The sequence below is a fragment of the Acomys minous genome (genome assembly GCF_964271855.1).
Source record: "Acomys minous genome assembly, chromosome: 11".
Classification (NCBI taxonomy): domain Eukaryota; kingdom Metazoa; phylum Chordata; class Mammalia; order Rodentia; family Muridae; genus Acomys; species Acomys minous.
Genome location: NC_140492.1, coordinates 23,220,299 through 23,292,387, shown reverse-complemented (window position 1 = coordinate 23,292,387; position 72,089 = coordinate 23,220,299). Strand labels below are relative to the sequence as shown.

The window sequence follows — 72,089 nt, the reverse complement described above, 5'->3', positions numbered from 1 at the left end:
ACATCTTTAACTTTTATATCTGTCAAATTAGATTTAAGACTGTTTCTGAAACATGTTTATTCCCCAAAGCCCATATTTAGCTAACAGCCAACAAAGACTTTAACAGTTACTTTTCCCTCATATTATACCTATTAGGTTTTAAACTCAGTCCATGCCACAGTCATTATTTATTTAGTTATTTCCTAAGAACTTTGAGTATACAAAAACAAAACTTGAATTTTTAAAATAAATAAATGGTTATTTGGACTTACGGTTCTAAAAGGATAAGAATCTGTCACTACAATGGTAGATATGGTGCTAGAACAGCAAGCAGAGAGTACACATCTTAAAACACAAGCAAGGAGCACAGGTGGGGGTGGTGTAAGTCTCTCAGATGGTAATTCGACTGGGATTGGTATAAACTCTCAAAGTCCAATTCTAGTGACATATTTCTTCCAATAAGACAAAGATCACTCTACCACCACCACCCTCCAAGTGCTCCCTCCATCAACTGCGGACAAATAGTCAAGCCCCTGGTTCTAAGGAATCATTCTCATTGAAACCACCACAGGAATCTTCCCATCTTCCAGTGTCTTCTGCAATTACTTTTTTCAGTGTCTTAATGTTCTTGTTGTGCAATTCTCTCATTTTTTTTGGTTGAATTTGGTCCACAGTAATTTTCAGAATATTATAAAGGTATGATTTCTTTTTTGAATGTGTTTGTTTGCCATTTTTCCTTTTATTGAAACAAGGTTCTTTTCTTACACAATATATTCTGACAATAGTTTACCATCCCTCTACCTCCTCACCTCCCCTTCCTGTAGTGAGAATTTTGACTTCATTAAAAACCCAGTTATGTTATGTGACTATGTTTTTGTTTTAATCTCAGATGTGGGATATGGGGTGCTGCTTCAGATTGTCCACAGCCACTAACTATGATTGTCTCATGCTCTAAGAGGAGTATGATTTTTGCCAGCTGCAGATAGGTTAATTCTGGGGACACTGGAGAGGGTATAAATGGGAGAGCTGTGGGAGGGCCAGTGGGGGCTGCTGTTTCCCCTGCTGTTGCCCTCCTTTCCCCCAACCCCCTGCTACTGTTGCTGCTGCCCCTGATGCTGCCCCTTGATATTTCCCACTGGTGTGTTTGCTATTGCTGAATTGCTAGTTGGCTGGTTCGCTGGATTGCTGGAGTTATTCTGATGTCAAGAATTGGACCTGATATTACAAACTTGATGCCCCTAACCAGCAGGAAGTAGTCTAAAGAAGTCTGTGTCCCATTTCCCATCTAACCTTTTTCCTTGCCTTCCTAGTGTTGGGGTGTTGGAAGGGGATTGGATTTGAGAAGGGTGGTAGATATAAGAACCAAATAAAGTAGCCAAAAAAAAAAAAAAAAAAAAAAAAAAAGCACGCCTATACCTCCTCTTTGGATCCACTCCCTTTTTTTGGTCTCTCATTAGAAAAAGTAGGCTTCTATGAGATAACAACCAAACAGGAAAAAATAAAATATAAAAAGATAAAGCAATTCAACACAAGAAAAAGAACCCCAAGAGCAGGCATAAGAATCAGAGACCCACTGATTCACCCTTCAGGAGTCCCATAAAAATACTAAGCCATAAGCTGTACTATAGACACAGAGGACCTGGTAAAGACCCAGGTAGGCCCTGTGATTGCTACTTCAGTCTCTGTGAGTTAATATGCACCTTGCTTGGTTGATTCAGAGGGCTTAGTTCTTCTGTTATATCATTTCTGTCTGCTCATCCGCAGGGTTCTCTGAGCTTTGAGGGAAGTAATTTGATGGTGGTATCCCATTTAGAACTCTGTGTTCTGAGGACTCTCCAAGTAATGTCTGGCTGTGAGTCTCTGCATCTATTCCCATCTGCTGTGGAGGGAAGATTCTTTAATGATGAGTGAATAGGACATATATCTATGAGTACAGCAGAATATCATTAGGGATCATTTTATTAATACTTTAAAAAAATACCTGTAGTGTTCAGTTTTGGCCTGAGTTTTGGGGATATCTAGTCTCTGGTTCTTGTTACCCAAGGAGTGTTTACTGGTTTCCATCTCCTGGAGTGGTCCTTAAGTCAAATCAGACATTGGTTGGTTACTCCCACAAGTTCTGTGCCATCATTACCCCAGCATATGCTGCAGGCAGAACAGATTTTAGGCCTAAGTTTTGTGGCTTGGATGGGATTTGTGTTTCTCTTTTGGTAGCCGAATGAGTACCTTCCCTCATCAAAGACACTAGAACACAGGGATGTAGGCTTCATGTAAGCATCAGCTTAACTTTTCCATGTTCAGTGTGTTGTGTATTTTCCTAAGCAATGGGGCCTTGTTCTCATTTCATGAAGAGCAGCCTGTTGTCTTAGCAACAGCCTGAGTTGTTTGGGGATTCCCATGGGACCCCTTTGGCCAACAACTCAACTGAATGCAACCCAGTCCTACTACTGGGAGCCTTAAAACTTGGATTTTCAGATCTGCACATGTGTTTAAAAAGTAGTTGCCGTGCCATAACGTTATACATTATTGAGAATATATTATTCTATTATTTGTGAATAATAAAAGTGTTTGAATAGGCTTTTTTGAAGGCTACATTAACATATAAAGTTAGGTGGAAATTTAATGATGTTGTACGTATTGTTTTATAAAGGAAAATAAATTGGTTCCATTTTTGAGAGCTTTTTAAAAACATAACTTGTTCAAAAATATGTCCAGGGCCATCTGTTTCAAGCTTTCGTTGACTGAACTGAAACACAAGGCTGCAGAGCATGTTCTGGTGGGAACAGAGCAGATGTGTGGGTGAGGAAGGCATTTCCTTAACCTAGGCAATGGTTCTAACTTTTACTTCATCTTCTCCCCTATCCAGGGTTTGTGTATTATTTAATTTTGTCCTGCTTGTTTCACAAATATCTTGTCTAGTTGGGTCTTCAAGCAATATAACTGCATTTACTCATTTAATTTAGGAACAACTATCTGCACAAGCTCTTGATTTGGATGAGAAATCTCAAAAGGTTTAAAGCAAGTAGGTGTTATTTTCTTATGTAGAGTGATCAATCTTACTTGATAGTGACAAATAAAGTTTTTTTTTTTCAGATAATTTTCAGTCCTGGAGAAAAGTAAGCAGAACCCCCAAAATGGCCTCAATTAAAACATGGAGCTTGTGCTGGTTGCAGTAGCACATGCCTGCAATCCCAATACTCAGGGAGGCAGAGGCAGACAGATCTTTGTGTGTTTAGGGCCAGCTTGCCCTACAAAGTGAGTCCAGGACAGTCAAGGCCCTGTCTCAAAAAGCAAATAAACAACAACAAAAAACTAAAAAAAAAAAACAAACAAAAAACATGAGACTTGCAAATGTTACTAAATATTACACTACAGTAGTGACGTCATGGACATATAGCTGCTAAGATATATAGAAGGGTACATTATTTCACAAGTCCACTATTATTGGAAAAATATTCATGAAAAATATGAGGTTCAATTATGTCAAATACTTTCACTAAACTGTAACTCCTATGAAGAATTTCATTATAATTAAAGTGAAACTATGATTTAAAAATATGGTAAAGAGAGAGGAAAAATATGGCTTTAGATTTTTGACAACTGTAGAGCCTCAGCACCTATCAGTAACTGACGAATTCAGACTTGAAATTCTAAGTTGTATCACTTACAAATATTTGCAGGCCTAGGATGATATAAGAGGGTCAAACAGTTTTGATATAGGTAGGCCTCTTCTATATGTGAGGGCAAGTAATGGAACAAGACTGTTAAATTTAATAGGAAGTGCGCCCCAGGCTATTGGGAGGGTCTGTGAACAGCTGATCATAACAGCTAGGGAGAGGGCTGAATCCTTGTGCTCACGGAAAAAGAACAGCTTGTTGTCAAATACTGAGCAGCCATCATTGAATACTCATCTAAGCCTCTGAGGGCGTGCTTTCCACAAACTAAACCCCTTCATATCTTACCTTTGATCAAGAGGAACCTTTACAGGCTAATTTTTAGAAGAAATCTAGTTGCTCATGTTTATATTCATGTTTCAGGTGTTGCTACCATATTGGTCTCTTAACTTTAACAATAAACATTGTTCTGTATTAAATTCTTCTTTATCTTTTCATTTTGCAATTGTGATATTTACACTTTTAAATACTTGGAAAAAATCTTTATATTGTACCTTACTTGGCACATAGCTCTGCTTTGAATATTTAGTAACTTAAACAGCTATTTGCTTTACAAATTCTTGTCTTCATTTATATTTCAGTGTGAGAATTGCTTGACTGTTACCTTCTGCTTTAAGAACTCATGAAACTGTTATGTAAATAGAATCCAAACGAAGTGGGTTAGGTTTCGCATAATGAAAAATAATTAAGCTGACTTCCAATGTGATTAAAGAATTTGAAACATATAATATATATTGATTTGTCACATTTTTATTATCAGTATTTTCAAAACTCAGGAAATTTGCTGGTGAATGGAGTATCATACAAGTGAACTGCACAGTTCTTTGCTAACTTGACTCAATGTAGGGTCATCTGGGAGAAAAAAAAAAAAACTAGGTAAGATACCACTATCAGGGATTGGTTCTCTCCCATGGGGTGGGTCTTGAGTAGGGCCAGTCATTGGTTGGCTATTCCCTCAATCTTTGTTCCATTTTTCTTCCTGCCCACAACCTCCGATTTCCATTCTTTCACCTGGCCCTCTCTCCCACATCCCCCACCCTCTCTCCCTACTCCTAATCCCCACCCCTGTTCCCATCCCCAACCTCTTTCTTACCCAGTTCCCTACTTCCATCCACCTCCAATGCCTATTTTATTTCCTCCTTCTGAGATTCAGGCATCCTCCCTTTGGCTCTCATTGTTACTTAGTTTATTTGGGTTTGTGAATTGTAGCATGGTTAGCCTGTATTTTATGGCTAATATCCACTTATAAGTGGATACATACCATGTATGTCTTTCTGGGTCTGGGTTACCTCACTCAGAACGATCTTTTCTAGTTCATTCCATTTGCCTACAAATTTCATGATGTCATTGTCTTTAATAGCTAAGTAGTATTTCGTTGTGTAAATATGCCATATTTTCTTCATCTGCCCTTTGGGTGAAGGGCGTCTAGATTGTTTCTAGTTTCTGGCTATTAAAAATAAATCTACGAATATAGTTGAGCAAGTGTCCTTGTATGGTGGAGCGTCTTTTGGGTATATGACCAGAGGTGGTATGGATGGGTCTTGAGGTGGAACTATTTACAATTTTCTGAGAAAGTACCTCTCTTTGGGTGCCCTTTTCCTAACTGGTCTGCCTTGTGTGGTCTCAGTGGGAGATGATGTGCTTGGTCCTGCAGCAATTTAACCCACTAGAGCAGGTTGGCACTCATGGGGTACCTCCCCCTTCTTTGAGGAGAAGGAGAGAGTAGAATAGGGGGTAGAGATGTATGAGGGGAGGGAGCAGAAAAAGAGGAAGATGGGCTGTGATCAGGATGTAAAGAGAACAATAAATCAATTAATGGAGGAATAAAAAAAAGATACCACCATCTTATCAGCCTATAGCCAAGCCTTTGGGGAATTTCCTTGGTTAGCGGGTAAAGTAGGCAAACCCAGGCCACTGTGGGCATTGGGGCAGCGCCATCAGAGGATTGGTAGTTCTGGGTTGTATAAATAAACAGGCAGAGGCTGGGTAAGACAAGAGTGAGAAGCTGACAGACAGCATTCCTCCATGGCTTCTTCCTGACTCCAGGTTCCAACCTTGCTTGAGTTTCTCCCTTGAGCTCCTTTCAGGATCCACTATAAAATATAAACATGCCCCCTCTCTCCTCAGAAAGGGTTTAGAGAACACTTAGAATTTAGAATTTTCTATTGCATCTCCCCCGCAAACAAACAAACAAAAAATGTGTTCTCAACAAAGGGCCAGGAAACATTGTCAATCCTTGTCTAGCTCTGTCAAATGAAAAAAATATCTGGGTTAAGAAAATCTCTAAGTTTTGGAGAATCCAAATGTATACATTCCATAACTGACAAAGACTTTTAGGTTTTACTTTCATTCTTTCTTTCTATGAAAAGGAGAGAAATTTATTATGTGAAGTAAAACAAGAGTAGACTGTCAGTGGCAGAAAGTCACTGAAAAAGAATGTGTTATTAAATGACATTACGTGGGGTGCTTTCTTTATTTTATGTTCCACCATAAAAACACAACATGACATAGCTTTCCATCTTTACTATACTGTTGGAATAATGTCAAAACTATCACCACGTCTCTTGTTGGAAGATTGTAAGAGACAGCACATGCCTCCTACATTTACTAGTACCTAGCAACAAATACCTAGCTCTTTGAGTGAAATAATATTTTCTAAATTATGGTCTTAAGGAAATTAAGTTTTATAATTTAAGTTTTAGGCTTTATATGTGAAATAGTATCTCAGTATTATTTCATGATATTTTTATTCTGTTTTCTAATAATAATGCATGCAAGACTCTTAAGCATGCTATTTAAGGTAACTCCTAAATAAAGCTCTTCAGTACTAGTCCCAGGTAAATACATACACACACACACACACACACACACACACACACAGGACACACACACACACATATATATTTCGATTTAAGTATATATTTGATTACATGCATTTACATATATACATACACAAGTATCACCTAGAATTTTAGGTTTCTTTACAGTAATGTAAGAAATGATACTAGGCTTTAATTTTCTATTGTATTAGAAGACTGATTTCAGACTTGGTCATCCTTATTCTCTCCTGGTCTTGATTTCAGTTCCTTTCTCTTTTTCAGAGTATCAGATAGCATAAGCACGGTGTCCTATGTTATCATAACAAATATATAAAATCATTTCTAATATATGTCTCTTGAAGCTTATTTTCATATAACATTAATTTTAAGACATGGTACAACAGACACTTGTATCAAATTGACTACAGTAGTAAATCATAGCTTTTCAGTAACATATAAGCTTGGAAATACACAGTTAAATAGCTATATTCGGTTCAGAACACTTGTTCAAAGAAGGACCTTCTAGTGTTGCTTGATTATTCCTCCTTGGGACAAATGGGAAGTTCTGCCTTAAAGGATGGGATTCCTTTTAGACAATGTTTTAGCCAATGTGGCCCAAATAAGAGATTATTCAGGAAAATAGCTTTCATGATACCCGTCAAATCCTAGCACGCAGGCCTTCTATGCATCAATTGTTACTATTGCTGCATTGAAGAGTGTGAAAGCACCAGGCTGCTACTTTGCATGCCTGTTAACTGTTCTCTTATTTGCAAGTAGAGAGGAAAAAGAAAAGAGAGAATGAGAAGGGTTTCCCTGGGATCCTTTTAGAAATTTGTGGTCCCATTCAAGTCAGGGAATGTAGAATTATACATTAAACTGGTACATTAAACTGGCTCAGTCTGGTCCCAAATAATTGAAAGAATTTGGGCAGAAATCTTATAGTTGGCTTTTCAAGCATTCCCATGGTAGCAGAATGTGTGTGTGTGTGTGTGTGTGTGTGTGTGTGTGTGTGTGTGTGTGTGTGTGATTATATATGTGTGCATGTGTGTGTTTACCTCTGTGTGTGTGTATGTATGTGGATATGTGTGGATATATGTGTGCTTTTCTACTTATTATTTAAAGCAAGACTGGTTTAGTAGCATGACTCTTACAATTAGCCAATTTAACAAAATTTTTGAGCAGCTCAGAGCACTGTTTATAGACCATACTTATTTCTCTATTGAATGAATGAAAATCCACCCAAAGTCTTACTTTGCGTATCTATTTGTTTTGTATTCTCTTGCCTTAGTCTTCTCAGTGATGAGAATGAGATGAAAGATGTTTTCTCACATATAAAGCCCTTTGATGAAGAAGTTTTAAAGGTCTTTTTTGTCCAATCATGATGAGTGATTGTATTCATAGGCACCCATAATACTTGGCATGAAAAAAAAAAAAAAAGAATCCAGTGTGGGTTTTTTTGGTATTAATATAATTACATAATTTCTTCCTCCTATTTCCTCCCTCCAAAGAATATCATACAGTCCTTCTGGCTCCTTTTTAAATTCATGGACTCTTTCTAAATTAATTGTGGTTACATGCTTATATGTAAATGTATATAAAGATGCATATGTATATGATGTATATGTATTCCTAAATATAATATACTGCGTCTGTATAATGTTACTTGAATGTATATTCTTAAGGGTGACCATGTGGTATTGGATAACCAATTGGTGTGCTCTTGTCTAGAGAAGACTAGTCATCCCACTTTTAGAATTCCTTAGTTGCTTGTAGTTCTGTGTTTAGGACTGAGGCCTCATTGGCTTTTCTCAGTCCAGTTTGAGTTGGCTGTTGGTGTCATCTTTGTTCAGATCATGTTTAGAAAGCCATGTTGTTTAGGCTTTAGGGGTACAGCTTCTGAGATTATTAGGAGGAACAATCTTACAGCAAACTCCTGATCCTTTTACTTTTACCGTCTTTCTGCCCTCTCTTCTGCAGTGTTCCTTAAGTATTTTGTAGATGTATCTTTTGGGGCTGGACTCCACAAGTCTGCGTTTTGATAGGTTATGGTTTTCTGTTTTGATATGCGTCTGTTGCAAGGAGAAGTTTTGTTAATGAGAGGTGAGGACTATATTTATCTGTGGGTATAAGGACAAATATTCAGATTGCAGTTGGGGATTGTGCTGGTCCAGTAAAGGGTTTGAGTAAAGTGCCAGTGGGGGTCTTTCTTCTTTAAGATCCATGGCTTCACTAGAAGAAAGTAAGATTCAGTTTTTCTTGTGAACTTAACCAAGTTCAATAAAAATGTTAGGAATGCTTTTATATCTATCAACCACGTAAGCTAGGCATTCTCATTCTTGTTTCTAAGTTGGTACAATTAAAAGTGAAAATAATTAAGTGATAAAGCTCCAATGCATGGTAATGGAATGTTCGACCATGGAGGTGCAGTTTAATGTGCATGATACAAAGGGCTCAAGGTATTTTGCAAAGTGCAATAGTTAGAATTATTCAACAAAAACCCCTGTTGTCTGGGGAGGCTTTATAGTTAAATAAAGTGGAGTGTCAATGATTCAATGAATAATTAAGATGCTTGCTGACTATGGGCAATGCTCAATGAGTAAATATAAAACATGGTCTAAAAGAATGAAACTTGATTTTACGAAAATCTAGCAACATTTAAAAAGGAACCTGGGTTAGGGGCTAGGGGAGACTTTTCCTGAGATGATGATAATGGGCATGTGTGGGATAGAAAAGAGTTAAAAGAAAAAAGGAAAATCAAAAGGATTGTTTTCCAGGAAGAAGAATAGCTCTTGGAAGAGCTCTAAGTATTTAGGAGGTTTCTTTTCAAGCTCCTGAATATAGAATTCTCAGAGGAAGAGGGGGAAACAGCAGGGGTCCAGCGTGTAGCAGAGTAAATGTGATGCACTTGTAGCACATCCTCGTAGGCTGTGCCAACATAACTGCTTGCATAGAAAGGGAACCAGACCTTCCATTCATGAAGCATTTGTTAACCACTGAAAAGACAAGTCCCAGGTGACAAGAATAGACTTAGTACTGAGGGTGGAAACATTTGTCCAGTGTGATTGAAGACAGAAAGGAGGAAGTGATTGCTTCCTTGACTTCTTCATCTTCCATAGATTTTCATTGAAGAAGCTTATAATATATGGGAGAAAATTAGGTTTATATAAGTATCTCTAATTTATGTTCAAGTGGTACCAATTTTAAAAAGACCAGGGGAAAGTGGAGTGAGCATAGGAATAGTGAAAAAGTAGGAAAACGTTTTGCTGGAGAGAGAGAGAGAGAGAGAGAGAGAGAGAGAGAGAGAGAGAGAGAGAGAGAGAAGAGAGAAGAGAGAGAGAAGAGAGAGAGAGAGGGAGGGACGGAGAGAGAGAGAGAGAGAGAGAGAGAGAGAGAGAGAGAGAGAGAGAGAGAGAGAGAGAGAGAATGTATTTGTATATTGGGAAGGAGACATACCAATTCCACGACACACATGTAGAGGATAGAGAACAATCTGTAGAGTTAGGTGTTTTCCTTCTACGAGATATGTGTTTCTGGAATGAAACTCAGATTCTGAAGCTTGGTGTAAGTGCCTTTACCATCAAGTGCTGAACTATTCATCCCGTTTCTTTAGAAAACTGCCCACTTAGCTAGGTCTTAAGCATGAGAGGAAATGGAATCATCATGTATTACAGAAAACGGCTTTGCAGTTTGGCAATGCACTCTGGAAAGGTATGAAGACAGATTTGTACCATCCAGGTGGAGTGCCTTGAAGAATGCCAGTAGTATGGATTGTTAGGTTAAGACTGATGGAGGTGACTTGGAAATAAAAGAGACACTAGCTGCCTATAGGGGCAAAAGAAAGAGACTGGCCTCTCTAAGGAGCAGAACTGTTCTTGAATCAGAACAATTGAAGGACACTAGTCTCTCAGCTAGAATAGACACTGCGCGTTGTGGTGCAGGGAGCTTGGCCTCTTTACAGGCTAGGAGAGGGAGCTTTTGAGATAGAAATTCCCATCGGCATCCCAAGGTGGTTTGATCACAAACCCTTCAAGGTGTACTGTTGAATGGTGCTTCTCATCACCTGGAGGAGATACAGGGGCAGACACACAGCCAAGTGGCACAAACAACAGTCTTTCTAGGACAGCATTCCTAAAATAATGTGATTGAGAACTTCCTGGGAGAATGGGAGGCAGCTCAATCATAGCTAAAGAGCCATCAGGGCAGTTTATCCTCGCGTTCAACTACTGAGGGACATGACTCATTTCTTTTGTTAGTTGGCCTTGAAGCACTCTTAAGACTGAAAAGGGTAGGAAGAGTTGATGTGTTTCATAGTTCTTTCCGTTCATGCATCCACTGTATGCTACAATACAACCCAGCTTGGGAAGCAAGCAATATTGTTGTTGTTTCCTTCCCACATAACAAAACGTAAGTCCCACAGCCTTTTCAGAGTCAGAGAGTTCCAGGAAGGTACTCTTTCCAAGGTACTATCTTTATGTCACCCCAAGGGGCTATTCTTAGAGAACTGAAACACCCTCCATTGCTGCTAGTTTTCACTGTGCAGTTGGTTTTGCTGTGAAGGAGATAGCCTGCTGAGGGACAAGTTCCAGGTTGACATTCATACATTTCTCCTCGGAATGGGTCCAGGATGAAGTGCATCTATGCTCCCAACTTTGTCCTCTTGGGATGTTCTAGTGACCCAGAGATATGTCAGCTCCTGCTGTCTACTCTCTGTGTCTTCTAGGGAATCTGCCACTTCTGCTGGCTATTTTTCCTTTCTATCATAAACCATTACAGCAGTGTCTTCTGCTGCTCTCTCTCTGTTCTCACCCTAGCATCCTCCATCAGTGTGACAGAAGCCTTGTAAGGGCAAAAATCTGAAAACTAGGTAAGGTTTATCATGAATTCCATATGCTCACCACCACCACCACTGCCACCACCACTACCACCAGGTTCCACCTCCTGCTTTTCTTATTGCTCTCTTGCAGTTTTGATAACCTTCTTTTATTTTATTTTCTGATGTTTCATGTCTGTGATTGTGAAAGGTTAGCACTGTGGTTTGCCTTCTCACAGTGGCCAATATTGGGTTGCATGCATTGTTCTACTTTTGCTGCGTGTGCACGGGAAAATGTGGATGAATGGCATAAATGATGTTTTCTTTTTCCTGTCAGAGTTTTCGTGTTGAACAATGCAGCCTCTCTCCCTCCAGGGGTGGGCACAGATTTACAGCTTGTTTCCTTATGTCTTCTGCCATTGCTTGAATTATTTCAGACTCACATTTTTCCTCATAGATTGAGAAATATGCCTGATATTTGGCACCTCTTTCTTAATTCTTGCCTCCGAGACATTCCAAATGTGTTGGTTTTCTGTAACAACAAACATTCATCAAAATGTTTCCAAACAGCACCAGCCAGTTCTTGCTGTGCAGGTCTTTAACCTGAGAGTTTCCCAGCCTTCTTTGGTCACCTTTTATTCCTCTACAGCACACTTTTTTTTTCCAGGCTTACTGTATCTTTTCTGTGGTGTATTTCTCCTAGCTTATGACATGTTAAAGATTCCAGAAGATTTTAAGGACATTTCCAAATAAGGACCGTTGTTCTCCAGGAAATCCAGACAGGGGGAAAATCAAATGGATCCTTTTTGTGGAGAGCTTTTGCTCTCTGAGGATTACTTGCTATCTCCATCGGCAGTCACTTCCTTTGCTAAACACCGCCTCACTATTAGATCAAGAGCCTGCCTTTCATGCATGTGGAAAAGATGAATGCCTTTGTTAGCTTTTAGTATTGTGGGTTTCCCCCCTGATAATCCCATATTGAGTTTCATTTATCCATTCATGTAGCATTTAGGGAACAGGCACTGGGTCTGGCACCATCCAGGTCCTGGAAGATGTAGAGAAATGGTCCTTGGAGTCAGACACAGAGGAAACAGCCCCAGGATTCCTTTGGGAGAAACCTCCTGATTTTTTTTTTCGTGCCAGATAATGACTACAATTGAGGAAGGAAGCTCCCTTTTGCTTCAGAGGATGTTGTATAACTATCTGAGACCCCCTGAGGGGCCACACAAAGAGAGAGAGAGAGAGAGAAAGAGCTACAATTAGAGGGAGAGTGGGTAAAGTTGGATGCTTCAGAGAGCAAAGCCCAACGTTAAAAATATCTCCACAGGAATAAATAAACATCAGCTGGGTCTTCTACTGTCTGTGGAGACTGGAGGGGAAGAGGAGAGAAATAAATACTGATTGATATTCAGAAGGAGCAAGATATTCTCAATCCAAATAGAAACAACACCATTATTTCTCATTAGAGGGTACTGTATTGGGGCTGCATATGGTTTGGGGACCAGCTAGAAATAGGAGGATCCCCTTGCATTAAAGGTTCTTAGAACATGAGAAAAACCACCCAAACCATGGCAGTATACAAATTAGAAACTAAAGAAATGAAACATCCCCTTATAATTTCTATGATAATTTCTTGTTTGAGAATTTCATACAATGCACATAATGTATTTTGCTCAAATCTACCCCATCCACCACAATTCCTCTCTGCCTGGGACAAATGGCTAACTCAAGTGCCTATTAACATATCAAAGCTGATGCTAGCCAACAGGATTTCCCAGCATCCCTCAGTCCCTACCTGTTACAGGGTCCTCTTGCTGGCATAGCCTGGTCCCTCCTCGAAACTTGCCCAGCTCAGGGACTGGCCTAGGACTTCGCTTCTTCCAGCCTCTCTGGCCCTGTTTTGGCTCTACCAGTCTCCTGGAAAGTGTTTTGGCCCAGACCATCCTTCTTGATTGTTTGCTCATCTCTTGAATCCACCACCCCCCATCCTCACATGACCCAGCTGGATCTGGCCATGTTAATTCTGGACCCTTTCAGATCTCTCTGTCTCTGCCTCGTACATCTCCATGTATATATCTCCTTCAGTCTCTTAGAAGCAGTCATGTCCTTCTTTTTACTTCCTTTTTTCATTCACCCACCATGCTACTTTCCCCTTACATCTTCATTACTTCTCTTGATAGTTTCTTTATTAGAACAATTTAAAAACTGAAATATAATTTCATAACTTTCCTTATTTCTTTCTAACTCCTCCATTTTCTCTCCCTCTAACTCTCTTATGTCCCTTTCAAATTGATAGCCTATTTGTTGTTACATATTCTCTCTGTCTCACAGACACACAAACAGGCACATAAATACACAAATATGATATATTACCTATTGAGTCTGTTAAGTGTGACTTGTGTAGATGTAATCTCAGAGTTGATCACGTTATTTTATGGAACCAATCAGGGGGCTCATTCTTGCGAGAAGCTAATTTTTCCTCTGTAGTCACTACATGCTGATAGTTGTTGTGTAGGAGTTGAACCCCAAAGGATGTCATCACTTTACATCAGCCTGTGTACTGATATTGTTATTGTTCCTGTCCTTTTTATGCAGTTATATTGTAGGGTATCATGAGTATAGCTTTCCTGTCATCTCTAGGACAAACAAACCCACAAAACACATGCATTTCTTCTGGCTCCTACAGTCTTTTGTCCCCTCTTTTCAGTGATGTTTCCCAAACCTTTGTTGCAATAGTTCTGTGGTAGATGTATCCATGTAGGCTTGGGTTCCAAAAATTCATCGATCTCTCTACTGAACAGTTGTGGTTTTCCATAATGGTCTCCTTTTGTTATTAAACAGAAAGCTTCTTTGATGAGGAGTAAGAGCTGTACTTAATCTATAAATGTAAGGAAAAGTGTTAGAATGTAGCTGCAAATCATGCTGCATAGTTAAGTGATGCTAGTGTCTTCTCATCTAAGCTGCATGAATTCAATAGGCCTGGGTAGTTGGCTAGATTTCTAGTATCAAGCATAATTTCACTACTATTGAGCGTACCTTAAGTCCAATTAGACAGAAGTTGGTTACTGCCAAGTTATGGGATCCACTACCTCACCTCTAATGATATTTTGACATGCTACTCATTTTTGTGGTTTGTAGGATTCATAGCCAGGTAGGGCAATTCATTGCTTCCTTCCCTTGGAAGGTTAGATGGACTTTTCTGACACAATGATAGCTAGACCATAAAAAGCAGTCTTTCAGGTCAGTTCCAGCTCAAAGTTTTCTGAGTTCTCTCTGACGTGTGTGTCTTTAGCAGCAGGGGCAACTTCTGAGAGGTAAGCAAGGACAACAGCAATGGAATACATTGTTTTGGGAGTCACTTGGACTACCCTGCCCAACAACTGGAGTGGAACTTTCTCATACGTATGACTAGGATTTTGTTACATAGTCTATGGCTCATATGGGGAGCACTGTTACCCCAATTGTCATATATGTATACATGCATATGTGCATGTTGTGCATAATTTTAGGTAAATATAAAATAGAATGATTCCTTGATGTTTTATCCAACATTTTTGCTAACATTTCTTCCTCCACTCTTCCTCTCTTTACCCTCTAAAAGTAGAGTACCTCCTTCCGGTCCTCCCATTTTCCACTTATCATCTTTATCCTGTTATTCCTATCTCTAGCCACCTACCACACCTTAGACAATTTTTGCTTTTCTGCTTTCTGTGTTTACTCCAAGCTATCTACTCACACCTGGAGATTTGGTGTGAGAGCAACCAATGCAAGAAAACAAAAGTGGTATTTGTCTTTCTGGGTCTGGGTTATCTTACTCAATATAATCTTTACTAGTTCTGTATTTCCCTGAAAAAATCTCACAATTTCACTTTACAGCTGAATTATCCTCTTCACAGAGTCTGTTTAGTGCTGCCCCTCTGTGTATGCATGCAGGATAGATTACTGGAGCATAGGGGCTGCATCCCTGAAAGAAACTGACTCTCTGTCTTCTATCAGCCATCAATTGCAGGCAGCTCCGCAGCAGTGTGAGACTTTGTGAGAACCTTCCTAGTCCATGCTAGGATTTTGTTTCCCTTGAACTCTTAGAGTTTCTTGCATGCAGTCACAGCCTCTGTGTGTTCATGTGTATGATGGCTCTGTCATGTCTAGCAAATATTGTTGAGTTGCAGAAATCCTTTGGCTCTTACCCTCTTGCCACTTACTCTTCCATATGACCCCTGACTGTCGGGGAAAGGAGCATATTATATATGTCCCATTTAGAGCCAAGAATTCCATAGTGAGCAACAAACTACTTTCTTAGCATATTTATATTGCTTTATGGTATTTCTTGCAATTTTTCCAAATTATTATTAAAGGAGGAGGAGGAGGAGGTGCATTAAAATATATAGGCACATTTAGACATCTATGGTGGAAGTTTTATTTCATAAAAATAAAAACTTTCATAATTAAAGTAAATATAAATAAACATATAATTAACACAGAGCAAATTGTGTAGGAGATAAATGCCGCATGCTATTAGAAATTAGTGAACGTCAATAGTTTGAATGTTCATAATCAGTGATAACATATCTATGCAAGTAATAAGATAATCAATTATCAATGGCTAACCGAAATTAGAGCTTTTATGTTTGTTTTCTTGTGACTGTCATTTTAATTTAAAAATATTATTTTCATACCTGAAAAGGATGTACTCAGTTTGTAAGGATGAACTGTTAGGCTGGGAGAATATAGGTCAGTATTAGAACACTACATAGAGTTCTCAAGGTATCAAGCTCCATACTGTGATAACTCTTCATATTTGCAAAGGTTGACTTTTAGTTGTATTCTAGTAATGCTCATGCACATTGAAAGTTATTTTTTATTTTTTAGAAAAGTAAATTACCAACTGCTACAAAAGCAAAACAAGGAAGTGAGTATTATTAATTTATAAAAGGAGAAGATGGAAATGGGAACAAACCCAGTAAACAAGCTAATAGCTCTGGCCAACCACAGTGGTGCCACAACTACTGAAATTTAATAATATGTGGTTTTATCTCCATAAGCCACAACAATTTTAATGAATATATTTAAACCATCCAAATTTGAGGGACATCCAACTAAATACCATGAAATACACAAATTCAATATTCTGAAAATTCTATTCTAAGGCTTAAAAGGAACTCATTTTGAGAAAGTAAAAACATAGCTGCATTGAAAAATTAATCTCTCATAGCTGGGTGGTGATAGCACAGGCCTTTAATCCCAGCACCCAGGAGGCAGAGGCAGGCGGATCTCTAAGTTTAGGCCAGCCTGGTGTATAGAGTGAGTTCAAGGACAGCCAAGGCTACACAGAGAAACCCTATCTCAAAAATCAAAACAATACAAAACAACACAAAAAAACAAAAAAGGAAAATAATTATCTTAAAATGCATATGTATATAAATGCTGAAACAATAAATAAAAAATTGAGAGGTTAACATTATTTGTGCATATTTGAATATATTTTACCTAAGGAACAAAATCTAAAACTATATAAATCGTAAATCAATCTGAGTTGTAAATTTTCTGCATCAAATTATCATGAACTTTTTGGAACACTCAAAATAATTCATACTTATTCTTTTACATATTTGTAGGTCACAAATCCTACAGTAGAATTGCCGTGTAGAGAAACCAGATTTCTGCATGGCTGCCTTTCCTCTCAATCACTCAGGCATCAGGGATAACGCTAGTCCTTTCCTCTTCCAACCCAGAGTGGCCGCCTGTATTAATGGGCAGGTGGACTCAGCATGTTTGTCCTTGTGTGAGTTTCACTTACTCTTCTGTGCCTATGGCAATCCCTCTTTTCCTCCATACTTTGAAGAAAACTATGATGACCTTTAAGATCAATAATACAGAGCTGTTTTCTCATTTTAGGATCCTCCATTTACTACAATTTTTAAGAAACGATTTTTCCATATAAGATAACATTTATAACGTAAAGGCATTAGTATGCAGATAAGCATCATTTGGGAAAGGCTTTCTTTCTTTCTTTCTTTCTTTTTTCTTTCTTTCTTTTCTTTTTTTTTTCAACAGATATCAACAGGACAAAACTCGACTCCTGTGAACTAGGAAATCTTGCAGTAACAGTGCCTACCTATCAACATCATCTTTCCTGAATTATGCTGGTAGGATAGAAAACTGCGAAGGAGTCAAATATGACCTTGTGCTTCACAGAGCTTTCCACATAGTCTGGGCAAACAGCTTCTATTTCTCAAAGTCACTAGAGAGGCATCATAAGGGACTGAGTGGGGTCCCTTCCTCTGGTATAGGCAATCCTCTGGCTCCTGTGTCATGACATCTTAAGACGAAGGTACAAATTTTACATTTTATCCTTTCCTTCAGAGGAACAAGATTGGAAGGGTAGTCTGTCAAGGGACATTTTTGCTTCATTAAAAAGCATTTGGGGATATAATATCTCAAATATTTTAATAAAATATTACTTTTAGGATTATAAATACATTTCACGGCTATTATTAAATCATAATAGGGTCAATGCCCTTCCCCAACAGACTGCAGAAATCAGTGAACGGCACCATCACCATCTACTGCTATCTTGATGAATTGCAGGTAAGAGTGTTAGGACAAGTGTCAGTCCAGAAATACAAGACTTCAAGAGAACTTTGACACTGTAACCTGAAATTTGATTTAGAAATTATATATATTTGAAAGTTTAAACTTTTTCAATTGTTCAATTTTTCTGAGAAAAGTGTGATGCTAAAAAGGAATGAAGATCTAGGACACAGCTCTAAAAAAATTCCAATATTTAAAAGCTACTAGAAAAAGATCTTCTTAAAACTGTTTCAAAAGATCTATTTAGAAGTGAAGAGAATATGACAGCAGAATGCGGTGAAAAAATGAGAACCTTCCGAATGAGGGACAGAGAGAGAGAGAGAGAGAGAGAGAGAGAGAGGGGGGGGGGGAGGGTTGGCCCAGTGTCCTCTCACATTTTACTGCCTTGCTGCCCTGTTTTAAATATCCAAGCACATAGCTATACTTAAAATCTTTTTCACAGGCTGAATCATCTTCATTGTTAAACAACTTGTTTTCTCCTATGCTTTTAAAAGGCTCTTTCTAGTTCTTATCTTCAAATAAAGGGCAATGTACCAAATATTTGAAACCTCTACTCAAAAGATATTCTTAAAATAAAAACAAAACAACAACTACAAAAACCCAAACAAACATACCACAACTACACATGTGTAGACAACTCTCTTTTAAAAGAAAAATGGCACCTGTCTTGTCTTCTTCTTCTTCTTCTTCTTCTTCTTCTTCTTCTTCTTCTTCTTCTTCTTCTTCTTCTTCTTCTTCCTCCTCCTCCTCCTCCTCCTCCTCCTCCTCCTCCTCCTCCTACTCCTTCTTTGTGAATACATATAACCAATCATGGTTTCTTGGAATTCAGTGGCTCCAGAACCAATACCTTAATAAATTTACTAAACACAGTGGTGTAAGTGGATTAAAGAAAGTTAAAATAAGAGTACTGAGAACCACAGCAGAAAAACCCAGAGATAATTTCTCAACCTGGAAAGTTGAACAATTTTTTTCTCAGTATTTCTTCCTTGTCTTTCTCATATCAATATCATCTACACTCATATCTGGAATATAGTTTCTTACCATTCTTCACTAGAAGAAGAAAATGGGAGAATCAACACTGCTGTTTCCTGGTCATTCTGTTCTTAGTGTATCATTTTTCATATTAATGTATTCTGTCTTCTAATAGATACCACTAAAAGATTCATTGCATATTTTTTGCACAGTCATATTGTCTTATATGAAAAGTTAATCTGTTGTAAATATTAAATATCTGTCAGTCATTTTATATTAAATATTGCTTTTAAAAGGAAATGAACTACATGTAGACTAGTCAAAGTGTTCTGCTAATATCTGAGAATTTCAACATCTGCTTACATTCTGTTGTGCATCTATTTTTACTTGTTCTTTGGAAAGAGATGATGAGTGTTTCTAATGTACAATTATTTATAGAACATTTTGCCAAGTGTGAGAGTTAGCTAGTTCTATAGCTTTGTAATGGGTTAGTGCTTATTACCCCATCTAGGAAAGCACATGGCCCTTTCCCTTAAATAAGGAACCACAAGGAGACTAATAGGGCCAAGAAATCTGGGAGAAGGAGGGGTAAGCTGAAGGGATTGATGCACCAAGCAAGGATCATGCATGATGAGGACCTAGACCCTCTGCTCAGATGCAGTTGATAGGCAGTACAGTCTCCTTGTGGGTCCCACAATATGGGGAGTAGGGACTTCTTATGAAATGGACTCTGGCTCCCACATGTTGGTCACTTCCCCCTGGTGGGGCAGCCTTACTAGGCCACAGTGGAAGATGATAGGGGCAGTCCAGATGAGGCTGAGGTCCAATGGAGGTGGAGGAGGAGGACTCCCCTTTCTGAGGAAGGAGGGAAAAGGTAAGAGAGGGGGAGGTTGGGATTGAGAGGGGGCTACAATCAGGATGTAAAGCGACCAAATTAAAAATAAAATATAAGGAAAAATTTAAAAGAAATTAATTTCTGAAATGAAATACTGACTTTGAATAAAAAATCAAGGGTCAAAAAGATAGTTCAGTAGATAAAGTGCTTATCGATAACACTGAGGACCTGAGTGTGTTCCATGGACCCACATAGTAGGACAAGAAAACTGACTCCAACTGGCATCCACTGACTTGCACTTTTCTTCAACAGCACACATGTGCAAAGAAGCATTCATAATAAAATGTATATTTTTAAAATAGAAGGTTGATCAGTTTAATCATGCAGATGATCATCTTGACCAAAGTAATGTCTTTGTCTTGTATTTCTTCTCTTCTTCAGAATGTTCATAACCTATTTGTGTGCCAGGAGCGCACACTCCTTTCAATTCTCCATGAAGCAATTCTGTCATGCAAGTGGAACAGATGAAATACTACTTTCATACACAAATCAAAGTAGTTCTATATCTCCTTGCATTTCACACTGTCTTCCTTCTCCATGGAATCATGGCTTGCTATAAACTTTTTCTTTTAAAGGAAGTATATATTTTTTAATTTTTTATTAATTTATTCTTGTTACATCTCAGTGGTTATCCCATCCCTTGTATCCTCCCATTCTTCCCTCTCTCCCATTTTCCCCTTACTCCCCTCCCCTATAACTGTGCCTGAGGGGGATTTCCTCCCCCTGTATATGCTCATAGGGTATCAAGTCTCTTCTTGGTAACCTGCCGTCCTTCCTCTGAGTTCCGCCAGGTCTCCCCCTCCAGGGGACATGGTCTGCAATATATAAAAACCATATCCTTCATTTCAAGAACTCAGTCTCAAAGTGTGAAATATATATGCAAGCTTCAAGTCTATCACTATAAACAAAATCCTTTAGCTATATGAACTGGTTCTCATCTTGGCCTCCACTCTCATCTCTACTAAGATGAACAAAGATTTTTTTTCTTTTTTTTCCTTTATTAATTTATTCTTGTTACATCTCAATGGTTAGCCCATCCCTTGTATCCTCCCATTCTTCCCTCCCTCCCATTTTCCCCTTATTCCCCTCCCCTATGACTGTGAATGAGGGGGATTACCTCCCCCTGTATATGCTCATAGGGTATCAAGTCTCTTCTTGGTAACCTGCTGTCCTTCCTCTGAGTGCCACCAGGTCTCCCCCTCCAGGGGACATGACCAAAGGTGAGGTACCAGAGTATGTGAGAAAGTAATATCCCACTCTCCACTCTACTGTGGAGAATGTTCTGTCCATTGGCTAGATCTGGGTAGGGGTTTAAGGTTTACCACCTGTATTGTCGTTGGCTGGTCCTGCATCTGCCTATCATAATGTTCTACTTGTAGGTTTCTAGGACCCTCTGGATCCTTCTACTTTGCCATTCTCCCATGCTTCTCTCATCTAGAGTCCCAATAGAATGTCCTCCCCTCTGTCTCAGTTTCCTTTTTTTTTTTTTTTAAAGTATATCTTATCAGATAGCCAAAAGAGAGGCAGACAAGCCCAAGGTGAGGACAGATCTAGGAAGGGTACCCTAACCTTTGTGCTTGGGCACTTTGGTATGGAAAATTATTTGCTGTGTGTATATAGTAGGAATATGGCCTAATAGAGGGATGCTTTAGGCTTTTAAGCAACAGTCTTATAATCTACCTAATATTAATAAAGTTGGTATAATTTCATTACTTACTTGTGAAGATCAAAATAACTAAAGCTATGTGTGGTATAGCATGCTTGCCATCCCAGCATTGTAGAGACTGAGGCAAGAGGCTATATGAAGCCATATAAAGGACTCTCTCTCTCAAAAGAAAAAATCAAGCAAGAAAGCAAGTGAATAACTATGTCCATATATTATTAAATATCCTTTATGTGGGCAAAACTACCCTCAGTTGAAAAATCACATATGATCATGTACAGTCAGTCGGGGAAGATTACTGACTCCCTGACACACACACACTTCCTTCATTTGTCAGTGTTACTGGGATTTCAGGCCTGGTTCGCTGTGTCGCAAGAATTCGTACAGGCTAATCGTCTAACTTTTCAGCCTCCCAGATAAACAAGCTTATAAAATAGGTCAGGTCTTAATATATCTTCAAAATGTGCCCATTATTTATCCTGCCTAGAGCGTTTGACTTGCTCATAGAACTGACCGACACTGCATTGCTTCCCCCAGTGACTGCAGATAGATGGGTTACTGTGAAGAATGGAATTTTTTTTTTAACAGAGAAAATTTAGGTGCATTGTTCTCTACATTTTAGAAAATGTAACGTGTGTCACTGTAGCTAAGAGTGCTTGAAACCGTTTTCTTAGAACTGGTAGCCCTCTGCATTATTTGAATTTATTTTGATTAAATTTAGACAATCTCTACCACCAAAGATTATTTAAGATGGTTGCTAAAAACACTATGTAAAATAGTTGCCGAAGCACACATAGATTATAAGGATTTGTTTAGAAGAAATGATGTAGCTACTATGTCACAAAGTACAAATTCACCATATGCATCCCAGTCTCCAGACAGGCTGGATTAAAAAAGAAGTGGAACATTAAAAGGATCATTCCATTATCAAGTCTTTTAAAATAGTGATACTAAAACGCTAATGAGAGAAATGGATCCCAGCTTGTAAGAGTTTGTAATCTTTCCCACCTGATTGGTAGGTACATCTGAAACATTCTTTCCCTTGTAATCCCGTTCTTACTGAATGTGAAATAGGAGTTGGCTACTCTCTCACTTATTGAAACTATACAAATATTTTTCTCTGAGAAAATACTTTATAACACACTAACATGTATTTTTCCTATTTCTTTGTAATTAAATTTCATGCTTTTAAAAATAGGAATTGTGTATAGTAAATAGGCAAAATTTTATCAAAAGTTAAAAAGTTGGTGAGTTTCCATCTCAAATTCCACCCCACTTTTCTGTCCTAGAAGTGATCATCATCATCCAATAACTGAGTCTCTTTGTGGAATTATTTCATGCACATATTTATGTCTACCTCTCATTTCTATGGCTACATTACATTATATGTAATGAACATTTGCTTCCTGTGTTCACAGGTGAAGTGAGCTCAGTTCCTCGCCCTCGCTCTACTGTTCAGGGTGCCAGTGTTCTGCATCACCTCCAGGACTGCACATTCACTGTCATTGTCAACCAGAAGCTTTCCTGCATGCTTGTTCATTTGGCCGCAACTACTGGGGACCTCTTTTTAAATAGATATTATAAAACCATGATTCATATTGTGAGTTCAGTATTTGGGCATTACCCACATGTCTGACCCTGTTTTCCTAAAGCCACCGAGGAGAAGAGCTGGTCAGGGCACACAGGTCCTTCCATCATTGAGTTTCTAATGGCTCTGGTATATCCAGCCATTGGACATGTCTTTCCATCTCTGACAATGGATATAAACAAAATGTAAATTTATATTTCCTAAATATTCATTCAATTAACGTCCCTAAACCTATATCACATCTTTTTCATTTTCCCTCTTTCTCTTAGGCACAGGGACAAAGAAGAGACACAGCCACATAGCTTTCTACCTTCCTTTTGCCTTCAGTTAAATCTACTGACTCTGCTAGATTTTAACTTCCACTTGATGAAGCTTTGATTTTATCTTTCTGATAACCATGTATCTTAGTATGATTCTTGTACACACACAAACAGGATATCTTTGTTTCTGTGGGACTCTAACAGTGTTTTTTAACTTACTTATCTTCCAGCACTTCTCAAGTTACATCACTTTAGTGGGATGAAATCTGAGACTTAAGTTAACAATGATTGTATCTATGAACACTGCTTTCAACATATGGATCAGATTTTTGGAATGATTGATATTAAAGTAGCAGGAAATATTTTTTTCTCTTTTTTTATTTTTTATTTATTTATTTATATTTTTTTTACAGTTTTTTATTTAATTTATTCATATTACATCTCAGTTGTTAGCCCATCCCTTGTATCCTCCCATTCCTCCCTTCCTCCCGCTTCCCCCCCACTCCCCTCCCCTATGTCTGTGACTGAGGGGGACATCCTCCCTCTGTATACGCTCATAGGGTATCGAGTCTCTTCTTGGTGACCTATTATCCTTCCTCTGAATGCCACCAGGTGTCTCCATCCAAGGGACATGGTCACATATGGGGCAACAGAGTTTGTGTGAAAGTCAGATCTCCTTCTCCACTTGACGGTGGAGAATGTCCTGTCCATCGGATAGTCTGGGAAGGGGTTCGAAGTTTACTGCCTATATTTTCCTTGGCTGTTGCCATAGTTTGCAGAGGAGCTCAGGGCCCAGACCCACCTGTAGTTTTCCAGGACCCACTGGATCCTTCTATTTCCTCATTCTCCCAGGCTTCTCACATCTAAAGTCTCAATAGGATGTCCTCCCCTCTGACCCACTTTCCTGGTAGGTACAGTTTTTCATGGGGACGTACCCCTTGGACTAGTGTCTCGATATAAGTGAGTATATACTATTTAGCTCTTTTTGCTTCTGGGTTAACTCACTCATTATGATAATTTCTAGTTCAATCCATTTGTCCACAAATTTAGGGAATTCCTTGTTTTTAATAGCTGAGTAGTATTCCGTAGTGTAAATGTACCACAGTTTCTTTATCCATTCTTCTACTGAGGGACACATAGGCTGTTTCCATGTTCTGGCTATTATGAATAAGGCAGCTATGAACATGGTTGAGCATATGTCCCTGTGGTGTGGTAATGCATCTTCTGGGTATATTCCAAGGAGTGGAATAGCTAGGTCTTGAGGAAGCCCTATTCCCATTTTTCTGAGAAAGCGCCAGATAGATTTCCAAACTGGTTGTACTAGTTTGCATTCCCACCAGCAATGCAGGAATGTTCCTCTTTCTCCACATCCTCGCCAGCATGTGGTGTCAGTTGAGTTATTGATCTTAGCCATTCTGATGGGTGTAAGATGGAATCTCAGTGTCGCTTTGGTTTACATTTCTCTGATGACTAAGGAGGTCGAGCATTTCTTTAAGTGTTTCTCCGCCATTTGATATTCCTCTGTTGAGAATTCTCTGTTTAGTTCGGAGCCCCATTTCTCTATTGGGTTATTTGGTTTTGTGGTGTTTAATTTCTTGAGTTTTTTTTGTATATTTTGGATATTAGACCTTTGTCAGATGAAGGGTTGGTGAAGATCTTTTCCCAGTCTGTGGGCTGTCGCTTTGTTCTCTTGACAGTGTCACCTGCCTTACAGAAGCTTCTCAGCCTCATGAGGTCCCATTTATTAATTGTTGACCTTAAGGCCTGGGCCATTGGTGTTCTGTTCAGGAAGTTGTCTCCTGTGCCTATGTGTTCCAGACTCTTCCCCACTTTTTCCTCTAACTGAGTTAATGTCTCTGATTTTAGGTTGAGGTCTTTAATCCACTTGGACTTGAGTTTTGTGCCTGGTGACAAATAGGGGTCTAATTGCATTTTTCTACATGTAGACATCCAATTAGACGAGCACCATTTGTTGAAGATGCTGCCGTTTTTCCATTGAATGGATTTGGCTTCTTTGTCAAAAATCAAGTGACCAAATGTGTGTGGATTCATCTCAGGATCTTCAGTTAGATTCCATTGATCCACCAGCCTATTGCTGTGCCAGTGCCATGCTGTTTCAATTACTATTGCTCTATAGTACAACTTGAGATCAGGTATGGAGATTCCTCCAGAGGATCTTTTATTGTAGAGGATTGTTTTTGCTATTCTGGGCTTTTTGTTTCTCCATATGAAGTTGAGAATTGTTCTTTCAATATCTTCAAAATATTTTGTAGGTATTCTGATAGGGATTGCATTGAATCTGTAAATTGCTTTTGGTAAGATGTCCATTTTTTACTATGTTGATTCTCCCGATCCACTAACAAGGTAGATCCCACCATTTTCTGATGTCATTTTCAATCTCTTTCTTTAGAGATTTAAAGTTTTTTAAATAAGTCCTTCATTTACTTGGTTAGGGTTATTCCTAGATATTTTATATTGCTTGTGGCTATCATGAAGGGAGTAATTTTCCTAATTTCTTCCTCTGCCTGTTTGTCATTTGTATATAGGAAAGCTACTGACTTTTTTGAGTTTATTTTGTATCCTGCCAATTTGCTGAAGGTGTTTATCAGCTGTAGGAGTTCTCTGGTGGAATTTTGGGGGTCATTTACATATACTATCATATCATCTGCAAATAGGGATAATTTGACTTCTTTCTTTCCCATTTGGATCCCCTTGATCTCCTTTTGATGTCTTATTGCTCTGGCTAGAACTTCAAGAACTATATTGAAGAGATATGGGGAAAGTGGGCAGCCTTGTCTGGTCCCCAATTTTAGATGGATTTCCTTGAGTATCTCTCCATTTAATTTAATGTTGGATATTGGTTTGCTGTATATAGCCTTTATTATGTTTAGAAAAGTGCCTTGTATTCCCGATCTCTCCAGAACTTTAAACATAAATGGGTGTTGGATTTTGTCAAATGCTTTCTGCATCTAAAGAGATGATCATATGGTTTTTCTCTTTCACTTTGTTTATATGGTAGATTACATTGATGGATTTCCGTATGTTAAACTATCCCTGCATGCCTGGAATGAAGCCTACCTGGTCATGGTGAAGGATGTCTTTGATATGCTAAAAATATGGAACGCTCCACGAATTTGCGTGTTATCCTTGCGCAGGGGCCATGCTTATCTTCTCTCTATCGTTCAAATATTAGTATATGTGCTGCCGAAACAAGCACAGCAGGAAATATTTAAGTGATATTAGTTTAATTCTTTTTCCCTTGGGTGACATGAAGCAGAAATATGTATTTCTCCAATATGGATTCTTTGATCCTGAGACTGCCACCCTCAAAGTTTAGTCCTGTAGTCTCCAGCCTCAGAAATTGAAGAGTCATTATAATAATCATACCTTTTAGTTTTCTTTCGTAACTGACTTTGGAGTCATAGGAAAAAAGTGATCTCCCACAATCTATACACCATATTAAAAATTAGTCCTCCTCAGTCACAGTCATAGGGGAGGGGAGTAAGGGGAAAATGGGAGGGAGGGAGGAATGGGAGGATACAAGGGATGGGGTAACCATTGAGATGTAATATGAATAAATTAATAAAAAAATTAGTCCTCTCAGACAAGGTCACAGAATTTCACTATGAGCCTGAGAAACACATGGATCATGTAGTGATAATAGAAAGCTTCAGCCTTCAGAATACATGAAGAGGATGGCAGCGAAGCTCACACAGTTCCTGACTGCTCTTCCCTACACAATGTTTTAGAGGAAAAAAACCAAGGTAGTTGGGATGATGAGAAAACCCATCACAATGGAAGATTGCCTGCTTGGCCCTGCTAAAGGACTCTTCAATGAGAATATGCTGGAGAAAGCCACCTCCTCACATTCCCACACTGAATAGGGAAAATAACATCAGAGGGAAGCACACATTTTTTTTTCCTTGTTACTGGGAGCGGGGGTGAGGAGAAACCCTTTGTCTAATTTTTAATGTTGAAGATCCTCAAGAATTTTTACTTTATCTTCATCATACTGTATTTTTAGGTGTATGCAGTATACATCCAAAGACTTGACTTGGGTCAGTGAACCCAATGAAATGACTTTGTCCTAAATCTGTGGGGACTGGAGTTATAGTGGTTGTATGCAGCCATATGACATTCAGCATTTATATATGCTTTTAAAAGATTTAAGTATGTAATCCATATTACTTCAATTCTTTTGTCATGTATGATACTAAACCAGTATGTTTATTTCCTTTTATGTATTCTTTCTGTCTCTTAGCATTAAACTTCAGTCATGTGGTCTTAAGGTCTGTTTTTTAATTGTGATATAAAGATGTTACAATTAGACTGCAAGAAGCTAAGCCTGCCATTACTTGAATTTTTATTTACATTTATTTAGTTAGATGTAGGAATCTCTAATAGGTATAGCATATGTTCAGCTAAGACCACAAATGGAGAATCTCTGTTCTGTGACTTTTCCTGGGGAGAACTGAGTAAATATGTACTTAATAAGATTAGAATACTGATAGCAGACTGAAGAGATGATTCCACTAATGCCTCGCTTAGTGAACCAACAAGTGCATTGGGTTTACTTACAGCCGTGTAGGTAGGAGGTTCAGTGCATGAATATAGGTGACTCAAAGGCTGCTGCATCATTCAAAAGTTGAGCCCAGCTTTGGTGATGCCTCACTGCATTGCTGAAGCTACCTACCCAACTTGTAGGAGCTTCACCAAAGGTAGTCTCATCTTCCCCAACAATTGTTTACTGATTAAGTACACAGGGAGGTCATCTTCATGAATCTTTCAGCTTTCTGAGCTGCCCCAGCCTAATAAATGTTGTGCGCTACTTGAATTTCTCTTACTGAGGCTCAAGTCTCATGGGCTTCCTGAGTCTTTTGAGCCTCCCATTCCTCCCGCCCTCCTGCTTTCACCCTATCCCCCTCCCCTATGACTGTGACTGAGGGGGACCTTCTCCCCCTGTATATGCTCATAGGGTATCAAGTCTCTTCTTGGTAGCCTGCTATCCTTCCTCTCAGTGCCACCAGACCTCCCCATCCAGGAGATGTCGTCAAATATGGGGCACCAGAGTTTGTGTGAAAGTCAGTTCCCACTCTCCGCTCAACTGTGGAGAATGTCCTGTCCCTTGGCTCGATATGGGTAGGGGTTCAATGTTTACTGCACGTATTGTCCTTGGCTGGTGCAATAGTTTGAGTGGGACCCCTAGGCCCAGTTCCACCTGTCACAATGTTCTTCATGTAGATTTCTAGGACCCTCTGGATCCTTCTATTTCCCCGTTCTCCCATGCTTCACTTGCCTAAAGACCCCATAGGATCTCTTCCCCTATGTCCCATTTTCCTGGTAAGGGAAGACTTTCATAGGACATGCCCCTTGGGCTAGTGTCCAGATATAAGTGAGTATATACCATTTGACTCTTTCTGCTTCTGGGTTAACTCACTCATTATCATCATTTCTAGTTAAATCCATTTGTCCACAAATTTTGGGAATTCCTTGTTTTTAATAGCTGAGTAGTATTCCGTAGTGTAAATGTACCACAGTTTCTTTATCCATTCTTCTACTGAGGGACACTTAGGCTGTTTCCATGTTCTGGTGATTATGAATAAGGCTGCTATGAACATGGTAGAGCATATATGTCCCTGTTGTGTGCTGGAGCATCTTCTGGGTATATTCCAAGGAGTGGAATAGCTGTGTCTTCAGGAAGCCCTAATCCCAGTTTCTGAGATAGAGCCAGATAGATTTCCAAAGTGCTTATACTAGTTTGCATTCCCACCAGCAATGAAGGAGTGTTCCTCTTTCTCCACATCCTTGCCAGCATGTGATGTTACTTGAATTTTTGATTTTAGCCATTCTGATGGAATCTCAGAGTCACTTTTATTTGCATTTCTCTGATGACTAAAGACATTGAACATTATTTTAATGTCTCTCAGCTACTTGATATTCCTCTGTTGAGAAGACTCTGTTTAATTCTGAGCCCCTTTTCTCAATTGGGTTATTTGGTAACTAGTCCATGTAACTAGGATAACTAGTCCATGTAACTAGTCCACCAACCAGTCCAGCTGGTCAGTTATTGGGGGGCCGAGGGGGGTCGCAACCTGTAGTTAAAGACATGGGCGAGAGAGACGCAGAGCTCAAGCGAACAGTTGCTTGTCAAGAGCCGTTTATTGAAGGTAATGGCAGGCTTTTTAAAACCTGATTTAGGGAGGGCGGGGGTACGCAAGGAGAGTAGTGGAAAAGTACAAAATCTTCTGGGTTGAGCCCCGGGAACATTTGCAAGGGGAGGGGTCTTCCAGGTGAGACAAAGCAGGATGTCTCTGTGGTTATCTCAGGATCAGATCGCTGTCTTCTCAGGGTTAAGCTGGATGCCTTGCATACCTAATGAGTGGCCCAGCAGGATGTTTGCTGCAAATGCTGAATGGGTGGGGGTCGGCCTCAGGCCGTTTGGTCCCTGGCATCTCATCCCTTTTTGTTTATTTTGTTTTTGGCCTGAGGGAGACCTTACAGCCCAGCGAATGACCTTTAGGAGGTCACCAGTCATTGTTACAGGATGGCGGTATATTTGAGAATCACTATTGTCCAAGTGTTTCAGGACAACAGTTATTCTGGACCGGCCAAATTCCCAAGGAAAGGGGGCCTCGCGATGGCCTGAGCCTGCTAGAGGATCGATGCTCAATCTTACCATGCCTATGGTCTGTCCTCCCACCAAGGACCGACCGACGTCTGATAACCGAGACTTATTCGATCGCTCCGTCTCTGACTTACCAGGCACTATCGCGGGTCAGGTCAAGGTGGGCTCAGGCCAAAAGATATAGGGGAGGGCTTGCACAGGTTTACCAAAGGCACCGAGGGCACAACCAGGCTCACCATCCAGCATTCTGCATCCTCGGGAACTGCAAAGGCCGCCCATAGGAACTGCAAAGGCCGCCCATAGTTAACCAACTGAGGCGTAGGTGAAATCTCCTGGATGGAAATAGAAGTCTCATTTGGGTCCTCAGTCTCCAGGCGGCGGTAGTGAACCTGGATATTCTTGGTGGCAGCTTCAACCTGACTTTTAACAAACCCTGTAAGACGGTTTAAAGTCCATGGGCCAAAGGATAATAGAAGGAGAACACCAACGAGGGGCCCGAGCAGGGTGGGGAGAAGGGTAGTAAGCCAGGGGGAGGCAAGGTTAGGGTTAGGGAAATTCCCCCTTCCAGAAAATTTAAAAATGAGTCGGGGTCATGAATAGTAAAACGGGGAAGAAGAATAACAAGGACACACCAGTCTTTGGAGGAAAGGAAGGTAGGGGCATAGACGATCGAGGTTAAACCAGAGGAACAAGCAAAATGGGTGTTATTTGGCACGGGAATGTAGGGGAGGGAGAGGTCGGGAATGACAGTCTGGACGCGAACGCCGCTGAGGGGAAGAGGAGGGAGCATATGGGGACCCAGGAGGCAAGTACCTATGCCGGAAACGGACTGGAGGGTAATGCGATTGTCGGGAGCTAAGCCGGTGAGGGTGGGGTAACATTAGTAAAGAGCAAGGTGGAAAGAAGAGCAATACCCTCGTAAAAGGGCGGGGAGGGGGAGAAACACATCCAACATTCAGGAAATGACAAGGAGGAGTCATTTTTAAAGGCCCATATGGAGGCATTTGCCAACTGGAGAATGACATCAGCCGAACTGGGGGGGCCCACGGGGAGGGTAGGTCGGAAGGGAGGGGGTGAAATGGACCGAAGGAGGACGTCCGAGGGGGTAGGCGGGGAGGGAGGCATGGGGGTGGCGGGTTTAGGCGGGGGGCCAGGAGCAGGAACGGGAATAGGATGATGGAAAATATGATTAGGCCCAACCACTGCAGTGCCCTTATTGGGTACCTTTTTCAGGAGGTGCAACCTGAACGTAAGTCCAAAATCGTACTCTGATTTATAAACACGGAGGCCCCATTCAAATCCACGACCCGTCCAAATGGCTCGTTTACCGGGCTCAGTGAAGCGAATGGTCAAGGGGTTGCACCAGCCATTGGTGACTGAACGAGCTGCATTGCAAAGGTCTTTAACGGCCTCACCATAGGGCTGAGGATGAACCCAGGAATCGACAGTGATGTAGTCCCAAGAAGAGGATGGCTTCCAGTACGTGTCGCCAGTAGTCTCACACCCCCAAGAGGCACAGTAAAAATCTTGGGCCCCACCACAGCGGTGGTTATCAGGACGGGGCCGATGAGAGGGTCCCGGGCAAACATAGAGTCCTCCGGCCCAAGCAATCCCATCCTGGTGTAAGGTTTTGTGGAGCATGATGCGCTCCAGGTCATTACGGCAGCCGGGACTGGGACCACCAACCGAGTGAGAGAAAGGGGACGTCTCCTCGGGAGCCTTAGGCCAAAAAATGTCTTCCACGCCCCAAGAAGAGGGGCCTCCCAGGGCCAGGGCACAGAGATCAACCTGTAAATCGGGCCACTGGGGGTTAATGCCCTGAGAGGAGGAGGAATTAACAATATCTCCCGCTTGGTTAATAATGACCCAGGTAAAATTATAGATTGTATAAGGCTGAGGTTGGCGCAGGAATGCGGCGAGAATCACTTCCGGAAGGCAGAGGCAAAGGAGCGACGCGGTGAGTAGCAACATGATGAATCGGCGGTATCTTTTTTATCCTAAAAAAGAGCACAATTACATCTTTTCCTCAGGGGAGTTCCCTGGGAGAGGGGGGTTAAAAGGTTTGATTAGGCGCTCAGGTAACCAGCGCGCATTTTGTTCTTTCTGATCATAAATGCAGGCATGACCTTTGCCTCAAATAAGGACTGGGTCGGGTCCATGCCATTGGTGGGTCAGTGGATCCTTCCACAGAGCCTTGGCATAGGTGGAGGAGGTGGAAGAGTGCCAAAGGCGATCGGCCGCCGAATGGCCAAGATCATCCTTTTGTAGAAAATTTAGGACGAACAATGCATGATTGAGAAGCAGGCGAGGCCCTGCTGTAGAGGGATATAGGATTCCTTTGGAAAACTGTAATTTATTAAGCATTGCTTTAAGTGTCTGGTGGGCCCTCTCGACAATTCCTTGTCCTTGGGGATTGTAAGGTATCCCTGTAACATGTTTAATCTGCAGTTGGGCACAAAAGGACTTGAAGGCAGAGCTTGTATACCCAGGGCCGTTATCAGTCTTTAAGGTAAAGGGTTTGGGGGCAACAGTAAGGCAATACAAAACATGATCAATAACATCTCTAGTAGACTCTCTAGCATACAATAAGGCAATACAAAACATGATCAATAACATCTCTAGTAGACTCTCCAGCGTACAATAAGGCAATACAAAACATGATCAATAACATCTCTAGTAGACTCTCCAGTGTGCGGAGAGGCGCAAATAAATCCACTAAAAGTATCTATAGACACATGAATATACTTAAGTTTCTTAAAAGAGGAAAAATGAGTAACATCTATTTGCCAGACCTGTCCAGGCATGAGGCCACGAGGGTTGACTCCCGTATGTGGCTCGGGAAGAAAGGTGACACATGCCTGGCATTCTTTAACAATAGCCCGGGCTTGTTCCCGAGTGATGGAGAACATGTGGCGGAGGCTTTGGGAATTAAGGTGGTGGAGGGCGTGAGCCTCCCTGGCCATAGCAACAGGGTCGCTGGCGGATGGAACGGCCAGCCCTGAAAGCAGGGGGCGCGTGGCTGAGTCCACCTGGGCATTAAGTGTAGTCAGAGGCCCAGGCAGGGTAGAGTGAGCGCGAATATGACCAACAAAAAAAGGCTGAGAGCGCAAAAGAATAAGCTGTTGGATACGGGAGAAGAGAGGGGAGGCATTAGTAGCAGGCTTAATACGAGGAACCGTCTCGAGGAGTGGAACAGAGGACGCGACATAGGCACTATCAGTATATAGATTAAAGGGAGTATGGGGAAGCAATGTAAAGGCGTGTGCGACAGCTTCCAGCTCAACAAGCTGAGCAGAGGTATGGGGGTTTTGTTTTTGCAGGATAGCTCCGTCCACAGAGAGGGCAGCAACCCCGGTAGAGGAGCCATCAGTAAAAACCAGGGAAGCTTGGGGGAGGGGTCTGGAGCGGGTGACTCTCGGGAAGATGACAGGTTGTCGCTGCAGAAATTGAATTAGTTTATCTGGGGGATAATGATTATCTAATAGGCCGCAAAAAGAAATACAGGAGACCGCCCAATCATCTGAATTTTGAAAAAGCCACCTTATTTGTGTGGCCGAGTAAGGCGTGATAATAGAGTGAGGGTCCCTTCCGAAGAGCCTGGTGGCCGCTTCCCGCCCCTGCCGAATGAGAGACGCAACCAGAGTAGGATAAGTAGGAAGGACCTTAGTGGAGGAGGAGGGGAGATGAAGCCAAAAAAGAGGGGCCCATTGCCAGAGCAGTCCTGTGGGGGCAAAGAGGGGAGGAAAAATTATGAGCGCGAAAGGCTGGGTAGGGTCAGGAGCCGTTCCACCACCTTTCTGTTCTCCCTCCGAACCTGAGGAATCATGTTCACTATCAGAATCTACAAGGGCCGCGGACGACTGGGAGGGTGTAGGGGCAGGTGGCTCTCCCGAAGCAGCGCCTGAATCAGTGGCCTCAGTTTTCGCCCCGCTCAGGGCGGGTTGGCTCTGGGAACGGGTAAAATAAACGGGGCTGTGGAGGAAAGGCGCGTTTTTAAAAGTGAAAGCCGTTGTTGAAGTTGAAGAATCTTCGTCGCATGGGAGATCTGGTGTTGGAGATGGGCCTCCGTCTGGCAAAAGCAGTTTGGGAGGGAACAAGGTGGCGGGAGCCGGGAGGCAGGGTAGGGCTTAGTAAGGGGAGGGGGAAGGGTGAGCAAGGTAGAGGAGGGAAAGGTTGGCGCCGCGCGGAGGAGGCCATCATCGGAATGATATCAAGCAGCCTCCTCCTCAAGGGTGGCAGCAGCATCCGGATCCAAGGGCTCATCTGGGGCCTGAGAAAGGAAAATGGCGGAATGGCGGGAGGCGCGTGAAGGGGCGGCCGACGGAGGGGGAACAGGAGAGGCTGGCGGACCGGATCGGACAGAGGGTGCCCTTTTTGGGGGAAAGTAGGGGCACAAAGTGTTGAACACCCACGTTCCATAGCGGAAATGGTGTCCTCATAGGTGGGAGGAAGCGACGGATAAAGATGGCGGGGGGAAGGGGAAGGATTTTTTAAGGGCTCCGAGGATGTAGGAGGAACAGAATCGGGGGGCATGTCAATGAGCGTAAGAGAGGAACCCTGCAAAGAGGAACAGGAAGGAACACGAGAGGGAGGGAGAGATTCGCGCAGGCAGAGTTCAGCCACGGAGAGGAGCTGCCTCTGTCCGCTTTCGTTTTCGCTGGACTCAATTATGTCTCGTATAAGGCCCCAATAAGAAAAAATACTGTTCGACACCGCTGTATTACCATCTTTTTTAATAAGTGCATTAAGCTCACGCCCCACCTTTTGCCACTTTTCAGAATGAATAGTAGGTCCATCAATCATGAACCAGGGACAGGTCTGGTCAATAAAAACAAAAAACTCAATCAAATGTTTCTTTTTTACCCTAATACCCCTCTGAGTACGTCCTTTAAGCCTCTTTGCTTCTTTGGACAGCGAATGGCCCATTCTTGAGATATGCGAACGGATGACTCACCTAATGACGAAGCCGGCCGGGCGAACTCGGCTGGTCATGAAAACTCCTGTGGACCGGTCCCTTAATCCGTTCGGGGAGAAACCCGCACCTCGAGTCCCACGTAGGGCGCCAAATAACTAGTCCATGTAACTAGGATAACTAGTCCATGTAACTAGTCCACCAACCAGTCCAGCTGGTCAGTTATTGGGGGGCCGAGGGGGGTCGCAACCTGTAGTTAAAGACATGGGCGAGAGAGACGCAGAGCTCAAGCGAACAGTTGCTTGTCAAGAGCCGTTTATTGAAGGTAATGGCAGGCTTTTTAAAACCTGCTTTAGGGAGGGCGGGGGTACGCAAGGAGAGTAGTGGAAAAGTACAAAATCTTCTGGGTTGAGCCCCGGGAACATTTGCAAGGGGAGGGGTCTTCCAGGTGAGACAAAGCAGGATGTCTCTGTGGTTATCTCAGGATCAGATCGCTGTCTTCTCAGGGTTAAGCTGGATGCCTTGCATACCTAATGAGTGGCCCAGCAGGATGTTTGCTGCAAATGCTGAATGGGTGGGGGTCGGCCTCAGGCCATTTGGTCCCTGGCAATTTGGTTTGGTAGTGTTTAATTTCTTGAGTTCTTTATATAGTTTGGATATTAGATCTTTGTCAGATGAAGGGTTGGTGAAAATCTTTTCCCAGCCTGTAGGTTGTCGCTTTGTTCTGTTGACAGTGTCTCCTGCCTTGCAGAAGCTTCTCAGCCTCATGAGGTCCCATTTATTAATTGTTGACCTTAAGGCCTGGGTGGTTGGTATTCTGTTCAGGAAGTTGTCTCCTGTACGAATGTTTTCCAGGCTCTTCCCTGCTTTTTCTTCTAACCAATTTAGTGTCTCTGAGTTTATGTTGAGGTCTTTAATCCACTTGGACTTGAGTTTTGTGCCTGGTGACAAATATGGGTCTAATTTGTAGACATCCAATTAGACGAGCACCATTTGTTGAAGATGCTATTCTTTTTCCATTGAATAGATTTGGCTTCTTTGTCAAAAATCAGGTGACTATATGTGTGTGGATTCATATCTGGGTCTTCAATTCGATTCCATTGATCAACCAGCGTGTTGCTGTGTAGGTACCATGCTGTTTTAATTACTATTGCTCATGGCTTGCTTTTTCAAAGCCAACATAGAGAGACACTGTATCATGAAACAAGAAGCAGGAGCTCATTTGATATAGTATAATATAGATGCTCTTTGACATAAGGAAGTGTAAGATTGTATCTGGTAATTAATACTTTGTGGGATCTTCTCCTTCTTGTTGTTCTTCTTTTTCTTTTTCTTCTTGTTCTTCTTCTTCTTGTTCTTCTTCATCTTGTTCTTGTTCTTCCTCCTCCTCCTCCTCTTTTGGGTATTTTATTTTATTTTTATTTATTATAATTTATTCACATTATATCCAAATTGTTATCCCCTGACTTTTATCTCCCCATTCCCACTCTTCCTCTCTCTTCTACCCTATTCCCCTCCCCTGTGACAGATGTACAGATAATCTCTATAGATCATTCTCACAAACCTTTGCTTTTAAAATGTTGAGTCATTGTAAGTTTTACCTGTGTTGCTTGATTGTTCATGTGCACTGATTATCCCCTTCCTTCTCTTACAACTATAATTGTATTTTTATTATGTCTCTGTCAGTTTCTTGTTTGAAATACTGTTCACCTCTTTTTAGCATGTAGTAACGTTCACACTGTTTTTTGCAATTCAGCCAGGTCCAAGCTTAGCACTGCAGGAAAGTGAAAAATCATGAACTGTTAGGGTCAGGAATTTTTAGCTCTACTATGTTATTTGTATGTGATAACATATGGAATGCATAAATAGTTAAAGATATAGACATTCAGGAACATGCACAAACATATATGGAGAGGAGAGAGAGAGAGAGAGAGAGAGAGAGAGAGAGAGAGAGAGAGAGAGAGAGAGAGAGAGAGAGAACACATGCACACCAGCAATATTTCAATGCAGGCACCATGCCATAGAATGTTCCCAGTATCATAGATTTTGGCAGCCATGTGCTGAAGTTTGTAGTTAAGTTGTTTTTTTGTTTTTGTTTTTGTTTTTTGTGCTTTCCTGAAAGATAAAAATATCACTGGGCTTCAGCCATTGTAAAGTTTTAATGAGTTTTAGAGAAGAGAGTAATAAAGGAGTGCCTGTTTTCTTGTGTAAGTTTCTAATACACATATTTAGAAAACAATTTTTTGGAAATATATCAAGTATATTAACCAAAGCATATTTTGAATTATTGTCAATTTTGTTTCAAATATGCATTTACCTATCATGTAATTATTATCTATCTTCTTGATGTTCATACATTCCTGAGGGCACACATAGGGGTCAGAGGATGCTCTGTTGGAGGTTGGTATTTTCTACCATGTAGGTTCCAAGGGTATCCCTCAGGTTGTAAGGGTCAATAATTAAATCCAAAGAAAAGGAAATTGACTTGAAATATCAATAAACCCTTGAGTAGTGGACTGATATGACTGAGTTAGAACAAGAACATATTTTGAGTGGTGAAATGTAGGTGGCATCTTCCCAATCTACTTTACTTCAGTCTTTGCAGGGAATGTAGCATCAATGTGGGGCTTTTGTTTTTCTACACAGTTTTCCATATTTTATGATTTCAAGACATTAAACTCAAATAGTAAAATGACAGTCTCCCACATGCTTCCAAGTCCTCCATTTCACTATTTCTAATGTTATGTTATGTGCTTCCATCTTCCAATACTTCACCTGGTCTCCCACTTAAATTGTTTTGAATCAGAAGACACTATTCAAGAAGCATGATCTTCTTTTATGGCCTTTATAATGGACCCCTATCCTTCAAAAAAGGCATAAAAGTCAAAGCATTAAAGGAATCTACTTAAGTATTTATCCACTGTTGCAGTCACAGTTCTCTTACAGCAAAAGTGCCCTGTATTATTATCAGTCGCAGTGTAAGTGTTCTACAAATAGCTACTAAGAATAATATGCATATATTTACCTCTGGGTGTGGACCAAACATAGCTTACTTGCACTGTTTATTTCTGGAACCCTTGTAGAGCAGCAGTCAACTACAGGATCTTCTGTGAAGGTGGTAAGTGTAATAATTTTAGGCAGGATTCAGTCTCCTGTGAACTCTTAGATGGAGGCTTTGATTCTTCCTGTGCTGCTGGCAGGAAACCTTGCCAGGCTCCTTGCCTACAGGTTTTCTCATAGAATGCATTGCAATATACTCTGTGTATGCTGTAGCCCCCATCGGACTTCCACTCCTAGCAGCCTACTCAGCTCAGCATCAGAGAGGCGTGGCTTACATACAGGCATACGGAACACTAGCACCTGACTGAGCAAGAGCCTTTTCTCTACAACTTGATGAGAGGAGGAAATGGTGGTACCAGGTTGTGAGAGTGCCAACAAGATGGAAGCCAGTTTTCTGTCACCTAGTTGGAGAAATGTCATTTATATCTTCGGACATAGCCAGTGTCCTACAAGCAAGTTGCTAGCTTTGTCTCCTAATAAGGAGTGGGACTGCAGAAGCCCGTGAATATACGAATGTGATAGGGATCAAAATGTGAGTCACGCTGGCCGCTTGCCACAGGATCTGTGTTTGAAGATTCCAGGAGACATAGCTAGACCCCATTGTTGTAATTTACCTCTCCCTTAGTTTTTGACATTAAACTATAATGAAGTTTATCATGCCAGGATGTCCCAATAAAGAGAGACTGACTCTTTCCTCCCTTTAAGCAAATTGATGTATTTTATTTTACTGATAGGAAGAGAAAATGAATGGAGAGAAAGGGATGTTGAACAGGTGCTAGTGGTGCGCATGCCTGTATGTAAACCATGTCTCTCTGTTGCAGAGGTGAGGAGACTGCTGGGAGTTGCAGGCCAGTGGGGCTACATGGTACATAAGGAACAGAACGCTCAAGACTAAAGACTGAGAGTTTCCATCAAAGCTAGGGAAGATAAGAATACACTTTATAGTCTTAATTCTGTAATTTTCAAAAAGACAAGCTTCTGAAAAAATGCTTAAGGAATTCATATTTTTTTGTTTCCTGGGATTTCTGGAGTGGATTAGTGTAATCATTATGTAATTATGCCTCCAGCACAGTATGCAGCTTATAACATATAATGCTGAGGGCAAAGTTAGAGAAATTTCAGTGGGTCATAGCTTCACCTAAGATTGGTTTTCTTTATTAATAAAAATAAATTTGAATTTTAGTTTGTTTTGTTTTGTAGTCTTACTATTCTGGTACTGACTTATCTCCACTTTGGATGGGTCTAAAGATTGAGGACATACAATGTAGCAGCTCTGCCATGTAGCACATTACTGTCATGATCAACCTTCCAAATGCTTTCAGAATTTTGAGATTGTTGAACCAAGTTTATGGCTACTGATTTATTTTGTAATACTATTATTCTAATTGCATTCTCGTTTATCTTACTGATCTTATTCCCGTGTCCTCCACTGTGGCCTGTGCTCAGTAGTATACCCAGAAATCATTTTTTTCAGTGTTAAATTTCTGACAACACTCACCAGTGGCTTCTCACCCCTCTCAAGGTGAAAAGCACAGTTATTTCAAGGCTTCAAGACCCTGCAGCTGAGGCCATCAGAATTTCTGACCCTATTGCCATAATATTTTGTTTCTTGCTCACCATGTATGATATATAATTGCAGTTCCCTCATCCACTCGGAGTGAATATTTCTGACATTTCACTGCCTGAGCCTTCTGTTTTATTTATTTTTTAAATTAATATATATTTTTACAATATATTCATGTTACATCCGGATTGTTACTCCCTCACTCATATCCTCCCGTTCCCACCCTCCCTCCCTCTTTTCCTCTATTATTCTCCCCTAGTCCTCTGAAAGGGAGCATCTCCTCCCCTACCATCTGACTCCAGCCTATCAGGACTCATTAGTATAGCCTTCATCCCCTTCTTCTGAGTACCTGCAAAGTCGCCCCATCAAGGGGAAGTGATCAACTCACAGGTGCCAGAGTCCATGTCAGAGGTAGTCCTTGCTCCCCTTACTAGGGCATCCCCGTGGAGAATGAGCTGTCCATTGGCTACATCTGATCAGGGGTCTATGTGCTCTGCATGCAGTGTCCTTAGTTGGTACATCAGTTTGTTCAGCCCCAACCCCCACGTGCGTATTTGTTGCCTTTGTTGGCTCCTTGTGGAGCTCCTGCCCCCTCTAGGTCCTTCTATCCTCTCACTCTTCCATATGACTCTCAGTGTTCTGCCCAGAGTATTGCTGTGAGTCTTAGCATCCATTTTGAGCCTTCACTGAGTGGAGTCAGAGGACAGCTATAGTGGGCTAATATCTACTTATAAGTGAGTATGTACTGGGTGTGTCTGTCTGGGCCTGGGTTACCTCACCTGGGATGATATTTTCTAGTTCCATTTGCCTGCAATGTCAAGATTTCCTTGTTTGTAATAGCTGAGTAGAATTCCATTGTGTAAACGTACCATAATTTCTTTATCCATTCTTTAGTTGAGGGACATCTAGGTTGTTTCCAATGAAACATAGTTGAGCAAATGTCCTTGTATGGTGAAGCAACTTTTGGGTATATGCCTAGGATCCTTCTCTTTTAAATGCTATACCCCTAGCTATTTTCTTAACTAGTTCCACCATCTTTCTCAGTAAGCACAGAAGCAGTTCACCAGACTCCTGATATATGATGTTTAAAAGCAGAGTACCACAGCCATTGAGCCTTTACTCCCATGACCATCTCTTTATCAACTTTTCAGTTCGGTATCAGTTAAGCATTTAACCTTTGCATTTGCTTCTGTTTCCATGAGCTTAGGAGTTAACTACTTTATTAGACATGTGACTGGACTAGTGGCTGGGATAGTCTGTGGCAACATGCTAAAGAATATTTTAAAAATAAAGTTTTCATTCTTTTTTATAGTAATAATTGGACTTGGGCCCACCCTGTCCTACTTCTGACACAAATAGCCAATCTGCCTTGTGGAAGTGCTCTGCTGGCTATTTTTATTTCTTGATACTGAAGTGCACATAAAGACTGACATTTCCATATGAGTTCCCTTACCTAAATGGCACATGAGACATATACTCTGGCTTCCCTGAGGTACCTTATATTCAACACATATAAAAAGAAAACCCCGTGACTCAATATTTTGATTCTATACTTAATAATCATGCTTCTGATTCACCAGTGTTTATTACTAGGCCAGGCATTTAATTTTTGGCCAGGTTTATACAATAATTAATCACATTTAATTAGAATATTGTCTCACACCTGATTTCTTTATGCTTTGCCACATGCACACACATATACTTTTATTTAGTCTAATGCTGGGAATAATAATATTACTCTCTTCCCTTTCCTTCATTTCTACATCATATCTTCTGCCAACAAGTATACGTTATGTAGAAGGGTGTCCACATTGCGTGCTTTCTTTTTTAACTCTCTCAGTTTTGCTTTACTGGCTTGGATCAATGCCTATCAGGGTTCTCAGAGAAAGAATAGACCAAACCTAACAAGGCAAAACATATCCAAAGCAGATCCACATAACTTCTGTAATTTGAGAATACAACCCTACATATGGTCTCCAGAATTAGAGTTACACAATCTGACTTATGTCACTGGTTTTTTGTTTGTTTGTTTGGTTTGTTTTGCTTTTTTTTTTAATTGCTAGAATCACAGCACAGTGTGGATTTCACAATCACTGGTTCCCAGTCTTAGGTTAGACTACTTCCAGAGAGTGCTTAGAGTTTAGAAGTGAGATGATTACTGAAGCCTTGACATATAAGAGCATGCAGTGCTGGTTTGGTCTCTTAGGGTACCACAGGAATGTTAGGATATAGAAAAGAAGTTAGTGCTCTGTTTTTGTGTTTTTGTTTTTTTGTTTTTTTAATCACTGAGAACTCACTGTCATACCCACAAAGTTAAGGTGACTAAGCATTTGGGCTGGGAGAAGTAAGAAAATATAAAACCTTAATCAAATTGTGTCCTGAACAAGAACATTGAGCAATGTATTCCTGGTGGAAAGGTGCCGAGGACACAGATTTGTTTTGATAAAAGCAGAAACATTTTAGCAGAGGACCTGAAAAATGGATTTTGCTTCTTAGCAAGAAAATGAACTTGACGTGGCAGGGCATGCTTCAGAGGGACCACGGATGCTCAAGCATCGAAAAAGGTCTGAGGTTAACAATAGTTTATTCTTCGATCCCGCACAACCGGATTTCTTTTAAAAAAAGGACAAAAGAAAGTCAGTTGAAGGACTAGAGTTGTGTTTAATGTGAAGATGGTATCTGTTTAATATGATAAACTCCCTGAAATTACATTGCTCTAAAGTCATAGCAGAAGCAATGTCAAAAAACAAAGGAAACTTAAAACCTTGAGGAAAACACGCACGGAAATTTACAAGCAGCAGTATTTTTAATTTAAGGGTAGGCAGGATATAAATCAAACCATTCAAACCAAGCAGGACTCAAATCGCCAAATAATAACCTCAAGCTGGGAGAAGCGTTGGCTTCTGTAACCGCATGTAAGGACACGAGAAAAGCTGTTTTTCACTGTGACCTTCACATATTCTGGACAAAGAAACGGCAAGAGCAGCCTGCATGGCGGAATAAATCAGCACTCAGCCTGTTGTGCTGTCTGGAAAGGCGGAACTGAAGGAGGCGGCGTACCAACAGAAAAAGTCGTTAGACTCGCAGGAGAGAAGTTCCAGCTGTGTGGCCACTATGATGCTATCACTGGGCTGACTCTGCAATGCTCCAACAACAGGATTGCAAACAGAGCACAGTCACTTGAACGGTTTTATAAGTAAACCGAGAGCTGTCCACGCATAACAAGGAAGATTTAGAATCTTCTTTACCACAGTAGGACATGTGCCCGGGGGCTTTTGCATTGTCACAGAAGTAGTGACACAACTTCACATTGCTGCATTTGTGTCAGAAATGAGTGAAGAGCAGAGAAGGAGACTTAGAATCGTATTTTCATCTATAGTGTTTAAGGATGGCCTCTTGTTCTTTCTTTTGGAGGAGTAGGTCAGTAGGGGAGGCAAAGTCTTTCTCTCCTCGATAAAAAGCAGACATATTTAGCATATCTGTTTATGCAACATATGGCATGAGGAAGGAAGGTTTTAAACAAATATATCTGTAACTGTGGTCCTGAAGTGGAGCTTTCTCATCCCTATGAAAGTGTGCCATTGTTTATACTTAATTTTGACAGGACAGTGATAGAAATGCTTTGATTTTCCCCTTCAGTTGTGAGAACAAGTCAAAACATGTTAATTTTATAGTACTTTACATTTGCTTATGTATTTATGTATAAATAAGAGACTCATACAAACTACAGCATGAGTGTGGAGGTCAGAGGGCATAATTCTGGATAGAGTCAGTTCTCTCCTTCAATCACGCGGGGGCCTGTGATCAAGCTTAGGTCATCAGTTTTCACAGATGGTGCCTGTATCCAAATGAGCCATCTTGCCAGCACTGGTCCTATAGTTTTATGATTGACACACAAATCATATACAAAAAATGTTTAAATGAGACATGTCTTTACACTGAATATGAACTATTACTGTGTAGAGAAGAGATGGTGAGAGTATAAGCTCTAACAGTGACAATAATCTTAGATTATTAAAAAATAAAAACCTTAGTTAAATTGGGTAATTGAAGTCATCCTTTTATGTTAAATTCAGAATTTATACTATTTTCTCTTCAATCATGTATAATGAGATTATATTTAAAAATGTACATGTATAGTTAGACATATATACATGCCATAACAATTAGTTTTAAAAAAAGATGTCGTGAACTTGAAGGAGAGTAGGGATGAGTATATGAGAGAGTTTAGAGGGAGGAAATGGATGGGAGGAAATTATAGTAGTCTGGATTGGCATCTGTGGTCTCTTAATGTTTGCATGATTTCTGTTCAGGTCCTCCTAGTTTTCAGAGTCTCTGTTGAGAAGTCAGGTGTAAGTGTTTGCCATTATATGTGACTTGATGTTTTCTCTTACAGCTTTTAATACTCTGTCTTTATTCTGTACATTTAATGTTTTTAATTATTATGTGGTGGAAGTATTTTCTTTTCTGGTTGGATCTATTTGGAGTTTTGTTGGCTTTTTGTATGTTTATGGGCATTTCTTTCTTTAGGTTGGGGAAGTTTTCTTCTATGATTTTGTTGAAAAGGTTTTCTGGGCCTTGGAGCTTGGAGGCTTTTCCTTCTTCTATGTTTTATTATTCTTGGATTTGGTCTTTTTATAGTGTCCCAGATTTCTTGGGTGTTTTGTGTCAGGAATTTTTTAGTTTTAATGTGACCCGACCTGCGGGGTTCAACTAAAACTCAGGAGGGAGGTCACCTGTTGAGAAATGCAAGACACAAGGAAGGAGAGCAAATCTGATTGATCAAACTCTCAAACTCTATTAGTCAGGCAACAGCTTTTACACTTCAGACGGCAGGGAAGTATATCGCTATAGCAATGCAGCTGCAGGCTTTTCTCAAAACACAGGGAATTCCAGGAAGGGTCATAATGTCCTGCCACACAGGCTATCTTGCTTTGTCTTCGTCTAGCTTCAGTCTAACTGCTGACTCACAACAGGGTCGCTCCATCCCTATCTGTCTTTTGTTGCTGACTCACAACAGGGTCAGCTAGTTTCTGGTGAAAGGTAAGCTCTGGGAAAGACAGAGACTTAAAGGTGCAGACTTGGACAAGGTGGCTGAACATTGGCCATGTGGCCCATCGTCCCCAACATTAATGGTTTTTTTTTTTTGAATGATGTATCGATAACTTCAATTCCATCTTCCATACCTGAGATTCTCTTTTCCGTCTCTTGTATTCCATTGGCATTGTTGTGTCCATGGTTCCTGTTCTCTCCCCTATGTTTTCCAACTCTAAGATTGCAATTGCATCAGCTTGTGTTTTCTTTGTTTCTTCTAATTCTTTTTTTTTCTTTTTGGTTTTTCAAAACAGGGTTTCTCTGTGTAGCCTTGCCTGTCCTGGACTCATTTTGTAGACCAGGTTGGCCTCGAACTCAGAATGATCCATTTGCCTCTGCCTCCCTAGTACTTGGATTAAAGGCATGCATCACCACACCTGGCTACCCTCTTCAGGTCTTGAATAGTCTTATTTCTTTCTTTCTCCCGTTAGATTGAATTTTTCTGTAGTTCTTTGTAGGATTTATTTATTTCCTTCATTTCTTTGGATGTATTTTCCTGTAATTCGTTATAGGATTTATTCAATTCCTTCATCTGTTTGAATTGGATTGAATTGTAGAATCACTAGTTTCCAGTAGTGTTATATGGCTCTGAGTTTTGTTGCTAGTCTTGTGTTGTCCTCTAGGAATCTGGTTGTCTCTGGTGTTATCAGGCCTAGAGATTCCTCCAATATGGTTCCCTCTCTCTCTCTCTCTCTCTCTCTCTCTCTCTCTCTCTCTCTCTCTCTGTGTGTGTATGTGTGTTTGGGTGTGTGTCCCACCATTAATTATAGCACTCTGAGGGCAGAGGCAGATAGATCTGAGTCCAAGGCTATCCTTGTCTACCTGGTGAGTTTGAGGCCAGCTGTGGATATAGAGACTCCAGGACAGCTAGGACTATGTGGAAAGACCCTGTCTCACAAAAGCAAAGACAAAAGACTGGTGTTTTCTAATCCTTGAGGGTGACTTTAGATACAAATAAAAATTCTGATTAATAATTATTGAGAATATGGAGAAATTTAAACTCTTAAATATAGCCAGTGGAACCTTAAAATGTTTCCCCTACCTTGAAAAGTAGATTAGAGAGTCCTAATAGAATGTCCTCCCCTCTGTCTCAGTTTCCTGGTAAATGAAGGCTTTCGTGGGACATGCTCCTTGGGCTAATATGCAGATATAAGTGAGTATATACCATTTGAGTCTTTCTGCTTCTGGGTTAACTCACTCATTATGATCATTTCTAGCTCAATCTATTTATCCACAAATTTCAGGAATTCCTTGTTTTTAATAGCTGAGTAGTATTCCATAGTGTATATGTACCACAGGAAACTGAGACAGAGGGGAGGACATTCTATTGGGACTCTAGATGAGAGAAGCATGGGAGAATGGCAAAGTAGAAGGATCCAGAGGGTCCTAGAAACCTACAAGTAGAACATTATGAAAGGCAGATTTGGGCACAGGGGTTCCGCTCAAACTAAGGCACCAGCCAAGGACAATACAGGCGGTAAACCTTAAACCCCTACCCAGATCTAGTCAATAGTCAGAACATTCTCCACAGTTGAGTAGAGAGTGGGATATTACTTTCTCACATACTCTGGTGCCTCACCTTTGACCATGTCCCCTGGAGGGGGAGACCTGGTGGCACTCAGAGGAAGGACAGCAGACTACCAAGAAGAGACTTGATACCCTATGAACATATACAGGGGGAGGTAATCCCCTTCAGTCACAGTCATAGGGGAGGGGAATAAGGGGAAAATGGGAGGGAGGGAAGAATGGGAGGATACAAGGGATGGGATAACCATTGAGATGTAACAAGAATAAATTAATAAAGGAGAAAAAAAAAGAAAAGTAGATTACTAAGTTTTCAAATGTTAAACACGATTTTTTTGTGTGTGTGACTCAATAAGTCCATTCTGAGTTATAAACTCAAAATATAGAAATATTAATTCACAGAAAACACACAGCTGGAGAGACAACTCAGTAGTTAAGAGCACTAATTGATCTTGCATAAAATCTGCGCTCTATCTTGGTATCAATTTGGTGGTTTACAACCACCCAGAATGCTTGTTCCATGCGATTCTAACCTCTGTGGGCACCAGGTATGAATGTAGGCCACTTACACATATGCAGATGAAATATTAACACGCATACAGTAAAAATAAATCTCAAGCTTGTGCATATCTCATACTCACGTGTTACCCACAAAGGATCAAGTAGAAAGCCCCAAATATATATCAACTGACAAAAGGATAAAACATGTGACCTATCTGTACAATAAGATGCTCTTCAGTAATAATCTGTGCAGTGATAATGATGGACTGTGAACGTATATTAAGGAAAGAAATCAGTAACAAAAGCTATATATTGTGTACCCTTGTTACCTGAAGTGTAAAGGATATGTGTATCCTGGAGACGGAAAGTGAAGTGGGCAGGATGGCACTGAGGAAGATGGGGACAGTAAGAAGACATGATGACTGCCAACTGATGGGATCAGGGTGTCTTCTAGAGGCAATTGTGGTGTGCTAGATGTAAACTTCAATGGCAGTTGTAAAAACCATATAAATAAATATACCAAAGACTGAAGAAGGGCGCACTATTTTGGTGTCAACATAAATATATTTCTTGCATTTTCTTAAGCTTGTTCATTATAAAATTTCTAATGCCATTTTCACTGTTGGGGAATGATTTTCATTTCTAATAGCTTATTTGGTGATTTAAAAGAAATTGGTTAAAATGTGTTACAATCTCGTTAATAGGCTTCACGTGGAATTTAGAAAAAAAGCGATGTTTTTCGCATTAAGCATATCAAAAGAAACAACAAAGGTGAGGAAAGTTTTGAATCTGTGCATATAATTGGGTAGAATTATTATATTTATCTCTCTGGGTCTTGAACTGAGGAAAGAAATTCATTAAGGAAAGATTACAAACTTTCTACTCCTTAACCTTTGCTGCTAAGTTTCAGTTATTTAAAGGCATCCTTTTCCCATTCTACTTTACTCACTTTTTTCTTTTTTGAACAGCTAGCTACACTTTAGGTTTTTATTGTTATTATTTTGATTACAGCAAGACACTTAGCGAACAGAAAGTCAGGTGGATAGAACCTCAATCATAAAACCATTAAGAAATCTTTCACTGTGGTTATGCTTTATAACAGCCAATTCCATAAACTCTCTTTTTTCCTCCTCTTGCAGCCAATTTACTATCATATCATAAATTTCAATGCCACCCTCCCTCAATCTCATTAAAAGAGCAGCTTTAATCTCTTTTCTCTAGGTCCCTTATCACTGGGAAAACATATTCAATAGCAGAGATCATGGTGGGCTGTCTAGGATTACTAAAATTTCATTACTTCCATAAAATTTGTCACAGCGCATTTGCAGATAGGCCATGAATTATCCCTGAATGTTACACCTGTCAAAATAGATGATTTGGGCTCCTTTGGAGATTGGATTTGCTAACCTCATTATTCCTTCAATCCCAACTTTCCTGAGATTCTCTGGTGATGTGAAATGTAAGGGGCTTCATGGATTTGAAGACAGCTGCAAGAGGAAAATGGTGTAGAGAGCAGGTAGAACACCCCAAGCCCAGATGAAATCTGACCCAAGGCAACCATGAAGGGAACCAGAAATCAGAGATGTTTCCTTCATTGGTTTACTTTGGCTAACTAGAAAGACTGTGACATGACAACTGTTAACTAGGGGAAAGTGTATTTCTTCTGTGCTTGAAGAGAAAGTTTTATTTTTAATTTTCCACTTATACTTCTTTATATCCTTTAATGTAATGTATGAAGAGCCTCTGTACGTAGCTATTCTACATTTCTAGGATATTTGTTTATTCAATTCAAAGAAAACATAGTTTCTGGTCTCAAGAGGTTATACTCTGATTCATTATTTATTTCAGCATAGTAAATAAATGTTGATACTTTGATAATTAAATGCATAGGGGGTGGAAAAAGATATATTTCAAACACGGAAGAACAGGAAGTATCACAGATGTGATCCTTTGGGTGGTAACTGAATGAAGGATTATATAGGAAAGAGGGCTACGAAGACTGACAGGCAACAGGTGTGAGCCCATGGATAGTTAGGACCTATGGGATATGCTAGTGGCTTCTAGTCAGGCAACATAAGTTGAGCACTTGGAAATGAGGAAGCTTACAAATTTTGTGGAGGGACCTAGAATTCATCCTGAGCACTATGGGGAACCATGATAGCATTTTAAGCAGGGAGCATTTAAGCAATAAATAATGTTTCTCTCATCAAAGGCTGTGCCAGTCATGAGAAATAACTTTGAGGGGTTGAAGAAGTATAAGAAAAATCAATTGCAGTCAGTCTGTGTAAGAATCTAGACACAGGAGTTTTCCAGATTTGGGACTCTAGATGAGAGAAGTAGGGGAGAATGGTAAAGTAGAAGGATCCAGAGGGTCCTAGAAGTCTACAAGTAGAACATTATGATAGGCAGATTTGGGCACAGGGGTCCTGCTCAAACTAAGGCACCAGCCAAGGACAATACAGGTGGTAAACCTTAAACCCCTACCCAGATCTAGACAATGGACAGAACACTCTCCACAGTAGAGTGGAGAGTGGGATATTACTTTCTCACATACTCTGGTGCCTCAACTTTGACCATGTCCCCTGGAGGGGGAGACCTGGTGGCACTCAGAGGAAGGACAGCAGGTTACCAAGAAGAGACTTGATACTCTATGAACATTTACAGGGGGAGGTAATCCCCCTCAGGAACAGTTATAGGGAAGGGGAATAAGGGGGAAATGGGAGGGAGGGAAGAATGGGAGGATACAAGGGATGGGATAACCATTGAGATGTAACAAGAATAAATTAATAAAGTAAAAAAAAAAGATTAAAGAAAAAAAAAGAATCTAGACACAGTGATGAAAGATGAAACCTTAAGAGTGGTAAGAAAAGAAAGGCTTGTAATGGAAGTGTTGGTTTCCTTGAAAACTCAGTTGTGTTATGTAAATATATTTTATTTTTACTTTAATCCGAAGTATAGGAATTCCATTTCAGCTTTTTGTCCACATATGTTAATTGTCTCATGTGGGGAGTGGCTTTTGCCAGCTGGTAAGGACTTCTTTGTGCTACATGGAGAAGGACATGGTTTAGGGCTGTGAGGATATAAGAACACAGAGAGAGTGTGGTGTGATGTGTGGTATTGGTGTGTGATACGTAGCAGTTTGAAGAGACCAAAGTGTGGTGGTTTGAAGCAGATGGAGAGAAACTCTTTGGGATGCAGCAGCTTGGAGGAGACTGCTAGCTGCCTCTGCTGTTGATAGAGACAGATATAGCCCCAAAGAACCCAATTGACCCTAAACAGCCAGGAGAAGCATAAATGTCCCCTCTCCTCACTAACCTCCTCTCTCCTACATAGGGTTGGGAGGTTGAGGCTTAAACACCTCAAATAAAGAAGAGTTTAAAAGAAAGAGAGCTACAGAGACTGGCCAGGAGCAAAACTGAGATAGTGACAAGGCAGAGTTGAGAAACAGATCAAGACGGCTTTGGGATTCTACAAGATATTCAAACGAAGGAATTACTAGGTAAATAACAATTTCATGTTCTGAAATAGACAAAAACAGAGACGAACAGATGATGGTTATTTTTAGCCTCACTGTTTCTGATATTTTTAGCTGAGTGTAGACCACTCTAGCAAGGATATAGCAGAAGTATTCCAGTACATAGCAAAGCCTGGAGAGATGCAGAGACCACGACAAAAGAGAGATGAATTCTTGTCCTGACTTTCCGTGCCTGAGGCTTAAAGCAGCTACTGGGCTCTGAGCCTCAGCATATCTGTAGAGGAAAAAAGAGAGAGCTCCCTCAGAGACAGGTTTCATCACCAAGCTCACTCCTCTAGTACAGTCTGCATTTGTCCTAAGGTAGAAGTAGTTCCTGTCTTGGCATCCAGTTCCCATGGGATGAGGGTTAAGGGATAATGTATTGATTGCAAACCTCTGACATTTTTCCGTCTGTAATGCGAACTCTGCTTAAGCAATGCAAGAAGCTTTAAAAAGTCCAGACTAAAGTAGTTATTTAGATACAGTCTTGTTCTTGTCATCTCTATCATCGCAATATTTTATGTATTTATTTATGAATTTATTGGTAATGTATTTGTTATATTCATTTTTTTAATTTTCACTGTGATAAGATATGTGACAGAACACCCTCAAGAAAAAGAGCATATTAACTTGTAATGTTAAGGGTAATATAGGGGAAAAAGCACAGAGTCTACCATGATGAGGAAAGCATGGCAGTTGGAACGGTTTGGCCTGTGGCTGCAGAAGCTTTTAGTCACTGGCCACTTTTTAAATTGTGACTTAAGTTTTTTGAGATTATATTATAATTACATCACTTTTGTCTTCTTTCTTCCCTTCAACTCCTCCCATGTATCCTTTCTTCTTTCCTTCAATTTTGTTCTCTCTCTCTCTCTCTCTCTCTCTCTCTCTCTCTCTCTCTCTCTCTCTCTCTCTCTCTCTCTTCTCTCTCTGGTTTTTCGAGACAGTTTTTCTGTGTAGTCTTGGCTGTCCTGGAACTCTCTTGGTAGACTAGGCTGGCCTCAAAGTCACAGAGATCGAGCTGCCTCTGCATCCTGACTATGGGATTAAAGGTATGTGCCACCATACCTGCCTAAATTCATGGTTTTGGGTTGTTTTTTTGTTTGTTTGTTTAATTGTTTTTTTTCCATGTTTCATTATTTTATTTTTCTTGGGGTTTGTAATGACTTCAGTTTTAATTTCAAAATAAAATACAATTACTAATTCAGCCCAGACATAGAAAAATCTCTAGCATACATTCACACACACCAGATATTTGTTCTTTTTCAGACACTGAACATTCTGTCTTTGGGTACTTCCTGTTTACTACACGTGGTTACCCTCTCCATTTAGCAGTCATTATGGCTGTCCATAATCAACACAAGGTCCTTTTTGTTCACAATCAATTCCATTCCATTCCGTTCCACTTACTTTCTTGTCTCGCCACTTGTCAACTGTATTTTCACAACAAGTTTTGTAACATCTGCACTTTGCTCTGTAACTGAAATTAAGTATTCTCCTTAAAAGAGAAAGCCATATTTGGTCCATTTGCTTTCCTTAGGGTCCATTCCTCTGTCACAATTGGACTTTCTTTTCTTTGGCTCCAATGTCTCTTGTACAGGGACATCTTCACATACTCCCACTATTGGCTCGAAATTCTGCTGTCATATTTGGCATTGGGGGTATGCTTTCCTGTGGTTTGGCTTTGACACACAGTTTCAATGTATCACCTGTGATAGGAGGAAGGGATACACGGCTTTCAGATCATGTTCTTGGTATAACAGGCCTCTTATTAAATGTCTAACTCACGGTTCAATATTCTCAAAGACGGAGAATGTCAGTTGGGTGTAAATATGTGTTCTTGAAAAACTTAGCCTTCCTTTCTCATAATGCATCTTGTGCACTTTTTCAAGAGTTCATTAGATAGTTCCTTGGGCCTTAGTGTCTCTGTTTCTGGAACAACATCCTTGCTTTTAATAGATCCAGATAGCCAACTCTCCCACCTCCAAATCCTGGGAAAGGGAGGCAGGGAGCAGATCGCGCATGAGCGTGCTCTAGTGAGATTACACGTTCCTGTCACGCATCTTGGCGGTGCCGCGGAGAGGCCTGGGAAGCGGCCATCTTGCGGGTCCCAGGCGGCTGGCGACTTGGGCACAGCTCTAAATGTGTACCTGCAAGCGGATGTTGAGGATCACAGAGCCCGCGTTGTAGAAGTACGGGAAGTTCATGTGCAGCTGCCAAGCCAGCTCTTGAAGAAGGCGAGCAGGGTGTGGGAGAGCCCCTTGCAGAAAGCGGCATACAGAGTAGCAGCCACGGGGCCCACGGCCCTGAGCGCCAGGGCCGACGAGGCGCCAGCGGGGTCCCTGGCTTCTTCCCACCTGGACGGGGGTCTCCGCAATTTTTCGCGCACTCCCGAGCAAAGCCGGACTGTGGCTAGGATGACGTGGCCACTCTCTAGCACCACAACGTCAGCGGCTGCGGCTCGCCCCCGCCACTCCCTCCCTTCGTTTGTTTAATTGTTATTTTACATATATGTGTATATGTGTATTCCTAAATATAGAAACACAATATCCTCAATCCATATAATAGTACATTGATGAATGTTTTCGGGACTTACCTCACCAGCATGGCTGCCTAAATGTGGCCTGAACAGTGATCAGTCACTTTTTAAAGGTAAGACAGGAGTCAGAGAGTCAACCTAGCACTGGAGATGTGGCATAACCCTCAAATATCCACTCTTTGTGGTATCTGTCCACCAGAAATGCCTCACCTCCTAAGATTTCAACAGTCTCCCAGAACAGTGACAAGTAAAAGCCAAACTTATGAGTCTGTGGGAAGCAGTTCAGACTTGCAACCCTAGCAGTTAACTAACTATCTGAAGAGATAAGCATCACCTACTTACATCAATGAATCAAATTAGCAGTAAAAAAAAAAGTATTTTAATGAACATTTTTTTCTTTTTATATAATGGGGGCATGGTGGTCACAATGTCAGGATTCCATTAGTTTTCCTAAGCTGAAGCTGAATGTAATAATTAAAAAACTTTTCATCTTTTTGAAGCCATATTTTGATCATAGTTTCTTTCTTTTTTCTTTTTCATTTTTTCTTTTCTTTCTCTTTAATTTTTCTATTTTGAGACAGGGTTTCTCTGTGTAGCCTTGGTTGTCCTAGACTCATTTTGTAGACCAAGATGGCTTCTAACTCAAAGAGATACATCTGTTTCTGCTTCCCAGAGTGCAGAGATTACAGGCATGTACCACTATGCCCAGCTTGGTCATAGTTTCAAATCATATACTTATTGATATTTGCTGACTGGCACTTTGTAAGTATTAAATATATAAAAATATGCTTGACAGTTGTCCTAGTTAGGGTTACTGTTGCTATGATGAGACAGCATAGCCAAAAGTAACTTGGGGAGGAAAGAGCTTATTTGGCTTAGACTTCCACATACACTGCACATCCTAGACTATCACTGAGGGAAGTCCAAACAGAAACTCAGCAGAGCCAGAACCTGGAGGTAGGAGCTGAAGTAAAGGTCATAGAGGGGTGCTGCTTACTAGCTTGCTTATCATGTATTACTTAGCACCTGCCTTCTTAAACAACCAAGACCACGAGCCCAGGGAAAATACCAACCCTTCGCCCATAAGTAATTAATTGAGAAAATTGTTTGACAGCCAATCTTAAAAGGGTATTTTGAAAATTGAGGTTCCGTTCTCTGAGAAGACTTTAACTGAGTCAAATTGACATAAGAAAACTCATCACAAGAATGTTTTCTTCACATGACAGGCCCAGTATACATATGAGCCCATCATGATTGGGACTTCAGTCCCAAGACCACACGCAAGTTCAAATCAGACAAAGAGCTCAGCAGAGATGGAGGAGGGAATCCGCAAGCCCCATCCTGATCTGAGGAGCTATTGGTAATTTGCTGACTACTGGCAGAGCGAGAGTCTGATCTTCTGAGATGCATTGTTTGAGAGGCTACCCATGATCCAATAGATGGTCCTGAACCTATGCATGTAGAATCAGCACTAAGTGAACTGAGTCCTACTGAAGAAAAAAAAATTAATGAAATTATAAGGAAAAAGAAGTGGGGGAAGTAGGAGAGGACTTAGAGAGAAGAGATGAGTTATTGTTTATGTATGTATGACATTCTCAGATCCAAAATAATAATAAGAATGAAATAAGTCAAAAAGGAAAAATGTTTGATAGCACAGAAGAAAATAATTTGAAGTATAAATAAACATAAAAATCAAAACAAAATAACTAAGTCATGAAAACTGTGAAGCAGAGATTAAACTACAAAAAAAGGTTAGATATGATTTTACAAAATAAATAGTGTGGAATATTGTTTCACTCTGAAGAAGTGACAGCTACAGACTACTGACCTCAGTGATGAAGGAAGCACAGCATAAAGATAGCTGGGAGTTCAGGGCTCCATCTGAGTCACAGGGATAACCATCCAGTAGAATCAGCTTGCTCTTCTGAAGCAGCTGGAGGCCAAGTGGTAGAAGATGCACATGGTACGCGAGCACATTACAAAGTCTGCACCTCCCTAAGATGCAGGTGAAGAGTTGGACTTGATACTAAATATAGTGACAAAACCCTGGGGAATGTTTAAGCAGGGGGATGCGGCTGTGATGGGGACCTTAGGCCCATCATTCTGGAGCCAGGTGTGGTGTCATGTCCCATTAACCCATCACTCAAGAGATGGCTGCAGGAAGATCTGCATATCAATGCCAGATTCACCTGCATAGGGACTTGCAGGACAGCATGGACTGCTTGAGCCCTTGACTCATAGAAGCAAAGCAAAGCAAAAAACAAACAAACAAAACAAAACCCACCAAAAAACAATGTAACATATCCACTCCCCTCCCCCCCCCCACACACACTGCTACTCCCACACCAATACTAACAGGGAGTCAGTCATTCTGCGTTCTTTGAGAGACTAAGTATAAAGGTGAATGGTGAGGGTGGAATTCTCTAACTATATATAAACAGTCTCCATTACCCTGGCAAGGGGCGGCAAGCAGGCCTCCATCAGGAGCTGGTTAGAAAACCACAGCTAAGTATTAATCAAAGAAACATGTAATCTAATAAAAGAGATTCTTCCTGGCTGGAAGCTATCATTAAATCATTTTCCAACAACCACGGGAATCCATAAAGAATGTCATCTTTTTATCTTAAAGCATTTATTTCTCCAGCTTCAGCTATATGTTTCAGTGGGGGAAAAAAAAATCACACTTAAAAAATAGAGAGAAAAGGCTCCTTTTCTATCTTTTTATGCATTTTATGCACAAAAAGATAATGCATTGTGACTAGTTCAAAGCATTCAACTCTTAAAGGAAAATTACACAGGAACATTTTTAAGAGCTATGCAGCTAAATAAAACCATGTTATATATGGAAAGGAAAGAAGGAGAGGAATTTAGTTAACTAAGATCAGCACTATAAATTCCAGTCACTCGTAAGTTGTGAAAAACTGTACAATTCCTGGTAAAAGTTTTGTTATTAAAATTTTTGTGGAAAGAGGAAGAACAAAAAATGAATAGTATTTCCATATATCATAGTTCCAGGACAGAAGGTATTTAATAAAAAATAATAATTTTTGTAGAAACTCAGAGGAAACTAATTATCCATTTACCAGTCCAAAAAAGTGAAGACAAAAACAAAGAAAACAACCCCACTTAACATATCTTACATAAAAGCAAAATTTGGAGACAACATACTCAATAGGAGAAGCATAGGCAGATAAACTGTTGTATAAGAGGTACCTCATTATGCTAAGGAATTTAAAGTGGAATTTGAACAATAAACATGAGTGTAAAATTCAGACATTATTTTAGGGTTTGAAGAGATGACTTTGCAGGACAGAGTTCTTCCTGCTCAGGTAGAGGATGCATGTTCAGTACAGCACCTGTGCTGGGTGGCTTACAACTGCCTGCACCCATAGCTTCACAAGATCCAGTGCCTTCTTGTCACCTCTACAAACACCTGCACACACGTGTCATACACCCGCAGATACACATATCCATTTACACAAATAATAAAATAATTCTGGCCTTGTTTTACAAATATTGATGGGGACTTTCTGAAAGAAAAATGTCTTAAAATGATTATATTTTTAAATAGTTTGATTATAAGTGGAAAGATACACTTCCTGTGGATTGAATAAAAGCTATGTAGGAAAACTAACTCTAAGTAAGTCTTTTGTTATTTTTCAATGCTAGTAACCTTTGTAACAGAAGATACATACGTGTTCTTCTCCCTACAGTAAAATTTAACAATGAAATCATCAAATGAGAAGTTCATTCAATGCCTCCCAATCTCTCAGGCAGTTGTTAAATATGTAACATGTAACTTTTGGTGTGTCATGGAGGGCTCTTCATCTTTTCATGAAACCCCAGCCCCTTTCCTTCTTTGCCTTCTCTACATGGTGACTTAGCACGGAGGCTTGTGGTAGGTGAGGAGCAAGGGTGAGAAGTGGGAAAAGGAAGACCTGAGAGTCTTATGGGGGCCAGGGTGGGGCATGAAAGTCAGAGAGGTTGGAGATAGTGAGGAAGTGGACCCCAGAAGCGACTTAGCTAAAATGTCATCATGCATCTGACACATTGTATACTGATCACAAAATCAATGACTCTTAAAAAAAATAATGCATGTCAACCAAAGCTCATTTTTTCCTAGCATGTTCTTTTGCACCAAACTGATTACTCTTGAGTGCACATAAAGTACCAGATGGGATTACATGCTTTCTATATGGTAAGAGCTTAAAGAAGAAACTGTTACTTTATTCTCTTCTCCTTCAGCCTCTCATATCTTTACATGCACCAGATCAATTGATCATTTTTTCTATCTTAACCATTAGCTTTGCAGTATAAGCTATATTCATTTAATTTAGTAGGCACTTAAAAGTCTGTTAATGTGGTCTTAACTTTCTTTGACTTTTTATAGTTCATTTTCCACTTAGAAGCCACACTTATTTTTTTTAATAGAATCATTAAAACTTCAAACTAGCTATGCCTTTTCATTGCAGTTAGAGTAGCCAACAAGCTCTTCGTGCCTGGTTCCCATTATGCTATCTAAACTCCGTACCCTGTGCTTTCTCCTCTCACAACACAGAAAGTCCTTCCCTATCCATGGCCTTTGCACTCAACCCCTGTCTGAAGAGATGACGTTATGCTTTTTTTCTAGTCATTTTCCTTCTCTTCATGTGTGTTTCTGCTTAAGTACCACCTCTCCTTGGAGGGACTTGCCCAAAATCCTTACCTGTTGTTGCTCTTCCCTCATGATGTATCTTCATCATTTGCTTTACCTCTCTAGAGTGCACTTGTTATCATCTCTTTGTATTCTCATGGGATACCTGAGTGCTGTGGGCACAGAGATCTGATTATCTTGTTGCTTCTGTCTGTTCAGTTTTAGATTAGTACCTGGAATGACAACCATTCTCACATGATTTCAAGTCTGTCTTCTTTTGTATGAGCGTTTTCTTTCATCCTACCTAATTATATATTTTTTTTCCAAGGGGAATTACACTGACCTCTTAATGTAGTGCACAGAATGTCTAAGTCACTTGGCCAGTGACGCAATACCATTTAAAGTAAAAGACTTGAAAATAGGCAAGAAAACCAATCTTCTACTTTGTAAATCCCGAAAACGTCTTTGGAAAAAATTCAAAATATTTAGGTAACAGTCATTTGCCTGGGGTGAAAGAAAATAGGAAGCAAAGCTGGCGTGGGCTTAGTTGGGAAGGATAAAATTGGAGGGTCTACCTCAGTGTTGTTGGGCTGTAGTCTATGCCATTCCCTCCCCCTCTCTTCACACATCACTAGAACATCAACAGCAGATGTATTAGAAGCAGCAAAGGTGAAGAACACCACTTCGACCTTCACTTTGTCTGCCTGCATTGTGTAATATACTTCTGTACTTTTCAGATTTGTGCTGACTTTCCTTTTATGACCTAAAAACACAGGTGAAAATGATTTCTCAGATTACAAAGTAGGGTAATGAGGTAAAAGTGGGGCAGAGATAAGATGCATGAGTTATAAAACAGACAAGGGGAATTATAAATATATATGGTTTTTTTTTCCAACGTAACAATTTCATTTGTCAGCAAAGAGAACTGCTTTGAGGGAGGAGATTATTTCGTTCCCCTGCATATGTGCAAAATGTGCATAATAAGTCATTTAAATCAAGGTTATATGTTGTCTGGAGGCAATTATTCTCTTTCCTATTTGTCAAATATAAAAAGCCAATTGTAAGCAGTTTTGAACTGTTATTTTCTTGCAATTATGCAGTCCTTTGACAAAGGATAATGATTTACTTTACAAAGAGGGTGCTGCAGGGTTGGTATATGGAATTTATGGTCTAACAGGGAGAAATAATTAACCAAACAGGTACACAGGAGAGGAAGAGATGCAATCTAGTGTGAATGGGCTCATCCAAGGATGGATATACACACTTAAAGTCCTGTATAATCACTTTAAACCCATTTGCTAACATCTGGACACGATATTCACCCTGACGCAGACTTAATTTTGACCTATGTTCCCTGTCCAATGAGACGTCTTCAGGAAACAGAGACAGATAGTACTACTATCCTTGATTGCTATTTAGACGTTGACGTTAAGTGTATAGAGGCCAAAGAGGGTAAGACAAACGTTTCCATAATGAGTTCAAGCCCAGGAATAAAGCATGGGAAAGTCCTAGGCGGTGTCTGAATAGCATGCTATGAATGTGCTGGGCATTGCATGGGTGAGGTTTGTTTTCAGAGATGCCATCAGTCAGGAGGTTAATTATGGCATAGCATGGAATGTGTGGTACCGTTAGAGATCCTTCTGTTAATGTCTTGCTGAGTTCTACGGCTCTGCTTAAGTAGATATTTGTTTATTTCTAATTAGTCAAAAGATAAAGATCTTTCTTATGTTTTTCCTACCTGGGGCAATGTGCTTTTAGGTAGCCAAGGCTGCCCTCAAGCTCCACTTCTACAGTTCTGGCATTAGGGGTGTGTACCGTGGTGTCAGGCTGGTAGGAAAATGCCTTTGAAACTAAATAACCTCATTGTAATTAGGCCAGTCCATGGTTGTTTTATGTTTAATGGTGGTGCATGCTTTGTCGCTAGCCAAACAACAAGGCAGTGACGAAGAACAAGATCACAACGGGAAGGGCCACACTGTCCCTGGGATGCCAAGCAGAACTTTAAAAATTCTCCGCCCTGCCACAGTTTTTCGTTTCCTGGAAGGGGATTGGGTGGCTGGCTGGTTCTACTTAGCAGCCTTTGGTATTTTCCTGTAAGCATCAGTACTTTCCACTGTGTCTTCAGCAGTCTTTTTGTCTTGCTTTAGTTTCCCATCGTATGTCCCAAACCTGCAGTACTTGCTCTCACAGAAGAATCACTGCTTATATAATGACTGATAATATCTGATAATTTTTTTCACTGATTGTGTGGCTCTACTGAAAATAATGAAAGGTCTCATTAGCACCCAGGTGGCAATGCCTGTGCTTGCTGTAATGGGAAAAGGCATTCCACACTTTGTAAACAACACTTCAAATAACAGAAATTTGTATTCACTAGTTTTTCTCAGATGCTCATGACTTCTGATTTGGAGACACTTGCAACCAGTTTCTTCACACCTGACTAGAAAGATAGAAAAAAGTTCCAGTATAAAATTATTCTTTACATTCTAAATTCAGTGGACACGCCCTGACTTTTTCTCCTCATTGAGTTCTGTTCTGAGCCAAGATATTAAACTCCCACGCCTCATCATCATAGTCACAGCTTGTAGTCTCGAGTCAAGTCTACACAAGACTTCTACATTACTTTCAGAGATCCTGCAGCATTCTTTTTTTTTTTTTTTGGTTTTATATTGTTTTTAATATTTAAATTATTCCTTTTTCTTACATATTAGTATATTTTATTAATTTATTCATATTACATCTCAATTGTTACCCGATCCCTTGTGTCCTCTCATTCCTCCCTCCTTCCTGCTTTCCCCCTTCTCCCCTCCCCTATGACTGTGACTGAGGGGGATTTCCTTCCCCTGTATATGCTCATAGGGTATCAAGTCTCTTCTTGCAGCATTCTTTTCAAATACAGTCCCTGCCTACATTCTCCTCCAGGTACCACTGTGTGTACACCAGTCCCCTTCACTCCCAGATGTGCTACTTTAGAACTTTGTTGGAGGTATTTGTGCTTCCATCTGGATCCTGTAGAAACAGTTCAAATTGTGAACGGATATACAATACAGCCATGAACACAATTTTGATTTTTTTTTAATAAATGGGAAATTAACAGAGAACATTTTAATTACCTAATAGATAGTGGAAATTAATACTTGTTTTGAACATAAATGGTAATTTATCCTTTGTGTTCAATAATAAAAATAATAAAGCGACTTATTTTTATTTTCTATTATGTGTGTTAATGTGTAGATTGTGCCTGTTCATGAGGTCCAGTGTTGTATTTTTTATAAATGTACGTATGTGGATGGGTCAAATCTAACCTGCTTTTGGACACCAGGCTAAAAATTGTTCTACTTTCAAGTGGACTCTCTTCAGTTTCCAACGTGCAGTGTGAGAGATCTGAGAAAAATGAGTGAATAAAAATTTGTATTGTTTTAAATATTGTTTACAAAGTATGGAATGCCTGTTCCAATTACAGCAAGCCTAGGCATTGCCACATGGGTAGTAATGAGACCTTTCATTGTTTTCAGTAGAGTCACACAATTAGTGAGGAGAATTATTAGTTTTTATCAGTCATTATAAAAACCGTGACTCTTCTATGAGGACAAGAATTGCAAGGTTGGGACATATGATGGGAAATGTATTTTTATATACATTTATATGTGTGATGGTAGTATGCATGCATCATATATATATATATATATATATATATATATATATATATATATATATGAGTCATTCTAACTCAAGAAAAATGAAATCATATTGTAATTGTAGCATGCGTTTTTCTGATGCCTAATGATACTGAGTGTTATTAATACATTTTATTAGCCATTTCTTTTTTTTTCCCCTCTGAGAATTATCTATTTAGAACAGCTGCCCACTTGTAGTGAATTACTATTGTTTTATAGTTAAATTTTTAGATTCCTTTTACATTATATTTTAATTCTGTCAGACGAGGAGGTGGCAAATATCTTCCATTTATAGGTTGTAGTTTTTACTATGTTAATTGTTTTCTTTGCTATGTTGATGATGCTTAGTTTGATGCAATCTCATTTGCCTCGTGTGTGTGTGTGTGTGTGTGTGTGTGTGTGTGTGTGTGTGTGTCCTGTGTTTTTATTGTATTGTCCTGAAAAACCATGCACATATTCAAATTTCAAAGTACTATCTTCGATTTAGATCTTTGACTCTTTTTTTTATCATCTTAACAGACTCAGAGAGAGGGGTCAAGTTCCAACATCATGAGAGTAACCATTACGTTTCCCCAGCAGCATGTGTTGAAGATGCTGTCCCTTTTTTCAATGTGTGTTTCTAGTGTCTTTGTGGAGCAAAGGCTAGAAATGTTTACTGCTGGCGACTCTATCGTGTTCTTTAGTCTATGTGAACATGTTAATGCCACCATCCTCTCTATTTGTTCCTCGTGCTGTGTATTTTGTCTTGACACCAGGTGTCACAAATCCTTCCTTTTTGGTTTCAGGATAGATTTGGCCGTTTGGAGTTCTTTTTGTTTCCATATCCACTGCATGGTAGTTTACTTCAGCCTTGTGATGACTCCTTTGGCGTTTCATGGTGATTACACTGGGTCTGTGTAATCCTTTCTATAGCAGGAACACGTTAACAAGACAGATCCCCTGATTTTTTTTTTACATGTTTTTTTTTTCTCTTTCTTTCATCTGTGTTTCGTGATTTCATCGTAGCCTTTCATTTCCGCAGCTAACTTTATTCTTAGTAATTTTGTGTGTTTGGGTTGATCTATCTACCTTTTCTTTCACTCCCTTCCATCCCTCAGGCGTCTCGCTCCCCCCCCCCCCCCCGCTTACTTACTTTTGAACAGGGTTATAGTGCCAGGAGTGGTTGTACATGGCCTATAATCACATCAGGAGGTCAAGGCTAGTTTCATTTATATAACAACTTGACACTCTGCCTTACTCCTCTAAGCACAGTATGATTCCTAAGTCCATAGTCTACATCTCCATCCACCATGCCACATCCTTCTTGACTTCCATATTGCCTTCCTTCCTTTATTCTGGTACTAAAGATTGAAACTTTAACTCTGAATGACTGTCTATTTCTTTCTCTCACCTCGTTAGTCTGGAGAAAAAGTGCACTCTGAGTAAGAATAATGAAAGTGAGCACGCTCCGTCATGTCCCTGACCCCACATGCTTTCACTTTTCTCCAGTCTGTATGATGTCACTCATGAGTTTGTTTATCTCACAAATCCTTTTTGATGTTGGCCTGCAATCCCTATTCACCCAGTTTTTTCCCCAAAGATTTTAAAAATAAAGGCACATTGAATTTTAGGTAATTCTCACATTTCCTCTGAGGTGATCATGTGTGCTTCTTCTTAAAAGTTTTTGGTCTGACATGCTCCATTCACTATTTATGAATGTTGGACCATGTAGTAAAATGATTCTTATGAGTGAGGGTTCAAAGTTGTATTAAAAACTATGGTGTACCAACAAAAAATGGTAGATACATGGTACTGTATCAAGATACATACATCTAAATTGAGAGTAAGAGAAGAGTAAAAAATATCATAATATGCTTAGCTCAAGGGGAAAGTCAGGGTGAACTGCACATTGTTTTAGCAAGATATGAGGACTTTAAAAGTCCACCATAAGCAATGGTATCTGTGTATGTGAAATAAGCTGAACAGTCATAGAATGTAGAAATCCTCCAGGGAACTGGAATATAATCTTAGGTTTTCTGTGTCCAAGAAAATATGGCAACAATATGGGAGAATAGTTGAGACAGTGGTTTGAAATCGGTCATAATGTAGACTACATTTCTGACTTTCTTAGTAATTAGCTGTGTGGCACTAATGGTGTCACTTAGTATCGATGAGCTAGGGTTTCATCACAGAAAAAAATGGGGTTAGTTATGGCTAAGAGTTTTTGTTCATGGAATAGATAGATTTTTTGGTTTGTGGAAGAGATGGAGATACTTATATAAACTGGTTGATATACTAGTAGCTAGTTAGCAAGATAATAACTAGAAAGAAAGATGGATAGATAGATTATAGACAGATAAGTGTATATCATGTATATATATATATATACAATATAATATATATTCAATTGGGTGGCAGATAGGTAGGTAGATCGATAAGGTAAGAGGATGGGGAGAGAAAATAATATTTTTTAAAAATATTACTGCAGTAGATATTTGCAATTTTTGAAGTAAGCTTGAAAATTTCAGCTAGAGTTGTAGTGAAGTGGTCTGTTATAAATATGAAACATTTTAAAATTCACCCCTTTAAGAAAAATGGTCAGTTTATAATTATTTGGTTAGCAAATAATTTGATGACAAACCTCATGTTAAAAATTCAGTGATGAGTAATTATAGCTGCATTTTAGATTAAGGTGACTGTATACCTGACATCCAATAGGTTTATATACCACTATAATATTCAAATAAGAGCAATGGAGTAAAATGTTTATAATTGAATGATATTCTTTCTTAAATAAGTCTAATATGAGCATGTTACTATATAATTAATATAACAATGTACTATATTGCATAGACTTTAATTTCCTCCCAAATATTTCCCATAATTAGGTTGACAATTGAAATGAGTTATTAGCATTTGATACTTATGTAGGTCATAAGGAGCTTGTTTACATTATTAATTTGCCTACAGAAACTTTTTCATTGACTAAAAAGAAGCAAGCTTGAACACAGATTCCCTAAATCATAGCAAGTTACAGAAAATAATATTTTATCGATCAAGTATTCAAGTGTAAAAGCAACTTCTTTTTACTAGGATGATTCAGATAATTGTCTTAATCTGTTTCATAACTTTCTACTTATAGATGTATCATTAATGCTAAAAGTAAGAAGTGTGGGTATACTTTAACAGGGGTGGTCAATCATTTAAGTACAAGTGATACAGCCTACATTAGTGCCTGTTTGAATCAAATATGAGCAGTAAAATTTATTTTCAAAGGTGGAGCACTGATTAAAACACTGTGAACTGAAAAGTAATCCAGATAAGCCTGCGAGAAACAGTTACACATTTTTAGAACAGTACATTTTTCTGTTTTATTTTTCCTCAGCATTCCTACTTGCTTTTCATAGACACTGCGAACCCTTGTTCCTTTCTTTTAAAAATTATAAATGCTAATATTTAAAACCAAAACATAATCATGCAATTATTAATACAAATAGCACCTTATAATATATGGGCAGCCGTTTTAATAATACTGTGGTAATAACTAACTTTAATAAAATACAGTTCATTAGCTATTTGCATAATTCATTTTCTTTCTTATTTAATTAATGTGAATTCTAGCAAGTGGAATACAAATGGCTCAACCTTCTGCCTTTAGCTTTTAATGCAGATCCCCCGTAACACTTTGACTGCCCAGGGTCCTCTGGTCTATTGTCTCTTCCTTTGCCTTAGTTACAGTTGATTTCTGTCAACATAAATGTTCCCTTTTGTGCCTTCTCTTGGAAATGTTTATCATTATTTCAAGCAAAATTAAGATGGATGTTTGTTAATAATTTCTTAAGCTTTGCTTTTGTCTAAGCTTAAGAATTTTGTTACACATATGCATATTTTTACATTGTACATTTATATTTCTTGGGAAACATTAATATAAAAGCATGCACTGCGTTATGATTACTTATTTTCATATTATGTGTAAATAATTCATATGTGTTTATTCTGCAGAGGACAGAGAATAATACATGTTCTCTATACTTCCTGTGTTGAGTATTTGTTGAGCATGTAGTAAACGAAAGTGAAAGAGTGAACCGTAAGTGAAGGACAGATTGGTGTAGCGGAATACAGTAGCACGTCATCAGGTCTGGTTCTAAAGACACTCTGCAGAAGCTGACTGGGGACCACTGTTGGTGCGGTCAGCTGTAGATCCCAGGAGAGTCCCAGGCAGAACACAGAGTCCCCGGGGCAAGACTGCTAAGTAAAAGAACAAATATCAACAGCAATGTTACAACATCAAACCAGGGACTTACAGAAAGCCAGCAGCAACCCAGTAGGGAGTTAAAGCTTTCTCTCCGCAGATGAACTGGTCATAGCTGAACTTTTGGCTTCATTTTCCAACTGCAGGCACACGTATATCTTGGGATAAACAATAGTAACATCTGTTGGGAATGGTTCACCTTCTAGCTGCCCTCAAGGACGTGATAGTTTTACTCATGGATTGTTTTTCTGTCTTTCCTTGTTGTCACAGAGTTAAGGGGATCAGCCTGTTCCCAGGCAAAGAGCCTCGGAGGGCACTTTGGACAAACTTGTTTTGAGTCTGTACTTAAAGGGAAGCCAAATATGCTTCTGGAGCCAGATTCTCACTGGGATCAAAACTCATAGGACAGTTTGAAAATATTATATTCATTACAGCATTGATTTAGTAATATTAGTTGTTCATATCGTTTATGGGTATGTTATTGCACTCAATGAATAATATTTTATAATTAAATCTTATACTCTGATAATGGTGAATTTTCTTCTAAAGCAAAGTGTTTGGATTTAGTATTCCATGCCATTTTAATTGAACTAATAATATTTAAATATATGATATTGAACTTTTATTCTGAACTTTCTTTTCATCTTATAATGCTTTAAGTAAGTCTTTAGTAGATAGCATATGCAATACTAGGATTTGGGTTTTCTTTCCTGGAAATGAAATGTTTTCTCAGGTATGCCAAACTTACTTGCATCCGTTTTGACTGCTGATCATTGTACTGTATCTGCATTTGAAATTTTACTGTGCCTTTAAATTTAGTGCCTCATTTTTATATCCTATTGTTTGGTGATGGTTTCTTAAGCCTTTTTATATTGACATTATTTTAGAAATGGCATTATTAATATTTTTATTATTTTGGCTTTCTCATTCATAAATTACAATATTTAACCCATGTGCATTAGATTCCACCCATCAGATGGCTTAAGATTAAAACTCAGAAAGACATGCATGGTATATACATACTTATAAGTGGATATTAGCCACATAATACAGGATAACCACACTATAATACACAGACCTTAAAAAGCTAAATAACAAGGAGGACCCTAGAAAGAATGCCTAATTCTCATTCACAGGGGCAAATAAAATAGACACTGGAAGATGTTGAAGAGAAGGAACAGAATGAGAGCCTACCAAAGAGATCCTTTGAAAGTCCCCACTTGGAGGGGTAGGGTTATCGAAGCTGATGCTGAGACTCAAAGCAAAAACTTTGGGGTGGAACACAAGGAGTCTTATAGAAGAGGTGGGGGAACAGAAGGATCTGGAGGGGACAGGAGGTCTTCAAAGAGACCAATAAATCCAGGCAGGGTGTGATGTGTGCAGCAGAGACTGATGCATCAACCCAGGAACTTGCTTGGTGAGGACCTAGGCAGCACAGTCTACTTGTGGGTCCCATAATATGGGGAGTAGGGCCTACCTCTGACATGGGCTCTGGTGTCCACTCATTGATTTCTTCCCCCTTGTCAGGCTACAGAGGAAGAGGATGTAGACTGTCCAGATGTGAGTTGATGGGCTGAGGTCAGATGATAAAGGAGGTGAGCCCCCCCTTTCTGAAGACTGAGAGGGGAGTGAAGGGGGGATATTGAAGGGAGGGCGGGGCTGGGAGGCAGTGAGAGAGGGGTCTACAATTGGAATGTAAATTGAACAAATTAAAAATAAGCAGGGAATTTATAATAAATATTCTTATATTCTTTTATGCTATTTTTTGTTTAACTGCAATTATTTTTGAAGTCAAGGAAAACTACTGTTGATTTTACTATTTATTCCTCTGATACTCAAATCTAACATCACATACACAAGCTGTGTTACATAACATTACTCTATAATTCTGTATCTGATTTCTTTATTTTTATGACTCCATCATAACTTGCTAATACAGATGCTGTACTGGAAATTATTATGAATGGAAAACTCCCTTAACATATCTGAAAGTAACATATCTGAAAGTGTCTTTATGTGGGCCTTATACAGCGGCGTAACTGAGCATTTACTTTGTGGTTGGCATGAGTTTTCTGCTAATAAAGATATTTTCCCTGCTGGTCCTATCAGTCTTGAGATGCTCGTCTTCTACCATGTTTTATAGTTGTCCTTTGACTTTAATATCATGCTTAACTTTGAGATTCTTTAATTTCCCTGTAAGTCATGGTGATAAGGATTTCTGCTTAGCTGTCAATCACTGGACTTGATCAGCCTTCTCTCTCTGCACAACAATGGCTTTCAATTCTGAGCCACAGTTTTTGCTTTTTTCCTGTGTCTCTATTGTCTTCTTTTAAAACACCCACAGATTCAATTTGCTGGTTCTTATTCTGATCCCAACATTTTGTTTCTTCCTTCTTTCTTTTTTTCTTTCCTCCTTTCTTTTCTTATGATGTATCCCTTCAGAACTCCTTCCAAATTCCCCATTGGTTTTGCCCAATTTGTTCCTGTAAAATATTTTAAGACTTTCTTTGTGGAATGGTATGATAGTTCAGCAGGAAAAGGCTTTGCTAACTAAGGTTGACCTAGACCCACATGAAGCAAGAAAAAAAATCCCTTCCTCCCTCCAAAACAAGCCATTTTGGTTCATTTCTTTTATTGTATACCTACAGTTTTGTAGTTTTGATTTATTGGTGAATATTATTCAATAAGTTTTCTTGTGCACTATCTTTCCTCCTCCTCCCTTCACCACTTCTTTCTCCTCCTCTTCCTCCTTTTTGCTTTTGGTAAAACAGCTTCCTTGTGGTATATCTCAACCCTGACTCACTAGGAAAAAGTATCAATGTCAGGAGCTTAAAGAGTAATATGGTAAAATAGGGACAAATATGTAGCTAAGATAGATTGAAGGAATATAATTACCAATTGGAAATTTTTGGAGAAATCCACTGATAGAGTCAGAATCGATTCATTCTCTTTGCTCTTTTCTCCTATATCTTTCTCTGACAAATCAAAGCCTACTCTTAGGGGTGTCCGTCTACTTGGTAGCTGCAAAAAATACAGCTAGTATGAAAGACACTGTGGCCAGTGTACTGGTCTGGTAGTAATTCTTTTTCTGGTGGTAGTTTTTGCAGGAACCTGCAAGTTCCTGGCCTTCTGTTGTGACACAAGAAGACGTATATCAGTTGTCATGTTACTGTTTTGGCACAGAATTGCAGTATCATGCTAGAAATTAAAATTTAGTTTCACTACTTCATACATAAAAGAGGACTAAATTTTTATTTTTAACTATATGAATTTTTTGCCCTGTCCTTGGAACCAAGGACTTATGAACATTGGTCTATTACTTTTCTAAACTTTTCATGAATTTGTTCATCTTTTGTCCTTTTAGTCTTTATAAATAGAGAACATATTAGCTTCACTTATTTCTTGGAATCCTTTAGTGGACATTAAAGATCAGCTATGAGCTGTCTGATTTCAAATTTGGCTTTCTGTTTGCTCCTATGGCTTTTATATTTCCTTTGTCAGTGCTTGTCCCTAGATCTTTACTTTGTCCCTTTAGAGATGGTTTGTGCATTTAAACATTATTATATTTCACTTGTCATTTCAGTGTATCTGTGAAGGGAAAGAAGGTTCACTTTATTTCTAGAAATATCAATCATTGTTTATAAACCCAGGTGGAAATAAGAAGAGAAAGACAAATGAGACTAAGGAGAACTAATCTGATCCATTGATTAAAATGGCTATGGGAAGAGAGTGGTGGTAGGTGTGCTGAGCTTCCATTAAATAACGCCAAGGGCTAAGCAGAGAGGTGTGGTTCAGAATGTGAAATGGGCTGTTAAGAACTAAGTCTCTAAGGGGCTCAAGACCATACTCTACTAGACCATGGTAGAGTATGGTCTAGTATTTTCAAATCCTTGGTTTAATTCTCCACCCTTAGAAACAAAACAAAGAATAACAAAGAAGAAAGTAGTTTCTATCCATACAATAATGGGATGGCAATATATAGTGTTAGGGAGGCAAGAAAGGAACTTCTTTTAATTACAATTCTCCCAATTTTCAGATAGGATTTCTATATTTGAGGAATTAAGAAAAGTGATTAGCAGACCATTAAATACTTGATAATTGACTAGGCAGAAGATAATAATCATCCAGTTTTAATAAAGTGATAGAAGAAAGCAGAAATATTAATCCATCTATTTGGCCACACTTGTTTCTACCAAGTCTTACTGTGTCCAAATACCAATTCATCAACTTTATGTTGATGTGGTTATTGTTGTTCTAAAGACTGACAGTTCAACACTATTGCTGACACCAGTCTGCTCTTTCAAACTGAAGCCTTCCAGTAGCCATCCTCTGTAGCTGCCCGCATGTAGATCATAGCACTCCTGAACGCTAAGCACTAATGGTTTCCCAATGATCTTAACATAAGTCCAAACACTTTATGCATAAAAGAATCCATGATAAAAATACATCTGTCCTATTATACCTGGTCCATTTTCTTACTTAGAATGAAGTATATACTCACATAAAAATCTGAGATCCTATCAGAATGAAGAATTTCAGTACCATAAATAAGACACATCTTTAGCTGTGGCTGTACCCATCATTTCCCCCTACCACATCAGATGACGTGTCTCTTCTTACTTCATTACCTACCAGACATGAATACACCATTTACCTGGATAAAGCTTGCTAAAGTTACAGGCTTTTTCTTATTGGTCAATTCTTCTAGAACATGTGTTCTCAGCTTTTCCAATGCTATGACCCTTTAATTCAGTTACTCATGTTTTGTTGACCCCCAACTATAAAATTATTTCTTTTCTGCTCATAACTGTAATTTGCTACTGTTATGAATCTTAATGTAAATATTTAACATGCAGAGTCTCTGATATGCGACCCCTATGAAAGGATCCTTTGATCTCCATAGCGGTTGGGACCAACAGGTTGAGAGCAACTACCCTAGAAGTAAACAAGTTCCAGCATTTGCCAAGATGAGGTAGTTCTTGTTACCCCAATTATAACCACTCTGTTTTAATTTTCTCCTACTATAAGCTTCTCCAGGTTTCTTATAAATAGAAATAATCCTTTTTTTTTTTGTTCAGAGAATAAATGAATTCCTCAATATGTGAACAGATATATGCACAGTGTTCAATAGTAACTTTGTCTGCTAAGAATCAAATAATCTGTATGTGTGGCTTTTCAGAGCTACTCAGTCTTGTGACCAGTGGTGGTCAGGTGTGAGTACTGACCTGCTCCAGTGCCTTCAGTAATGCAACCTTGACTTTCAACAATGGCTCCACCTATAATCCCGAAACATAGATAAAAAGGCAGGAGGGCCTCTCTGCCCCAACCATAGCTTGCAGTTTGTTTTTCAGTTTCATGTGTTGGGGCAGATAAGTGTGGGCGGGTCTCCTGTGGACATGGGTCCTCTTCTGCATCCTTTCCTAGGACTCTGCTGTCTCTGTATGGGATAATCTTCGCTGGGTACGTTGAGATAAAAATCCAGGGATTACTCAGCTCCAGCACAGATTCAGGTTGTTGCCTTTTAAAATACTCTATGAAGCATCCTGTTTCCTAACCCTTCTGACTTGCATTGGTTGTGGCAGACTGGATTGGTTGTGTATATTGATGATGTTCTGTTAGTTTTGGAAGCACATGATATCCTTTAGACTATGAAAGGAATCAAATATCTTGTCAAGGGAATCTGACCAGACCTTGAGGTCAGACAATGGATATAATTAGGCCAAAATAAATAGGCTAGCCTTAATTATATGAATATACCAGCATCCCTGGCCAATTACTCTTATCCCATTGTTTCTGACTATAGTTTTGGAGGCTTGTTTTTATTCTATTAATCTACTACCTCTTTGAAATGTCAGATTTATAACTGTTTATATATATATATTTCCTCTTTTAAAATGATTATCTTATTTCTTGCCTTCATATAATAATGTTGCACCTTCTTTCTCTCTTGCTTTTATATGACAAATATGACCAAAAAGATAATTATTTGTACTTACATAATGTAGCAACTTATTTTGAAATACTTGGTCACAAAAACAAATGAGACACCAAAAGCACTTAGTGAACAAGTGTACATTATGGCTTACAGTGGGAAGCAGCAGGAGTGTTTAAATGACATCACGAAGCTTTTATTGTTACTAGTGATGTCACATTTCATTGCTTTTTATTTATTTTAATTTATACAATGTGAACAAGCATGACATTTTTCTAGAACTCAGAAAAGATGTGAAGCTTCATCTTCAAAGATATACTTTGATATATGCCTCATAGTTTGAATATTCACAATCTTGTACCTTTATAATTAAATATACATTATTGAATATATGTGTGTTATGAATAACTAAAATGCATTATACTAATTTGTTAAATCTGTATATTACATTTTAGAAAACAGACATCTATATCATTAGATCTTTAATAATAACATTTTGTTTAAAATAAAAATAATTAGTATCTACTGTAAAAACTCTATATCCAATTAAAGAAGAGACTCAGACTCAGCCAGTTCTGTTGCTACTCAGGGCTAAGATGATAGCAGGCTTCCCTACTATTATTTTTATATTTAACATAATTAATATTTATTTTTTAACAATGCCTCAATTTTGTACACTTTTAGAAGATTAGTTTTGAAATGATGTTTTTATTTCCCACTGAGATTTTGATTGGGAAAGCATTTAATTTAAAAGTTAATCTGGAGAAATAATATATTCAAATGCTTCTTCTCTTTGCATGACCTAACTTATATATTTCCATTGTCTTCAAATTGCTAGTTAGGTTATATGTAAGAGAACTAATTTCACTTTTAATAACTACTGTAAGTATATCTTTTGTAAGTTAAAAGTACCCTATAACTCATTTTTAGCAATGTTTCTTTCCCTACCAATGTGCCCATACATGAACTTCACAGATATTTTTGGCAAATCTGTTGTTTATGTTGCCTTCTAGACACATAATCATACCCTCTCTT

General features: G+C 39.5%; 1 pseudogene across 1 annotated transcript; it reads right to left on the bottom strand.

The window, feature by feature from the left end:
• Positions 1-51,166: 51,166 nt before the first annotated feature.
• LOC311608861 (small integral membrane protein 10-like protein 1) lies at positions 51,167-57,320 on the bottom strand (annotated as a pseudogene). Its single transcript has 2 exons — positions 57,287-57,320; positions 51,167-52,523 (listed from the first exon to the last, which is right to left on the bottom strand). The product of its transcript is annotated as a small integral membrane protein 10-like protein 1 (transcript).
• Between the last annotated feature and the right edge of the window lie 14,769 nt (positions 57,321-72,089).